The following is a 72089-nucleotide window of genomic DNA, read 5'->3' on the forward strand; positions in this document are numbered from 1 at the left end:
CCCAGACGCTATTGAATTAGGTTGAGTAGCAATCTCCCACTGTTTAACCAGCATTGTTCATTTGTTTGGTCAAGTAAATGAAAGCCTCCCTCAGAGCTAAACCACCAGCACCTTAGTTACAAGGTAATTTACTCTAAACAATAGGCTTGTTCCTACTCAGAACCAAATCCTAGTCTTTTGAGCATTGAGAATTTGAGATAAGTCAGCTTGAGCTATTGAAATTTTGTAAACGAACTGGATTCGCACAGATAAGACACCACCAAGTTTAAGTAGAGCAAACTTCACAAACTCTGGCAGCAAAGAATAGATTGTCTATACAAGACCTAGAAGATATAAGATATTGGTCAATTTCTTGAAGTATGTGACAGACCTTCATATTATAAAAACAAATGCACTGTTGTTATATCTTTCTTTTCACCATCTCTAATTGTTCTAGGAAGCCTCTATCTGAAGGGATATGATTATGCTTAATCTTTTCTTTACAGAAATTTAAACTCTCAACATTTGCTCTACAGTGGCTGTAAACCAGGCCGTTTCCTTGACTGCATAGTTTCACTACATAAAATTTGTGTGATGCTACAAATCTAAGAAGAATACAAACTAATTTCCTGTGATGATGCCAACAAAAAAAAAAAAAAAAAAACTCTCAAATATGTGTAACACAATGTTACAACAGAAATTTTGAGCTGGTGTAACAATGATTCAGGATTCAGCTACAGAAAACAATTCCATACTATAGATTGGGAAACCGACCAGAGCCAGATCCTTTCCTTCGTCGACGTCGCTTCTGTCGAATTCGCCAGAAGCTCAACAATAACAGAAGACCTAACAAGCAACAGCAAAGCAATTAAAAATGACAAAAACATGAAAATATCAAAATTCGGAAATCATAAGTCAATAATGATCACTGACCAGTAACAGCAACTACTGCAGGAACAAGCCAATGACTAGCAACTAGCACAGGCATGTCAAGCTGCAAGAAGGAAAATGAGTTAATCATGTGTATGTAAATAAAAAGAACTAATTAGAAAGATAAAAGAGCATCTGACCAAGGTATTTGTTTCTTACCTCGCTCTTATTTTTCACAGATGGCTTAAGCCGCCTCACATTGGAATTGCCAACTGTAGAATTTAAACCTCTCCCCAAATCAAAGACTGGATAACCAGGCAATCTTCTGTTTCTTCCTCTAACCTGTAAGTTGTAGCCCTTTGTCCCCCATATTTCATATCTGGAGTCAGTCCTACAGACCAATTCCTTTCCCACAACAGCAGAATATGTTGAGAAATTTACATCAGTTCTGCGAGAAGGTAATTGGTGGTCTTCTACATAGAGGGCAGCATCTTTTTTAACTGAATCAGCGAAAAGCACCGAATCTCTGATGTTCCCACTAGTGTAGTCTAATATTTTTCTCAGAAGCCAATAACAATTAGTAACCATATGACTGCTGTCCAAACAATTGGAGTCTCCATATACTGCAATGCGACCTTCACCAACATCTAGAAGGCCAAGAATGGGAGAGTCCGCCTGCCATTGATAGACACCACATGTTAGTAATGCATATAACATATTGGCTCAAAGCCTGTATGATGGAGAAATTCCATGGACTTTTTGAAGCGATCAAATCAAATATTGGCTCAAAGCCAGCTGAACATAATTTTAAATTTATTTTATATCTCAAAGTCAGCTGAACTAAATTTTTAAATTTGTTTTATATCTGACCCTACATTTTAAGAAACCAAATAGCAAAATTTCTTATTGTACATGTGTGTGAGAGAGAGAGAGACTGAGAGAGTCTTTTGGAGCATAACACTCCATCTATTCAAGTAAATACATGTGGCAGAATAATATATGTCCATACATTTCTGTAAAACAAATTTTAAAAAGAAAAAATAAAAGGGAGGGGGAGGATCATACAGCGTTTCTTCATTTTAATGGCACTAGCCTTTGTGCTCCATATTGGAGTGTTTTCTATTAATTCATCATTATTATTATCCCACTGTTTCTGAACTATTGCATTAAGACTGAAACACTGCGTTAATAAAATGGTTCGACAGCTAGTGACTTGAAGAAATATAAGCTTTAAAACTTCAATTCAAGTTTCTGCCACCAACATCTTTCCACTCTTTTCCATCAATGAGAGTGGAGATGAAAATAGAAGCTGCTTGCATGCTCACCTTGGTCATGCCAGAAGTCAACAATACATTTTGAGTGGCCCCACTCTCCGAGCTATCCAGGAAAGGAAAGCTGTGCACAAAACCACCAGCAGGAAACCTCGCAATATCTGTTCCAGATGCATATCGACTTTGCTCACCGTCAATAGAAAAATCACCATTCAGAATCTTATCTCCAAAAGCAATCCCGAATGGAGCTAAAAGATCATTCAATGCTGGAACATTTGCACCTCCAGTAACTGGAGTCCACCAGCTGCGTGTGTTATCATCAAAAAATCTCATTTTAACCATTGTGTCCACATTATACCACTCAGCAAACACAGCCAGCCCCAACCCAGTATTAATGACATCATCCCTCAGTTTTTCAATCTCCTCCTCAAAGTACTCATCTTCAAGGTCTACCATCAGAAGTGTTCCATATTGGCTAGCATCAAAGCATGTAAGAGGAGAACCAAGAGTTTCAACATGGTATCCCGCATCTCGTAACATGTTGAACATAATGTGAAAATTTGTATGCAGGTGATCTCCATGCCAGTCGAGAATGTCATTACGAACATCTAGAGAGTCTCTTGGTATGTAACCAGGAGGATACTTGATACTGTGGAACTGATCCCATAAAATTCGTTTGGATCTTGGTGGTGTTGGAACCACTTTCAACTTTAAATGAAGCACACATGTACTGATTCGAGGGCTCTTCTCTCCTTGAGGTGGACTGTAAACCTGAAGAGTGACATTGCCTTCAATCTCTCCAGAAAACTGGGAACCTTCCTCCTTAATTTGCATGTGAAGTGCTAGATAACCAGTCCAAGGCCAGATGACCTCCGAATATGTAAAGTGAATGCTTAAAAGATTCCCTTCATCATTGGAAGGATGCCACATTGGGGGGCTTTCGACATAGCCAATTACACCCATCCCATTAAGAATAGTGGCATTAAAGATGACAGGCATGGCACCTGCATAGAGTGGTTGACGACAAAAAGGCCAGGAGTACGGGCAATTTGTATAATCCAGAACACCAGGAAAGATGCTTGCCCGCGGTTGGTAGTTCTTCAGGATTTCAAATGATTCTAACCTGACACAAGTTAAGAACTAGAACTTACAACAAGAAGACAAGATATTGATACTTCTGTACGCACACATATATATAAAAATGAAAAGAATATATATAAATGATAACACATGCACAACAACAATTACTAGCCAAGAAACAAATCTGCACATAAAACAAAGGGTCCAGCTAACTAGGAAAACTTACAGATCAACTCTGCCTGCACCTTGCTCATACATATTGGGACCTGATAGCTTCGCAGCTCCCTCAACCAATGCTTGTTTCATGCTGGCTGGATTTAAAATGTCTTGCCGACTGCTTTCAGGGATGACACTAACAAGCAAGCATACAACACCAGCAACCACAGGACTTGCCACGCTAGTGCCTGATAAACTCTTACAACCAGTACTGATCTTGGATCCCATAATCTCCCGTCCATATGCACAACATCTGGCTTCACACGACCATAACTGTGAAGGCAAAAGTTACATAGTTAAAGCTTTTCACACTCTCAGCATAAACAAAGCAAACACATACAGCAATGAACCAGACTGAAGTTCCAAATATGAAATTGCAAGTCTTGTTAGAGAAGCACCAAGGACAAGGGACAAGTTATGGCAAGAACAGTCAGTATCAGCTGAACGGTCAGTATCAGCTTAAAAAATAATATAAAAAAAAGGGAGGGGGGAGGGGTGGCTGGCACAAGGAATATTTTCTACGAGTATGCAAGGACTGAACCAGTTAACAAGCAGGAATCTAAGTAAGATGTGTTACATAACCAAGAAACCTGATGAAAAGAATGAAAAAATATTTGATTAAAAAGGTCATGAGTGGGTGAAAATGCAACTCTCCATTTTAGAGAGTATCATTAATTTTAAATCTAAGAAACACAGACATGTCGAAAGGCCCAGCATGTCCGTGTTGGACACAGACACGAATGGGACATGCCTGCCCTGTGTCCATGGAATGTTTGGCAAAAAATAATTTTATTGGACAAGGCTGGGACATGGCATTGAACAAAACTGAATAAGAAAAAGCTTTTGACATCCTAGCAAGATCTGAGCCATCAATAGCCTTTGGGGTTGTAAACAATTGATATTTCTCTATTTTTGTCACTCTAGAATGATCACCTCTCTCTCTATCTCTCTCTCTTGATTTTATCATCTGTTGATTGGTCACTCTTGCACTCAATCTCTACTCCGGCACACTCATTGGCATGCTCTTTGCTCACCAATGCTGATCACCAGGAATGGCAATCCCTTCCCTCATCAATCTCTCATTCTCATATATTTATTCTTCCTTTTTCCTTTGAGTTCCTGACGGTTCTCAAACTCTCTTGGATTTTTTTTCTTCTCATTTTTACTCTCTTTTTTTCTTTTATTTACTAAATGACAAACTGCATATAGTGTTAAGCACTTTAATGTTTTTAGTAATATTTTATTATGTATTATTATTACTAAGTATTGGGTTTAAGTGAAAGCTCAGGGTAATGGCATCCCCTGCTAAATGACAAATTGCAAATAGTGTTAAGCACTTAAATGTTTTTAGTAATACTTTATTATATAATTTAGTTACATTTTTTTTTTAATTATTATTAATAAGTATTGGGTTTAAGTGAAAGCATGCACCATGTTTGTGGTTCAAATTGTACCTCCCCCACTCCACTACCTATCAAAAAAGAAAAAAATTACCACAAAGTATTATCACTCCAGTATTACAATAGTAGAGCACATAATTATCACTCCGGTATTACAATAGTAGAGCACATAAATAAACACTTAGTTTTTATGTTTATTTTAGTTAATTTATACTCTTAGTTTATCCTGTAAACATCATTTTATGGGTGTGAACGTAACTTTTGTTATCTATGATTGGTTTTAATTAATTTTGGAAATATTTTCAAATGTTTTAATAGCTATTACTTATTTTGAAAAGCTAAAATAAACATAAAAAATACCTAAAAAATTATAAAATTTATAAAATATACATAAATATATAATATTTATTTATTTATTAATTACCCTACCCCTGATGTCTCGCATCCTAGTTTTTCAAAATTTGCTGTGTCACCTCATGTTTGTGTTCATGACTGTGCTTTCTTAGTTTTTAAGTTTCTAAATGTCCGCTCCAATAAGCTACCATACAATATAATATGGACCCACTCACTAATATGGAACCCCTATATGGATGGTGTTGTAGGATGATGGGACAGCACAAAAACTAGAAGTTCTTTTAAAATGAAAGGGGATCCTCACACACTAAAATTGGTTTTTCACTTTTTCTTAACTGGGTAAAATTTAGAATAAGTTACCTGAGCTACAAAAGCTTAAATCTTCAAAGTTGATATTCAATAAAGTTTAGGTCCGATAGATGTACAAATTTACACCAATAGATAATAAAATAATAAATGCTAAATCAGAAAGCAATTTAGAGGAAGATAGTACCAGCACAGCTTTCACAAATTTAACTTTTGCTTGCATAATTGGCAGGATGTCCTTTGCATGCAATGTCAAGTCACTCTAAAATCCAGACAGGTAGAAGGGAGGAAAGGGGAGGAAACCAAAATGATTCCTGGACACGGGATGGCTAACAGTAAGATAATCAGTAAAAGATTAAAGAGGCAACCTAATCTATATGCATGTCCAGTATATGAGCAGCTAAGCTGCAACCACATAGGTTTATAGGCTTGGTTCAGGAGCAAGTCTATTTTCAGATACATGCAACAACCCCAGTCATTATACATAAAAGACTAGATTGTCTAATCCAGTCCGTATACATCACAGACTTGATTGTGTAAGTTTACATTATATCTTCCTCCATAACTAGAAGTAGAAGAAACACTACTTCAACCATGTAGACCCAATATAAATTTACCCCATAGGCCATAGCTGCCAAATGCTTTTAGTATTGCTAAACAGGACAGAGCACACAAACACAAATAAAGAAAGGGAAAATAAAAAGAGCAGCGACATTTATTTTAACCACCCAACAAAAAGAAATAATATTCCAGACACATTTAAGTTCTAAGAAATGAATCATTATACAGTACCCATGAGGAATCTCCCAAGTACTCATGCCACGTGAGGAAAATGAGGCTATGTGGTCACTGTAGTCAATGCCACCAACACCAATGACATCGCTTTGGTCTGCTGGATTGTTTAAAGTGCCATAAAGTGGTCCATCATTTCCAATTGCCGAGACCATAATTATGTTATTTGCTGTTATTTCCCAAACCTAGAGAACAAAGCAACACATAGCCATGTGAAGGAAAATCAAAGTGAGTCACAACAATAAGTTTTAACAACCAAACAATAATTTGAAAATTGAGTGGTTCCAGCATTTTGATGGAAGCAAGTGAATTAGCAGGAAATACATGGCACAGAACAAGGCATGTAAAAAATAACAAGTTTTTTTTTTTTTTTTTTTTTTTTTTATAAGTGATGAAGATGATATGATTCTGAAGTTCTTCAACAGTCGGGCAAATTATGAATTCCATATTACCTCAAACAGAGTAAATAAACCATGCAGAAAATAGGCAGAACCAATTATTAAAATATTTTCCATTACCTTACAAAACAAAGTAATATATACCCCCACCCCTTTTTTTTCTCCTGAAACCTATTATGTCTATTAAGTCATACAAATTCAATAAGCCAATGATGTCTTACCTTCTCCACAAAAGGGAGATCCAAGTAATCAGGTCCACCTATGCTCAAATTTAGTACATCCATATTGGTTGCAATAGCATAGTTGAATGCATCAAGGAACCATGATGTGTATGATACCTGCAATAGGCTGAATAAAAGTTTCTCATAGTCTTGCCAAATTTTCTTGAATAAATCAAATGTCAGACAAAAAAATATAGTTGAAAATAGAGCCCAAGATTTCTCAATTTTGTAAGCATTTCAAAATCCAACGGATAAATGTTTTAACTTGAAAACTATTTTTAGATTGATTGATAAATAACCCCCTTAGAAGTGTAAAACAATTTATGCCTCACAACAAACCCCTTACCACCACAACCTAATTGACCCACTAAGATACCATGCGAGTTCTTACAACCCACCTAGGGCAAGATAGGGAACTAAATCTCTCTCTCTCTCTCTCTCTCTCTCTCTCTCAAATTAGGTCTAATGGCAATGACGAACCCATGACCACCGTGGCACGACTAATAAAACCATGATCTTCTAGCGACCATCTCTTGATCTAGCAACCCACCAGAACCTATCCTTGTCTCTCATTTTATTTTTTAAAATTTTTTAGTGCGCAAGATAAATGTGCATCTTGAAACCAAATATAGAGGATAGAAAGTGAAATGTAAATGCAGCATCAAGTCATAACAGTGTAGTAAGAGCACAAAAGCAGTAACACATGTCCAATTTGCATTACCTGTGCATCAGTAAACACGCGAAAAGCATAAATCTCTGTATCTGGAGCGAAACCAAGACACTCTGCATCTCCACCAGCAATAACACCAGCAACAAATGTCCCATGTCCAAGATTGTCATTTAGCGTATCCTCATTGGTCCAATTTGTTCGCTCCTAAATACAACCTCAAAATTTAGTAATCAACTCCCCTAAAGCCTCATTAAGAAGAAGTACATTTAAAGTTTCTAGCAAAAAAAATGAAAATTATGAAACACTAGATATGGGAATGCAGAAACACAAGAATACTCCCAACACATTCATCCAACTGGCAATACCTTGATATTACGAAAATGTGGGTGATTAGCTCGAATGCCAGTGTCAAATATGGCCATTTTAACTTTAGCACCAGTATACCCTTTTGACCAAAGGGCATCCGCTCCAAACAAGGAAGTGACTTGAGATCTCTACAACAATAAAATGGATCACAGAACATTAAAAAAAAAAAAAAAAAAATCAGAATTTAGCATCCACACATATATACGCCACAACATATAAACTTTTACGAAGTTGATTGGTGTCGCTCTGGAAATACAATATCGATTGAACATACCAGAACCATATAAACTATCAGAAGAATAGAACGAATGCTCCATATCAAATTTCAGACTCTTCATATCTTACAAACAAAATATCGTTTTAAAAATAAATAAAATTTGTCAAAATTTTATTTCCTTCCCTTTCCCTCAAATTTCCCACGAACCAAACAGAAACCAAAAAACGAGGATAGGACAAGAATTACCTGCATAAAAAGCTGGCGTCCCCATCTACTCGAAGAATTGCTAATCGGGGAATGATACTCGCCCTCGCTAAACGACATCGCTGTGAAAATTTTCCCTGGTCGCTTCTTCCCATCCACGAAAGCACCAATTCTAGCACTAGCCCCAGCACTAGACCTAGACCTAGACCTAGACTTCGTCTTCTTCGCAAGCAAATCCCTCCTCCTGTAGCTAAAGTCCGCATTCACATCCTTCACCAGCCCCAACCTCTGAATCTCCCCGATCACACTCTCTCTCGCGGACTCGTGGATCGAGACCAAGCCGAAATCGGTGGGGTACTTGGCGGCCGGGTTGTTCCGCTCGATCCATTTCCAGCGGTCGGATCGGATCTTGGATTCGAGATAAGCCCTGTGCTCCTCCGCGGGCTTGTATTGGAGGAACCGAACGATGTAATTGTTTCGAACCGGAGGGGGTGAAATTGAATCGGATTGTGAGGAATTTAGGGTTAGGGTTTGAGGTAGGAAAATGGAGGGTTTGAAATGGAGGAGAGAGAGAGAGATTGAGATGAAAAGGAAGAGGAAAGAGAGTGAGAAGGTAGAGGAAGAAATTGGATGAGCGATCATGGCGGAGAAAGTGTTATGGATTCATACATTGACTTATTTTTGGCGGGAAACAATATCCCGCATCGAAGATTTTTTGGGTGGTATGGTATGGCATGGAATGGGAATCCAAAAACTGGTTGGTTAACTTTCTATAGAAACAGAAACAGTTCAAAGAAGCAAGACCCTATTTTTTGCGCGAAGCTTTGGGATAACGGGAAAGAAAACGTTGACTCAAAGAGCTTAAGGATGAGACTCGAGAGACAGCTATACTAAGAGATAGAGAGGAGAAGTTTCAAGTATGCCGAGACGTGGTTGAACGGCGTTAAATACGTTATGTTATGCTTATGACGGAACCTGGAAGTACTGCTTATTAGCATTCAAGTGAGTGTCTTGGGCCATGGTTTTGAAATCTAAATCGAACTGTACGGTCCAACTCGGTTAACCGAAAACCGTCTACTAGAACAGTTCTTTTACCTTCAAAATTTGCTCTACACAAAAATTTAGTGAACCGTGCGAACAGAGGTCGAACCGCTCGGGTTTAAGAACCGTGTCTCGGGTAAGGCCTTTGAATTGACATCTCTATGCCGGGGGACTGGGTAAAAAAGGTTTGAGTTACGAGTATTGTAATTATTATTATTATTTTTTAAAATGTAACTCACATATTATAATTATCTCTTAAAAATAAAGTGTTTGGAAGGTTTTTTTTTATTATAATTTTCAGAACAATTTTGTTAGATAGCATGCTCATGAAACATATTCGTAAATTAGTATTTTAAGACTAAAATCTCTTGTCTAAAGAGAAATTATAGAGTCCTCTGGGAGACAAGTAATGTGATCTACTATTCCACTAAAAAACTTCCACTTATTTAAAATTGCAGAGTTAGTAATTAATTTATGTTTAAAAAAAATTTCTAACTAATAATTTTAAACAGGTATAAGTTTTTTATTAGAATGGTGGACCACATCACTTGTCCACCATATGGACCTTATAATTTCTCCTCTCTAAGGCTCGAGTTCCATTAAAAAAAAAAATACCAATCTCAGCCAATGGTCGATAAATGCTACTCGCCGCCAAGATCGAATCCCTCAAAAAAGGTTCACCACCATGGGTTTCTGTTTTGATTTGTGTATGAAGAAATGGGCATTTTTTTTTTTGTTTTTTTTTGGGTTTAAGTGTTTGAGAAATGGATTTGGATGCTTAAGAAAGGGGAAGAAGAGATCTAGAGAAAGAATGAAGAAGAAAGCTAGAGAAAGAAGGAAGAAAAGAAAGAAGGAAAAGTTGAGAAGGAAGAAAGCAGGGGACTCGAGTTCCTTCAAGCAACTCGAGTCCCACAAACTCGAAATGCTACTTTGCAAAATAGTTTGCAGTACCTATTAACCAACGAAATTGTTAGTATTTTATGTTAAATGGCAAAAAAACCTAAGTGTCAAGATTGGATGACGTTTTAATTAGAACCACAATTTTTATCACAACTTTTGACATAACTTACCCAAGTGGCAAGTCATTAGTAGTGGAGTTGTGAATTCACCACTTTTACTCCAAACACTCACAACTCACCACATGAACAAGCTGTAGCAAAACTAAAAAGTTGTGGTTCTAGCATTTTCCTTTTAACAGTTAACACTATTTAAAAGCTAATGATGCTTAAATTTTGGAGAAATAGTATGTACACAACATTTTTATAATAATTTATAAGTAACAGGTTGTTATTGAATGTCACTAATGGATAATAAAGTAATTTTGGAGGTAAGTTCAAATTAGAACTAGAAACAACTTGCTAACTAGAATTTGTAGTGAAAGTATAATGCAAATGTTGTGTAGGTAGCACTTATCTAAATTTTGTAATATTAAAGAAATTTGTTCACTTTTAAGTATAAAATAACTTATTTAAATTTTCGTTTTATTTATGAGTTCAAATTTGGTGAGGATAGAGTATAAAATCCATATTTTACATCATCCAATAAAGACTACCGCATATGCATTTTTGCTTAAAACTCAATAGATTCTACCACACCTAATAACACAACATCAACCTTTTACTTTTTTTACGTTTACTTCTAATGATTGTTCTTTATTATAATATCAAGACACTTCTTTATTATTAGACTAAGATTCTTTATTATTAGACTAAGATACCGATTGATTTTTGATACATTCTATCACATCTAATCATACCACATCAACCTTTTACTTTTTTTGAGAGAGAGAGAGAAATAGAGTTTTAACCTACAACATTTACTTCTAATGATTGCTCTTTATCATTAGACCACCTAATAAAACTACATCAACTTTTCACATTTTTTTAGAGCACCACATCAACATTTTAATTTTTTTTAGAGAGAGATAGTTTCAACCTATACCGTTTCGAATGATTGCTCTTTATCATCAAACCAAGATACCAATTAGATCAAATCTCAAATCTCTTATTCAACTACAAAAGACTTTACCTGTTGAGCTAACATCCTACGACATTGACTCTTTAACTCTTTAAAGGCCAATACAAGATGAAGGATTAGATCTGCAAAATAGATCAAAAGAGCAATATTTCGACATTAACTCTTTAAGGCTCTATTTGGTTGGAGTTAAAATGAGAGGGATGGAAATGGAAGAGAAAATGTTGTTTTCTCATGTTTGGTTCAGGAAAGAACATGAAGGAAAGAAAACAAAGTGGAAGAAAATCACTCCGAGCTTTATCCTTCCGATTTGGAAGGAAAACTGAGGAGAGAAAAGGAGAAAACATGCTCCAAATATTGAATTACTCATTTATCCCGCAAAGTTACTATCCAAGTTGTTCCTCAAAAAGAAAAAGAAAAAATTGCCATCCAAGTCAAGTAAGTCACGATTACTTGATTAGTTTTTGGGTAGAGGACATCTTATACTATATGTGCTAGTCCTAGATCAATGGGTAGAGGATGAAACCCAGTAAATGTGTTTTGGTTTTTTTTTTTTTTTTTGGTTGATTTATGGATCAAAGTGTTTTTCTTTTTTTTTTTCTTTTTTTTTTTAATTTATGAAACCCAGTCGGTGTATTTTATTTTTAATTTATGTTTAGGTTTTTTTATGAGAAATAATTTGTGAAATTAAAAAAAAAAAAAAAGTAGAGTTATATACTTATAAATGTATTTAAGATATTTGTGGGAAATATTAAAAAAAATATAAAGTTTTAATAGTTTTATTACTTTATATAATAAGGGCATGAGAGTAAATTTATCTGAGGCTGTGTTTGTTTCGTGTAAAACGTTTTCCGGAAAATACATATTTTCCGGAAATTATTTTCCTGAAAAGGAAAATATTTTTAAGTGTTTGGTTGAATTATGAAAATTGTTGTGGAAAATTGAGTTCATGTGTTTGGTTCTATTAGGAAAATGCTATTTTCCTACAATTTTTTCACATTGATTTTGGCAACAACAACACAACAACAGCAACAACTAATTCCGGCAACAACAACGCAGCAACAACAACAACAACAACAACAACAATTGATTCCGGCGACAACAACGCAACAACAACAACAACAACAACAACAACAACAATCAGTTCATAAAAAAAAAACAAAAACAACAATCAAACTAAAAAAAAAAAAAAAAAACGGAGAGATCGAGGAAGAGGAAGCGATGGGTCTGGGTCGACGACGATCGACGATCGACGGCGCGGCGCAATGCGATCGAAGGTGTGACTGGATCTGCTCGTTGCGGTGAGGCGATAGGGACTGGGTTCGTGGGTTCGTGGTCGNTGAGAGTAAATTTATCTGAGGCTGTGTTTGTTTCGTGTAAAACGTTTTCCGGAAAATACATATTTTCCGGAAATATTTTCCTGAAAAGGAAAATATTTTTAAGTGTTTGGTTGAATTATGAAAATTGTTGTGGAAAATTGAGTTCAGTGTTTGGTTCTATTAGGAAAATGCTATTTTCCTACAATTTTTTCACATTGATTTTGGCAACAACAACACAACAACAGCAACAACTAATTCCGGCAACAACAACGCAGCAACAACAACAACAACAACAACAATTGATTCCGGCGACAACAACGCAACAACAACAACAACAACAACAACAAACAACAATCAGTTCATAAAAAAAAAACAAAAACAACAATCAAACTAAAAAAAAAAAAAAAAAACGGAGAGATCGAGGAAGAGGAAGCGATGGGTCTGGGTCGACGACGATCGACGATCGACGGCGCGGCGCATGCGATCGAAGGTGGACTGGATCTGCTCGTTGCGGTGAGGCGATAGGGACTGGGTTCGTGGGTTCGTGGTCGCGGGATGGTCTCTGGGCTTGGATCGGCGGTTCGTGGGTTCGTGGCCGCCGGCGATGGGCACTGGGCTTGGCTCGGGATGGCGCTGTTTCGTGGGTTCGTGCTCTCTGTTTCGTGGGTTCGTGCGACTGGGCTTAGTTTGTGGGTTCGTGCTCTCTGTTTCTCAATTTTCCAAAAAATGCCATTTGAAGTGAAAATAAAAGGTGAAATGGATTTTCGCCTGGGGAGGGGTATTTTTCGGTCAAAGGTGAAATTATTTTCAGTTGACTGAATTTTCCTAAGCAACCAAACACCCAATTTTTATGGAAATGGTTTTCCGGAAGTAGTTTGAAGTCAAAACAAACACAGCCTGAATTTCATTTTCTATCCTCTCATTTTTCTTTTCAAACAAACAAATAAGTTTTCCATCTCTTCACTTTTCCATCCTCTAGCCAAATACATATGAGAGAAAACTAAATTTTTTTTATCCTTTCACTTTTCTATTATCCATTTTTCCCCCTTCCAACCAACAGACCCTAAAGGCCACCAAGCTTTTCAAGATGCTAGGACTATGTTACAAGCACTCTTAAGAAATAATGGGAGGCCAAGGTGGTGATAGCATTATAATGTTATTTTCATGGATGAGAGTCTTTTGAGAGAGCTCAATTACTCTTATCTAGTATTAATCCCAAGGTACAAGATGCTTAAAATTCAATTTAGATTGATAAGCAAGTGTAACATGAGATACACAAAGGTGGAACTAGTAATTCATGTTTTTTTTGGATTCACAATTCCAAAAAAAAAAAAAAAAAAACCCGAAGTATTCTATAATTTTGTATACAAAAGTAATCCAATCTACAAAATTATCTAACATGTAAAAGTTTTCTAGTTGTTACATAGATGTGTGTGTATATATATATTTAATACTTAGCATCCTTAATTAACGTTAGCATTTGTACGTCAATTTACAGATTTACTTCTCCAAATGTCAAACATGGAGAAATTTAAGTAAAAACTGGAATGGATTAATGGAATTCTAGAAAAAAAATAGTGAATAAAGTTTATCTATTGGTTAAATAAATTAAAGGGAAAAAAACACAAAGCATAATTCAAATAAATGAAAATGAAAAAAGAGGAAGAATTTTGTACCTATCAATATTTTAAACCCATTTTCAAGTAGATTCAAACAAAGAAATAAAAACTCTAAGAAATTTGAGTGGCTGAAACAGAAAGTGAAATGTTTAAAAATATTTGGGAAGACTATGAATGAAACACTTGAGGGAAGCTAAGCTAAACTTACTAGCCAATTAAACTTTTGGTTGACCGTCGGGACATAGGAGGGAGAGAAACTTAGAAAAGGTGTTTTGGGAGAAGGAGAGAAATAACTAGATGGGGGAGGGGGAGGGGGTGGGGGGCAAATATTTTTCTTAGGGGGGTCAGATCATGGAAATAAAGAGATGATGAGGCCTAATTTTTACCCATAAAGTAAAGGGGAAATTCATTATTATTATTATGAGAGAGGGAGCCATGGCATGTTAGAAAAATAAAGTACATACCTCTACACTCTATAGGATTATAGATTTGATTGTTCCAAGTTGTAAACCAAGCCTTTATAACTTGAACGGTTTGTTACTCATGGTGATGATTGCTATTAGAGCAAGTCACACAATATCCACGGCCTAAAAACCTTAGGATAAAATCTAAAACTAGAGATAACGGTAGAGAGGAAGAGATGTTCTATTTCCACAAGTTACACAAATGAGAGAGATTACACCCTTTTGTAGGCTGAGACCATTATTTCATAAAATGGTTGATCCAATATAAGTGTTGTCCATGCCAAAAAGAAGCATCACGAATAACATTGTCTCAACTTATGAAATCATACATTGTCTTAAAGGGAAAAAATAAATAAAGAAAAGAATGGTCGGTATGCAAGATCAACTTTGAACAAAAACCTATAATAAGGTAGAATGGAGCCTTATGCTGGTGATTCTTAGAGTTTTTGGTTTCAAAGGAAAATTTGTCGGCTAGATTAAAAAATATATAACAACAATCTAGTTTACTTTGCTAGTGAACGGAGAAATTTTTGCAAGCTATACTCTGTATAGATGACTAAGGCAAGGTGACCCACTATCACTGCCCATGTGTTTGTCTTATATTGTGAAGTTTTATTCCCACTTAGTAACAAATAGGTAAGGACATAAGGTTTCTCAAACTTTGCATATGCTATGTGTAGTGGGTCTAGCACACGTAACAAGTTTTTAATAAGCTTGTTGTCTAAGTCCAAGATATGAAGACTCCTATTTCAACTTTTTTTTAGAGAGAAAAAAAGTAGTGGTGCACATGACTTATTGTTTTTATTAAGTTCGTGTGTGATTAGGGGAAGTAATAGGCAACTAGGTTAATATATATAAACAAGGTTGATGTGGTTTCTGGGTGCGCCGCATATATAGAGCTGGTGGTGTAAAAAAAGAAAAAGAAAAAAAGAAGAACGTGTGGTCATATGAGAGCCATAGTGAAAATAAGAAAAATAAACTCACAGGTAAGTTTAGTGAGAGAAAATATTGTGTGTGTGAGAGCAAAGAAGATAAGGGGATTTTCATTTTCTTTAACCATGAGATATAAATGTGAGGATTAATTTGGGTCCTACAACCACAGGTAGTTGTTGTATTCAAAGTGTGACTAAAGAATTTAGGTGACTTTATATTATTCCTAGAGAGAGATATAACAGTATTGAGAAACTGTACTACTTTCCTCTATACATATCTCTGAAATAGTGAAATCGTTGCAACATCGAAGAAATAGGCAAATTGCCAAACAACATAAATCTTGTGTCGTGTTATTGCATTTGTATGTTATTTTTGCTCTTTTTTTTTCATCTCTCACATATCTAGGAATTGTGTTAATTCATAACACATCGGCGTGCTACTAATCTTTAGAGTAAAAATTATTGAAGTGGAAAATGTGATAGAATGTTTGAACCTATATTGCTCTTGGTCTAAGGAGATAATAAACATAAGCAAATTTGGGTGTTTTGCATCCTATAGAGTCCATATCCAATTTCTCAACTACAAAATAATTTGTCTTTGGCTTAAACAACTACCAATATATTCCATTTACTTGGTAGTAACCGTTTGCTAACTAGCAATATAAAACGATTTTAATTATTTGAAGGAAAATAGAGACTAATGGATGGAGATTCAAATCCCTTTCATGGGACAAGATATCTTGACAAAATTGGTGGCTTAAAGAAGTTCTCACATACACAAGTCAATATTCATAATACCAAGAATGCTATGCAAGCAAATGGACTTTTTGTTAAAACAATTATGATGGAATGCTAAACGTGAATAGGTAAACTTCCTAGCCTTGAAGTATTGGAATGCCTTATGTCAACCAATGAAAGAAGGGGTAGTTAGGGTTTCTAAAGTTTCAAGATTTCAACAACAACATGCTTTCTAAGATGGCCTGGTCATTTCTCACCAAAAAGGAAAGCACTGGTGTACAAAAATGCTGAAAGCAATACAGGGTACTAAATGAATGGTTACAGGGCAACATAGTTGCAAAAGGATCCTGACCTAATAGAGCATTATTTCCACTAAACCTATCTTCGTAAAAGAGGCTTGCATACAAATGGGAAGTGAGGCCAATGTGGATATGTGGGGGGATCCTTGGATATACTGGAGTCAAAAACTTCAAAGTTACACCAAAAGCAAGAACATAAGGCCGTAGGAATCAAGTGGTGGCTAAGCTAATAGAAGGAAATAGGGATGGGTGGAATATTCCTTTGTTACAACAAATGTTTGGTGATGCTACATGCGAAGTAACAAGAAAAATTCTAATTACTTGAAGACCATATGAAGATAAAATGGACGTGGATAGCAATTAAAAGTGGAGAAAGCACTGTGATGTTAAAGCTTAGATGTGCTTTAGCCATAAACCAACATATTGAGAATAAAAATTTATGGGAAAAAAAGTATGGAACTTAAGAATCCACAAAAGATTAAAAATGCAAGCATTAAGGATTGTGGTGGAGGTACTGGCCCTAAACTTGAATTTACAAGACAAGGAAATCTTAAAATGTTAATAGATGCCAATTTTGTGACGAAGAAGTGGAAAACATCTCCTATCTATTTTAAAACTCTAAGGCCTCTAGGATCATATGACTTGGAAATTATATTAGGAATGACAACGGAATAGAATGACATGGGTGTTCCCTACCCTGCCTTGTAGGATAGTTTCTCTCCCTTACCTTACATGTTAGGGCAAGCTTCCTTGCCTTATTCCTATCCCATGGGTCTAGTGAGGCCTCACCCTATGATGTGTGACAAAAATCTCACCTCATTTCCGCCTCGCTACCTTTACATGGTGGGTTAGGATGAGGTGAAGCAAAATTGTCATCTCTAAAGTATATACAACGAATCTTTAAGGTTGAGGAATGAATTATGTTACCTTTCTATAATTATGCATGGTACCAAATGAATGGTTATTGGGCAAGTCTTGGCTACAAATTAGGGCCTAAGCTTTATGGGCTCGCAGGATTTTTTTTTGGCATTTGTAGTCTAAAATGTCATTTTTTTTAGCTTGTATATATTACTAGATTAAGCATTTTTCTTATAACATATTTTAAATTGAACTTTTAAGTTAAGCTTGTGACTACACCATTTTTACATCTCTTAGGCCTTTCGGCAATATCAATTCTATTATACTTTTTCCAACACATTTAAAAAAAAAAAAAAATAATAAACCACGAAATCAGTAAGTTAGTTACAATGTATTTGGTAATATATATAATTAGTTACAATTACGAAATACCCTATTTATTTCCTTTTTTTTTTTCAAAACATTGAATGACAACTACTCAATAGTTACTAAGTCAATAACTTATAGAAAAAAAAAAAAAAAAACTTTTAGACTATGTTTTCTTTTCTATTAGCATTAAGAGTTGATGCGTTGTTAGAAAAACAATATATATCCAAAAAGCTTTCAAAATGCTGTCTCCTATATAAAATGAATGACTTTCCTCCTACAATACAAGAGGTAAAAAGATATTTAATCAATAATATATTATTACAAGCACAAGACCATTGGTAAGGGCAGTAAGGACAATAACTTATAAAGTGAATGATCAATCATCAATACTAATTGTGGTACTTTTGCTTGAGCTAAAACTCTTGTTTAAGTTGGAACTTCCTGTTGCATTTGTTGTTACGTGTTGATTTATAACTAGAAAAGAAAAAGAAATAAATGCAATAGGTTAAATATTTTTTGAATATATGAAACATTTAATAAGACTAAATAGACAAGAAGATTTAGAATTTAAACATATTACCTAAGTCATGAAATTCCTTCTCTAATACCTCTACCTCATCCATTAATTGGTGATGAGAAATCAAGACTAAGGCTTGAAGCCAATTTTGAACACATATAAAGTTTTGAACCATGAGAGGAGAGAGTGAAATCCAAAATGGATCAATTATGCACCCTCCAGGTATTGAATGCCAACTTAGATGCAATAGTGAAAATTGGTACATCTGGCACATCTTTATCTACTTTGGACAAAACTTGATACCTATTTGAATTTTCCTTCCATCACGCCTATATATTCACATCGTTTCTACCATCACAATTTTCAACCAAATATTTTTCAAACACATTGCTATACCCTACATGCTACTTAACCTCTAAGAAACGCTCATATCGAGAGTAAACCTTTACATATGGATCACTTGCATCACCTTCTATTTGTGTCCTTTCACTCCTACTTGATACTTGCACATTTTGGTGAATGAATAGAAGAGTAAAAATTGTACAACTTAACCAAGAGACTCCTCACATTATCAACCATCTCTTTCCCCACTCCATCTCCATAAATTTATAAAAATGAAAATTTCAATTTCTTTCGTGAATCAAGAATCACAACCACATATAAAAGATGATTAGTTTTATCCCCTTCTCCCCAATACTTCTCAAATTTATTTTGCATGTTTGTGGTTGTGTTTTTCAAGAGGAGGTTTTTGGGGGGGGGGGGGGGGTAANAAAAAAAAAAAAAAAACATACAAGATGGCTTGGTATACCTAGAAAAAATAGCAAAATAAAAAACACACATTAAACTTGACCTAAGTAGTAAGCCCTTTTTTTTTTTACAGAGTTTCAACTTATAGCATTCACTCTTAATGATAACTCTTTATTATCAAATCAAAACACCAATTAGTTTTTGATGTAGGTGGAGATTGAACTCATATCTCTTATACAACAATCAGAGACTTTACTAGTTGAGCAAACTGGAACTCATTACCTTAAAAATAAGCTAGTAGCTTAAAAAGTAACTATAAAATAAAAAACACATCCATTAATCCACACAAACACAAAAACAAGTAACAAATATTTCCAAAATAACCTAAGCAGCAAGCCAATAGCTTAAAGCCCATAGGTATAAGTCAATTACCACTTATTAAACTTGCCAACATATTTCTAGCATACAAATATTTCACCACCACATAGCATGAGCAACATATATTGTATAGTATTTTCGTATATATATATATAGACACACACACACACTTAGTAAGCCACAAAGGCAGAGAAGACAGTTATTCTAAGTCTGTAAGGCAATAAACCACGAAATCAGTAAGTTAGTTACAATGTATTTGGTAATATATATAATTAGTTACAATTACGAAATACCCTATTTATTTCCTTTTTTTTTTTCAAAACATTGAATGACAACTACTCAATAGTTACTAAGTCAATAACTTATAGAAAAAAAAAAAAAAAAACTTTTAGACTATGTTTTCTTTTCTATTAGCATTAAGAGTTGATGCGTTGTTAGAAAAACAATATATATCCAAAAAGCTTTCAAAATGCTGTCTCCTATATAAAATGAATGACTTTCCTCCTACAATACAAGAGGTAAAAAGATATTTAATCAATAATATATTATTACAAGCACAAGACCATTGGTAAGGGCAGTAAGGACAATAACTTATAAAGTGAATGATCAATCATCAATACTAATTGTGGTACTTTTGCTTGAGCTAAAACTCTTGTTTAAGTTGGAACTTCCTGTTGCATTTGTTGTTACGTGTTGATTTATAACTAGAAAAGAAAAAGAAATAAATGCAATAGGTTAAATATTTTTTGAATATATGAAACATTTAATAAGACTAAATAGACAAGAAGATTTAGAATTTAAACATATTACCTAAGTCATGAAATTCCTTCTCTAATACCTCTACCTCATCCATTAATTGGTGATGAGAAATCGGGGGGGGGGGTTAAATGAGCAATATTCTCTTGAATAACAAATATCTCATCAAAGAAGTTATTTGAAGTAACATACAAAGAACCGAAGAACTTCTTTGTTGTGTTGTAAAAAAACCTCAAGAAAGTCACAGATGTCTTACAATTTTGGAAATCACTCTCACTTGAAGATCACGACCCACCATTATCTTCCTTCTTCCTAACGTATGTCAAATAACTATCATCCTTAAAGCCCATTTGAATAAACACTTTCTCAAATTTTTTAGTAGTTTCTAATATGAGATAGGCCGAGTTCCACCTAGTAGGTATATCTACACAAAGAAGACTTTTATAGACTCCATACCTAAAATCTTCATAAAACTCATAAAAGTTTGAAAACTATTTGGTGAGTGAAAGCTCAAATAGTGTGAAAACACTATAACTTGTTTAGACCCTCAATTTTTAATTATGGTTTGATTAATTTTAATCTAAACACACTTGATGTGGAATATATGTGATTAGCAAATTAATTAATCGAAGCACTCAAAAATTGCATGGATGAACAAACAAGTGCAATGCTAAAATGGAAAGGCCAGTGAGTAAAAGAATAACAAACCCAAGACAACACGGCGATGTGTTATCGAAGAGGAAATTGAAGAACTCGGTAAAAAACCTCTCCGTGACCCTCCAAGTCGAAATGATCCATTAGTGAATAAGTTGGAGTACATGAATACCAAAAAGACCTTCCAAGCCTAATCTACTCAAAGTCCTTGAGCCCTCCAAGTTCTAGCTACTAACGGACTTTTCGGAGTTTTGTCTTCGCTAGTTATCCTTATCTAGATCCCGCAATATCGCTCGTTTGCACCGCCAAGCCTCACTAGCTTCTTTTGGCAAATACCTAATGCGTTCCAAGCTCCAAAACACTCTCTAGACTCTAAATATGAATGCCTTGATGCTATGCTTGAACGCTTAGATGTGCTTGATTAATCTACCCTGTTGATGTTTATTGCCCTTGGTGATATATACTTGTGCCTTGATAGATGAATGCTATGTTTGGAGATTATATGTCATATTAATTGCTTTAGATGCATGTTAGTGTGTGTGTAAGTTTAGAATAACATATTAGAGGACTCTTTGATGGGATTAGGATGTGAAACACAATGAGTGGAGGCCAACCCACGGGTCGGGTAGGGTTGGGTGCTTAATACCTTCCCATCCCCATACCTAAACTCCAGACACGTGTTCTAGTAAAGATCAGTCATTCTACAAGGTGCTTTCTCTCTCTCTCTCTCTCTCTCTCTCTCTCTCTATATATATATATATATATAAAATTCCTAGACGTAAATCTAGGCAGCGACTCCATTTACACCCTTTGCCATGATCCACCCTAGGTCAAAGTGTACTTCCCACGAGGAGATCCTACTCGTTGTGCGGGTGCGGGTGCTTGTGCCCACACAAGTGCCTTTTTAGAAGGCTCAACAGTAAAGGTTGTTGATACAAGTTAAAACCATTTTTCTCCATCCATTTTGGGTTCCAAAGCTAAGTTTTTTTGCCCTTTACTTAGATATCTATTCGGGTTCTTGGGACAAAGTGGCACATGAGCTAAAAATTTCTAGTACCATACCCATAGTATCATACTTATGCAAAGAAAAAAAATCACAAATACAAACAATATGAAACTTGAAATTTTATTAAACAATAACATCAAAAATAAGGATGCTCAAATTTTATTAAATAATAGATGCAACAACAACCACAACAATAGAAAAAACATCAAACAACAACATTAACTCCATCAAAATATAAAATATAAAATCCCAAACTTAAACACTAAACACTAAGAAAAACATAAACCATACCTTAGAGAAACCGTGAGTGTTAGAGATTCAAGTTTGAAGATAGAAAACCCTACTTGAACAGCTTTCAATTCTTGAATAAAATTAAAATATGAACAAAAATAATCAAACAAATGAACAAATGAAATCAATGAGGTGATGGGTTTAAATCTTTGGGTTTATTTGACTCTAATGGTTGATTTCTATATAAGAGAGATGGACAAAAAGCAAGATGAGAAATAGAGAATATTTATCTAAAAATCAACCCTTACTTGGAGTGAGAATTGAGTAAGTAAGGAGGAGACAATGGCAAAATAAAGAGGAAACAATGGAGATAGGGGTTTGGAGTGGAAGATGAGAGAGGAGAATCATACTGGATGAGAGAGGAGAATCATACTCAATGAGAGATAAGATAGAGAGAAATTGAGAAAGTGATTTTTTTTTTTTTAGGGTTCAGACGGAACTTTGGAACTTGTGCTTTGGGGGAGTAAAAAAATTAATTCTTAGAGATAAGGTGTGATTTCCCACAAATGAGAAGAAGGCACATAAGCTAAAAATCCAAACCTTATCACTAGGGATCAAACTTATATATATATAATTTAGTCATGTCGGGTTTTTTCTAGCAAAAAATCTCAAAACTTGCAATCTAACTCAAATATTTTAGTTTTATATTTGAGGCAAAACTTAGATACATTATCTTATGTAATGTTTCTTAGGTTCCTTGTTTAAATTTTAGCGAGGTGGCTAATTAATCAAGTCAGCAAACATTGTTAAGCAACACCATTTAGTTTTTTGCCCTTAGAGAAACAACATTCAGTTTTGGTGAGAAAGACACCGTTAAGGGTGGCCATCACATAACCCTATGACCAAGTTTGGGTTCTCTGAAAGATTGTGCATGATTTGAATCTAGATTAAATGTAAAAGCTTACACTTTGAGTCTTGAGATGAACTTGCATGCATAGAGTGAACTTGTGGACTTGTGACCGCAAAGATTTGGGGTGCCAAATTGGCCTTTAGCCTAGCTTCTTGCCTATAAGACGATGGTTTCTTAGTCTTGGAGTTTGATAGGGTAACATTGTGGTTAGATTTTGTGTTTTTTATTGCGATGTTGTGGCTTGCTTCTTCATTGCTCTGTAGATTTCGATGGATCTTTCTAATTTGTGAAATTGTGTGATTCTTTCAATTTTGAATCAAAATAGAAACTCTTTTCATTTTACTTTTCCTTTCATTGCTTCCTTTGATCCTCTCAACGATGTTAGAGGCAAGATTAGCGTGCTCTAGAATTTAGGTACCAAGAACAATGGTGGTGTTCTCGCCCAAACTAGGAGGAAGTATACCTTGTTATAGATGTATGCTTCCTCCCTCTCATAAGCTGGTGGGACCACAGCTAGTGAGTCCTATCATCTGTGAGAGGAGAGAAACATGTACTCGTAACAAGTTGTATTTTCTCCTAAACTAGAGGGTGTAAACACTAAATTGTGTTTTTCCTGGTCAGACACAATTTAACGTTGTTTGCTAATGGTTAATTGGCCATATGGCTAAAATATAGTTAAAGAACCTAAGTAATATACCTGTAACAGGTTCTATTTTCTCCTAAACTAGAGGGTGTAAACACTAAATTGTGTTTTTCCTGGTCATACACAATTTAACGTTGTTTGCTAATGGTTAATTGGCCATATGGCTAAAATATAGTTAAAGAATCTAAGTAATAGCACCTAAGATGCTATGTATAAGTTTTGGTCTTTAATATGCATAGACATCTAACCGGCAGTTCCTTGCACTCCAAGTCACCTAGAGGCCTTTGGGTTAGGCAAGTTGAGCAAGTCGATTCTTTTGGATCAGTGGACACCATTAGTCATCAAGTCAATAAAATTGGATTTTTTTTTCATTTACACGTCAATTTTAAATTGAAAAAAGAAAAGAAAGAAATGATAGTAAGTGTTTTTTGCATGATTAATTTTGCCAATTTATTTTACTATTCAGCTTATTTTTGTTACTATTTATCGCTCTCACAGTACTTTTTTGTATTATTAATAGGGTTTACTGTATTTTTTCAGATAACTTAAAAAAAAAAAAAAAACCAGTTTTAACAAAATAACGATTCCATAAAACGATGGCGTTTGTACAGTAACCATCTTCATCTTGAGCAGTACAACCACGGCCACAGAGCGCGCACACAGGCAATGGCGCGAGGCGTAACCAGAGCCACCACCTCCACCTTCTTAGCTACTTCATTCCTCAAAATAACACCACCAATATGGAAAAACCCATCTGTGTCCCTCTCTGTTCCTTGGACTCAGTTTCTCTGCAAGTGCTCTCTTGCCCACCACCATCACCAACACCAACACCCTATCGACATGTCAAAGTACAAGGAAGCTTTCTCAATGCAAATGGCCATGGCTGGCCTTAAACCCCACCACCGAATCGGTCTGTTCCTTTCACTTTTTTTTTTTTTTCCTGTTTTGTTTATGAAAAAAAATAGGAATAGAGAGAGAAACAAAAAGTCGAAAATTTTATATTGTTTTCACTAACTAGGAGGATAGAAAACAAACTAACCCACTTATCTGAATTGTGCCTTATACAACTATGTCGCTTTGGTTTGTTATTAACTTATAGTTTTATTTCTTCTTACTTTTTTTTTTACTTTTGGGGTTGGTGGTGTATGTATCAAGGCTTTGTTTTGTTCAATCTATGAGCTGGGTTTTGATTGTGTAGCTGTTTAAATCGAGTTGTTATGTCAAAAGGGTAAAAGGGGTTTGTTTCTTTTACCAAATTAGTTGCTGAAGAAGTAACTTTTTGAGAATTAGAAGAAAACAAATGAAATTTATAATCTTGAATGAATGAGTGATGTTTGTTTGATTGGTGATTAGCTTTGGGAGTCTCTGGAGGTCCTGATAGTATGGCACTTTGCGTTTTAACTGCTGGTTGGAAAACGAATGGCATTAGTAATGGAGAGAGTGGTGATTTCGTTGATGGGCTTTTGGCAATAGTTGTCGATCATGGGCTGCGTTCTGAAAGCAAAGATGAAGCAAACATTGTTTGTAATTGGGTTTCCCAAATGGGTATACAACTTTGCATTGACATCCTTTTGGCTATCTTTCTCTCTCTACTCCTCTTTTGGTTTGATGATGTGTATAGAGATTAGAGGTGGATCGTGGCTAATATGAACTTTGTGTAGGAATCAGATGTGAGATTGCCCATTGTGATTGGTCAGATGGTAGGCCGAAACAAGGTCACTTGCAAGAAGCAGCTCGGGAAATGAGGTATTTGTTTATCTATCTTTTTACTTTTTGTTTTCAGAAATAGTAAAGCATCTAAATTCTAAAACTGGGATAAAAAAAGAAAAAGAAAAAGAAAATACTGGGATTGTAAACTCTGGATTTTATTGTAATTTTTTATTTGAATTAAAAAGGTTCAAAATCACGGTTTAATTTGATTAAGACCAGTTGCTTGATTTGCAAATTTTGATGTTGGACTGAATTTCAGGTATCAGGCTTTTCAGAAAGTTTGTGCCCAACATCAGATTGGTGTTTTACTCATTGCGCATCATGCTGATGACCAGGTTTGACCAACAAAAGTCTAGTTCTCTGTCTGCATTTCTGCTTATGCATGTCTCTGTATGTGAACACATGTGCATGACTGTCTACATGTTCAAGTTAGTGGGTTCTTAGAAGTTCTCTCAACCCACCTGCAGGCATAGGCAGTTTTGTTTTCTTGAATGTAGAAGTTCCTTATTTGTAAAGTCTAAATTGAAAGGAATGATTTTTTTAATGTTCTAGTGTATGGTACTCTGTCCTTATCTAAATGATACTGATTTCCACTTTGAAGGCTTGTTGATTTCAACTTCAAAGGCTTGTTACAAATGCTAGACATATAGTGATTGCTGAGACACAATGCAGGCTGAGTTATTCATTCTTAGACTATCTCGCAATAGTGGTGTGATTGGACTTGCTGGCATGCCTTTCATTTCTCAAGTTTTCTCTACACATACATATTCTTTGGGGGGAGTCTCAAACAATCATGGTGTACTTCTTGTGCGACCACTCATGAATTTTTCTAAACAAGACATGTATAAGGTTAGTACTGTACATGACATACATTATCAGTTAATCTGCATTTTTCTTGAGTTCAGCACATAAATTTTGTAGAATTGTCATTAATTTATCTTTTGCAGATATGTCTTGGGGGTAATCAGGATTGGGTGGAAGACCCAACAAATAAAAGTCTTCTATTTGCTCGTAATAGGATTCGAATGTCATTAAGGGATGTCTCATCAAGTGAGTTGACAGAAATTATAGCTTTTATGGTGCAGTTTAAATCATTAAATTGTCTGCTATGATATGGTGGAAAGTTTGTTTGCTATTTTTCTTTTAACTTCTAACTGGAAAAAACTTAAAAAACAGTATATGTGCTTTAGATTATTCGCTCAATCCATTGTGGAGCCATATGTAATATATCCCTAGTTAGGGGGTGCTAGCATGAGTTTTCTTAGTTGTACACAGGCTTGACATGTTCAAATTACTTGTCCCTTGCTTTTCAGGTATCTTCAAGTCTGAGCTACAAGCAGTTATCTCGGCCTGTCGAAGAACACGCTCATTTATTGATCAAGTTTGTTGTAAATTGATAAACCAGGCAATAGTTGTTAAAGATGTAAGCAGTTTTTTGACTGTCTTCACTTTTAGATATCAGAATTTTTTTTATACATTTGACTTTAGTAGATCAGTAAAAAATTATTTTATTTCTTTAATCTTAGTCATTAGATAACTCTCTGTCTTGACCATTTTATCTTTTGTTTTTGTTTTTGTTTTGTTTGGGGGCGGCGGCGGTATTTCTTCCTGCAGCAGGGGTATGCTATTATTGATTTGGAGATTCTTAGTCCGTCAAAAGTTGAGGACATATGCCTGTCAAAGTTTGTTTCCTTGGTTTTACAGGTACTTTAATTCTTAGCATGTAGATTGTCTGACATCCTTTCTCTCTCTCTCTCTCTCTCTCTCTCTCTCTGAGAGCTCTTCTGATTTGAGTTACATAGGTTGATGCTCATGTTAATACCGTGTGATTTGAATCTTTCAGTTCATCTCACAAAGGTATAGGCCAGTTAGAGGTAGTACTTCAAAATTGCTGTTGGACTATATTCGTACTTTTCCCTGCAAGGTACATCTACTTTCTCATGTATGGTTCCATTTTCTCTATGAAATTAGCCACTGGTCTGTGCCCCAAATCATAGAAAGTTTCACGACTTCATCAGCATGCAAAGAAAAAAAGTGCTAGGCAGTTTGATTGATAACCTTCTCAAGCTTACTTGTATATTACATTGCATTGAAATTTCATCATGGTCGGTTTCTCTCTCTCTCTCTCTCTCATGATATTGCACTTAGTATAACTCTAAATCATTTTCTGGACATTGACAAATATCTCTAATTTTCCACATTTACGGTTGAACATTTGACTGAAAGTGAAAACCAGCACCTTCTTTTTTTGTTTTGTTTTTTAGCCCTCATTTGGGAAGGTTTTTGTTTTCATTGAGCTGATCATTTCAAATTGTAGATTTGTAATGTGAAAGTTGATGAGGAAACATTATTATATTAAGATTTCATCACCAATGACACCTGTAATCGAAAAATAAGATTTCATTGATCTATCTTTGTATCTAAGTATAAAAAAAGTAGAGAAAAACCAACAAGACCTTGGGCCTTTCTTTTCTTGTATCACCTTTGATGGATTTATTCCTGGTGTTTGCTTTAATGCTTTCAATAAACTAGGAGACTCATTTATAAACCTTAGCATCAGGGTGATCAAGAAGCAAAACTGCTTTCTTTAATTACTGTTGTTACTTGTTAGAGCATTCATTTCCAGCTCAATAAAATTTTACCTAAAATCCCTACTTTTTCCATTAATTAACACACTTTTCACATACATTTGCATCAGTCTATTTTTTCTTTCTCCATTCCATTTAAACATTATTTATTAATGGCAAAGAAAGCCCATTCCAAAGAGCCAAATCACAGCTGGCAAAGAAAACCCAATATCGTGTAGCTTTGTGGGGTAACGATTTTGTGAGCAATTCGGTGGCCAAGAAAGTTGATGGCCATTCGAGATCTTTGTTGGTGGGGTTTTTATTGGCTACATGGTGTTGGGTTTTGGGTTGATTTGTGCATATGTATTTGGTTGCCAGCAATGAGTTTATATTGGTAGTGTGAATTTGTGAGTGGGTTGGTCAATTGTTTGCTTTGGGCTGGTTTTTTTAATCTACCTTGTGCATATGTTTTTGGGCTGATTTGGTTAGTCAGTTGTGAGTGGATTAGTTGGCTCATACAAGTACTCTTACCAATACTTTATAGCAGCTCAATTTCCACGTTGTAGAAGGAATAGGGCTGTTGATTTTTAGGCTTAAATAAACAAAACTGGGTCTATACTGAAACTTCTAGCTTTGCCATTGGACATTGCTGCATCTTTGTCTAGTAATTCTACTCTTCTTTTCCTCATTCATTTCCTTTTTGATTCTTCTGATAGAGAGTTTGATTTTTGGTGCTTTCATAAAAGGGTTGTCAAACAAATACACTGAATTGTTTTCTTATTACACCCACCACCGCCCCCCCCAAGGACTGTAAGTTGTAGACCGGCAATTCAGCTTTTGTATAAGCCAATGACCTGTATCCAAAATCATTTTTCAATCTTTTTTGATTCGTAAGTTTTACCTCTCTTGCAGAACTCCCTTACAGTAGCTGGTTGTTACCTTTGTCCAGCTCCGGGGTCTAAAGGCACCAAAACCTTGGTTTGCTGTTCCGTTGATTGTCCTCTGCCTTCAAAAATGGAACCATTCCATGCATGCACTTTTGGAGAACAGCAACACCATATTCCAAGTGAGTTAGAGCAAATTATAGTGGATGCAAAGTCATATTCAGATCACCTGGTTCTAGATGAATCAGATGTGCATTTTCTGAATGCTACATCAGAATCAGTTCTAACTGAAGCCAAAAGACTTGGTATACTCAGTGAGTCAACATATAGGAATATTCTCTTATTGCAGAGGGAAGAAACCAAACGCTTCAAGTCTAAGACTGAGACAGAACTCTCATCTGATTTAGAGTCAAAGCATGGCTTTCAATCTGTCAATATGTTGCGGAGTGAACCACTTCAACCTGGGCATGCATGTTACTTCATGAGCAGATTCTTCATCACATGGAAATTGAATGAGGAAATTGGTAGCAGTGCATTTTCAGAGGAAGCCAATTGTGACTTGAATTTGGGACTGGAAAATTGGCAGTGTCATTGCAGGTCTTGTGTGGTTGGTCATGACATGGTAGCTGAGGTTCGACACATGATTGAATCTGACTGGCTGTATCTTGTGAAGTTTTCGAAATGCCTGAGTAATTCAGGGAAATTTCAACAGCAAAGAGATCTCTTAGATTATAGAGCAGATGATCAAATACCAGAGAAGATAAATCGATGCTTAGATTATGCAAGGTTATCAGCAGAAAGAGCTCTTCTGTCATTAAAATCTATCCCTGCTGCTGCAAGAGGAGGCCTACCTGTCCTAGTCAATCATAAAGGACTATTAATAAGCATCCCAGTAAGTCAATCCTTTTCAATTTTTAAAAGACAAATCTAGCCACTAATTAAGTTCCTTATGATCTTCCCAGACCAAAAAATCACCAACTTTTTCACATCTTACTTACATAACATTTGAGATAATGCTCGACTAAGCACACCACAACACAAAAAACACATGGATGGTTTGAAAATGTTGGTGAAACTCTTGGTGTTGAGAGACTTCTCCATATCTTAAACGCATATTCAAATCCTAAAAAGACTGCCTCTAACTTTATTTTCATTCATTAAAGTTTTGCTTTTAGTCAGCAGTTTATGGTTTATCCTTTGAGACGTGACAACCCTATATCATTATTTTTTTCCCTTTCAGAGCGTTGGTTTCAAGCATTGCCCTTGCTTGGTTGTATCTGCAGAATTCAAGCCAAGAGTACCACTTGGGGGAGGTCACAGTTCATTTATATAGTCTCTGTAGCTTAAGTTAGTAGCTTTAACTATCATATATACACCATGGAGGCCAGCACCTTTTTTTTTTTTTTAGAGGTTAGGGTTTGAATCTCGTCTCCCCTACTTGTTGTAACAATTGAATTATAAATTATAATAACAGTTGGTCTCTAAGTGTCAAACCTCAAGCTGCATGATTACATTGTTGACATGTCATGGCCTGTATCTTCATTCATTCTTAGATCTTGATTCTTTTCCGTTGGTGCCAAACCATGCTGGATGGAGAAAATCTTGCCATAATTATTTAATATTTATTAACCTCATAGGAGAGATTAAGTTTTTAAGCACTTAATCTCAGATGAGTAATAGAAGCACTGGGAGCGGCAATCTGTTTTTATGGCATTTATTTATTTTGCAAATCAAGTAAGCAGCATCAAGATTTTATTAGCATTGGCACCAAGTAGACTATGTAGTGGATCATTTTTTTGGTTGCTGATTGAGCAAAGTTGGACCAGGAGGGGCTCACCAAGCTGCCCTCTGGGAGCAAACTTTATTAAACGATCAGATGGTTTCACCTAATGATATTATAATGTTGTGTTAGGACCAAGAATGAAAAAATCTCAAAATTTTAGAAATAATTTATTTGGATGAGTACATCTAAAACTAATGGTTTGTTTGGATTGAGGAGGAGGGAGGGAGAGTAGAGTAAAGTATAATAGATTTAGTACAAAATTAGTTTATTTTTAGCCAATTCTACTCTACTCCCCTCCACTCCCCCTCTTTCCCTCCATCCAAATAGGCCATAAAGTTCCATAATGATAATCATGATTTAGTGATGATGGTTATGTGATATAATGGTATTGGTGCTAGTGGTGGTAGAGTTATTTGGTAGCAATGGGTGATCGTGATGACAGTAACAGTAGTAAACTAGTAATAATGTTGGCAGCAAGGTTGTCAAAATTGGGATTCTACGTAGGATCGTGGGAGGTAGGCGGGATCATAGATCGTAGGATCGAATCTTGGATCGTAAGATCTTATATTATTTGAGAAAAAAAACAAAAAATACATATTGGTATGTTAAATAATCACACAAATTATACACTCATTCATAAAAAAACCAAAAATTTGCATCAATTTGATGTAATTACAATACATCACTACATTCATTTGTAAGCTCCATTTAAAGAAGCCAAAAAACTCAAAACGTGACATTTTATTGGAATATTATTTTTATTTGGGTCTAATTAACACTCTATCTCTCTACATTAGAATAGCAAAACTTGGTCTATTGAGATGTTATTTTATATTTGGGTTCAACTAAGCCTTCTGTCAAGTTAAAGAAGATTACAAGAAACTGGCATCGTTTAGGATCGTTAGAATTGTACAATCCTATTGATCCTGAACAATTGCAAAGATCCCTAAAATATTCGGATCGTTTTGGGTAGGTGGAACCATAAAATCATATGATCTATATTAAGATTTTGACAACCATGGCTGGTGGTTTTCTTTTCCTCTACTTACAACTAGTGAATGAGGGGAGATTTGAACACATTCTCTTCCATTAAAGAATTGGGTAATATAATACCATTAAGCTACAAGAATATTGATCAATGCTAATAATTGATGGTTTTAGAAGTAGTGAAGTAAATTATGAATGAGGAAATTGGTGAAAAGGAAGGCTGTTTTAGAAAGCTAAGTTGCTTAGAGAAAAGGAAGAATGAACTAGCTCTTCAAGAGACACACTCTTGGAATAATACCTAACAAGTAGAAATTTCTTGGATTCAAATTCAACTATTTACAATGAGGGAAGCTTTACTTATTTATAGTTATATAAGCAAGCTATTGAGTTACGAGAATCTACCATGTGGCTGCCATGTGATTGCCAAAGTCTAACAAACTTCTCTAACTAACTGATAGACTATTGCACTTATCACTAATAATCTTATCAACTAACTTTTTGTAAACAATTACCTTTTAAAAATGAAGTAATATTGATATTGATACTAGTAGTAAAGATGAGTGGTAACGAAAATTAACATGGCTAGAATTTGAACTTGGATTTTAAAGATTGGAAATATTAGGTTTAAAATTCCACCAAATATTTTAATCAACTTTCTGGTTTTACTAAACAAGCAAAATCGATATTAGGAGGTTTCAAAATAGAACTTTGAGTAAACTTCTATCTTAAATTCTCCATCCAAACTTAGCATAATGCATAAATCGATGAGGTTCTTTAAGTAAAAGGCATGCATTCTGAACTAAACAGGATGTGTTACAGGGGGTGCCAAAAAAAAAGGGTCAAAAATAGGTAAAGGTGAAAATAGACGGGACAGGAAAAAAAAAAATTTAAGTAGAATAAGAAAATAAATATTGAGTATGATGCAAGGGTATCTGCAAATAAGTAGTTAAAATAACTTTGTAGACTAAATTTGACTAAAACACCAACAAAAACTGATGCAAATTCTCTAGGGCGATGATTGAAAAATAAAAAACAAAAAATCCAAACATCATGGATTCATTTTTTGTGCCTTTTAAAAAAGAGAAGTATTCTTTTCATAAGATTTTTATTATATTGTCACAACAAGATCTAGGTGGTAAGTTATTAATTGTTGTAATTTGAATTCACCACTGAATTATTTTTTTTTTTGCTTACCGGTAATAGTCATTAACTTGTTGTCTGTCACTAGGGGAGGGAATTTGTGTTTGTGTGTTAGGTTTGTATCTTGTCAACTCATAAGTATTTTGACTATATGAGTTGACACTAATCCAACATATTTATTAAACCGGTCAAGATTTCTCAACCCTAACATGCCATGTTTATTAAATGGGTCAGTGTAACAACTTTTTATTAGATTTTATCAAAGCGTTAAAAAATAATGTGTATAATTTCAATTGATCTAATTTATAAAAAAAAAAAAAAATTAATATAAAATTCAAAACTAATAAAGCAACTACATCACAAATAAACATTTAAAACTAATGCATATCTTAATATCACAAATAATAAAATCACAAAATTTTAAACAAAATAAACTACAATAGCTAACGTCATATCACAACAATAGATTTAAGAAAAATATATGAAGATAAAGGTAAAAGAAAAGCCCGATGATGATAATGCAATAGTGGCAAAGAGTTTAAAGATGAAAGTAAAAGACAAGGTTGACTCAAGTCTTGAGTGATAAAGATAAGTGAAGGATTAGGGCAATGATAATTTGGTACCGCAGTGAAAGAAGGGTAACGGTGGCTAAGAAAAATAAGCTGTAAGATTGAGGTTTGAGAGTGAGAGGCAGCCATGAGACTTGAGAGAATGCAACTAGGAAAGAAAATAAGTTTATATACCCAGGGTTTTAAAGGTATATTGATAAAATGACATTTAGTTAAACAAGTCAAATGCATCAAATGAGTTGGACACAAACCCGATACGTTTATTAAACAGGTAAGTCATGTCAACACAAATGTGACACAAACCCTTTAAAACCAAAATGACATTCAGTTAAATGAGTCAAATGCATCAAACAGATTTTGTGAGTTGGACACAAATCTGATACGTTTATTAAATAGATAAGTCTTTTTTTTTTTTGGTGTAAAGGAATGCATTAAACAAACTAAGAAGAACACAATAATTTAGGGTAGAGCCTGTTCAAGTACTACCCATTAAAGTCGAAATCTAAAAGCTTAACTAAGTCCGCAGGTGGACTCACAAAAATAACAAAATCAGAGGATTGAAGTCCTCCCAGACGCACAAGGGCATCAACATACCTATTGGCTTCATGATAGCAATGCTAAAAAAAATCTAAGGGATCTGGGACACCAAAAGCCTGCAATCATCCATGAGAGGGGAGACAAATAAATTAGTGTAATTTGGGTTAGAAATGGCATCTACTATTGCTTTAGCATCTATCTCTACTTCTACTGCAGCAAAATTGTGATTAAGACATAGGTTAAGCCCATCATGGAGTGCCCAAAGTTCTGCAAGAAAGTTGGTAGTCTTTCCTATCTCGCAAGCAAAGCCCATAATCTAGTTTCCTTCCTTATCTCGAATTAGACCGCCTCCCCCTACTAGGCCCGGATTACCAAGTGAGGAGCCATCAGTGTTCAATTTTACCCAACCACTTAAAGGTTTACTCCAACGGATAGGTTTACAGATACGTGTGATAGCTTCCTTATGAGGGCCAACGTAGAAATTATACCTTAAGGCTTTGCGAGAAATTTCCTTGGCTAGATGTGGATTCGGCCTTTGCTCCTTGAACACTAATTGATTCCTGTGCTTCCAAATAAGCCATGTATCAAATAGAAAAATAGTACTCCAGGGAATAGCATGGCGACCAATTTTTTGCTGCTTGGTGCCATTCTCCTCCAACCACTCCTGAGGATTGCTGCTGAAGAAGGACCTATTAACCTGATTCTCACCCAGCTGGTCCTAGACATGCTTAAAATAAGCAAGCTATTGAGTTACGAGAATCTACCATGTGGCTGCCATGTGATTGCCAAAGTCTAACAAACTTCTCTAACTAACTGATAGACTATTGCACTTATCACTAATAATCTTATCAACTAACTTTTTGTAAACAATTACCTTTTAAAAATGAAGTAATATTGATATTGATACTAGTAGTAAAGATGAGTGGTAACGAAAATTAACATGGCTAGAATTTGAACTTGGATTTTAAAGATTGGAAATATTAGGTTTAAAATTCCACCAAATATTTTAATCAACTTTCTGGTTTTACTAAACAAGCAAAATCGATATTAGGAGGTTTCAAAATAGAACTTTGAGTAAACTTCTATCTTAAATTCTCCATCCAAACTTAGCATAATGCATAAATCGATGAGGTTCTTTAAGTAAAAGGCATGCATTCTGAACTAAACAGGATGTGTTACAGGGGGTGCCAAAAAAAAAAAGGGTCAAAAATAGGTAAAAGGTGAAAATAGACGGGACAGGAAAAAAAAAATTTAAGTAGAATAAGAAAATAAATATTGAGTATGATGCAAGGGTATCTACAAATAAGTAGTTAAAATAACTTTGTAGACTAAATTTGACTAAAACACCAACAAAAACTGATGCAAATTCTCTAGGGCGATGATTGAAAAATAAAAAACAAAAAATCCAAACATCATGGATTCATTTTTTGTGCCTTTTAAAAAAGGGAAGTATTCTTTTCATAAGATTTTTATTATATTGTCACAACAAGATCTAGGTGGTAAGTTATTAATTGTTGTAATTTGAATTCACCACTGAAATTTTTTTTTTTTTTGCTTACCGGTAATAGTCATTAACTTGTTGTCTATCACTAGGGGAGGGAATTTGTGTTTGTGTGTTAGGTTTGTGTCTTGTCAACTCATAAGTATTTTGACTATATGAGTCGACACTAATCCGACATATTTATTAAACCGATCAAGATTTCTCAACCCTAACATGCCATGTTTATTAAATGGGTCAATGTATCAACTTGTTTATTAGATTTTATCAAAGCGTTAAAAAAAAATGTGTATAATTTCAATTGATCTAATTTATAAAAAAAAAAAAATTAATATAAAATTCAAAACTAATAAAGCAACTACATCACAAATAAACATTTAAAACTAATGCATATCTTAATATCACAAATAATAAAATCACAAAATTTTAAACAAAATAAACTACAATAGCTAACGTCAGATCACAACAATAGATTTAAGAAAAATATATGAAGATAAAGGTAAAAGAAAAGCCCAATGATGATAATGCAATAGTGGCAAAGAGTTTAAAGATGAAAGTAAAAGACAAGGTTGACTCAAGTCTCGAGTGATAAAGATAAGTGAAGGATTAGGGCAATGATAATTTGGTATCGCAGTGAAAGAAGGGTAACGGTGGCTAAGAAAAATAAGCTGTAAGATTGAGGTTTGAGAGTGAGAGGCGGCCATGAGACTTGAGAGAATGCAACTAGGAAAGAAAATAAGTTTATATACCCAGGGTTTTAAAGGTATATTGATAAAATGACATTTAGTTAAACAAGTCAAATGCATCAAATGAGTTGGACACAAACCCGATATGTTTATTAAACAGGTAAGTCATGTCAACACAAATGTGACACAAACCCATTAAAACCAAAATGACATTTAGTTAAATGAGTCAAATGCATCAAACAGATTTCGTGAGTTGGACACAAATCTGATACGTTTATTAAATAGATAAGTCTCTCTTTTTTTGGTGTAAAGGAATGCATTAAACAAACTAAGAAGAACACAATAATTTAGGGTAGAGCCTGTTCAAGTACAACCCATTAAAGTCGAAATCTAAAAGCTTAACTAAGTCCGCAGGTGGACTCACAAAAATAACAAAATCAGAGGATTGAAGTCCTCCCAGACGCACAAGGGCATCAGCATACCTATTGGCTTCATGATAGCAATGCCTAAAAAAATCTAAGGGATCTGGGACACCAAAAGCCTGCAATCATCCATGAGAGGGGAGACAAATAAATTAGTGTAATTTGGGTTAGAAATGGCATCTACTATTGCTTTAGCATCTATCTCTACTTCTATTGCAGCAAAATTGTGATTAAGACATAGGTTAAGCCCATCACGGAGTGCCCAAAGTTCTGCAAGAAAGTTGGTAGTCTTTCCTATCTCGCGAGCAAAGCCCATAATCTAGTTTCCTTCCTTATCTCGAATTAGACCGCCTCCCCCTACTAGGCCCGAATTACCAAGTGAGGAGCCATCAGTGTTCAATTTTACCCAACCACTTACAGGTTTACTCCAACGGATAGGTTTACAGATACGTGTGATAGCTTCCTTATGAGGGCCAACGTAGAAATTATACCTTAAGGCTTTGCGAGAAATTTCCTTGGCTAGATGTGGATTCGGCCTTTGCTCCTTGAACACTAATTGATTCCTGTGCTTCCAAATAAGCCATATATCAAATAGAAAAATAGTACTCCAGGGAATAGCATGGCGACCAATTTTTTGCTGCTTGGTGCCATTCTCCTCCAACCACTCCTGAGGATTGCTGCTGAAGAAGGACCTATTAACCTGATTCTCACCCAGCTGGTCCTAGACATGCTTAACCACTTCACAGTCTCGAAGAGCATGTAGAATTGACTCACTAGATGTATGGCAAAAAGGGCATTGAGTGTTAAGTAGCATACCCCTTCGATTGAGGCACTCCTTCACTCCGCTTCCATGATAACAAAGCCACACAAAGGATTGGATCCTAGGTAGCACCTTAGACTTCCAAATCCACTTATCCCTAAAAGGATCAACATTTTCCTGATTAGTGGCTATCTTATAAGCTAATTCGAGGTTGAAAATACCATGATATGACTCCTTCTAAGTCAACTTATCCTCTCCATGGGATGCCATGGCAAACGGAATGGCCTGAAGTCCTTGCTTGACTAAATTAGGAAAATCAAAGGAAGTAATAGACCAATCCCACCCGTTAGTGGATACAACATCTTTTACCTTCAGATTCACAAGCTCACTATAGATGGGGCCTTGAATGATATGCCTTAAAGCTCCAAGATTGGACTAGTTATCAAACCAAAAGTTAAGATTAATGTCTCTTCCACAGGTCCACCTACCCCTTTTTGGAAGATCTCTGTCCCCTTTTTCATTGTTGTCCAAACCCTCGAGCACGGAAGCTTATCCCGATTTCTAGAGCTCAATCTTCGAGTGTTACAATATTTTCCTTTTAGAACTTTTGCCTATAATGACTCCCATTCTGTTTGGAATCTCCAATTTAACTTTGTTAGAAGGGCCAGATTCCTACCCTTAGCTGATTGGATTCCCAATCCCCCCCCCCCCCTCTTCGTTCGAATTGGTGACTTTACCCCATCCAACCCAATGCATTTTCTTCACTGAGTTTGTTGAGCCCCACAGGAAGTTTCTATTGACTTAATAAATGCCTTCGATATTTTGTTGGGGAGATGAGCACTTTGCATAGCATAATTAGGTATGGTGGATGAAATATGCTTAACTAGGATTGATCTACTCGCCAATGACAACAAATTTTCCTTCCAACCAGCCAACTTTTGCTTATCTTGCTCTAGCATGAAATTGAAGTCTTGTGATGAGGACCCCAAATGTTTGATGGGGATACTGAGGCATTTTCTTAGATTGGGCGTGGATTGAAAACCCAATATGTCACATAACTCTTCCCTACTAAACTTGTCAACATTCGGGGAGAAATAGACCCTAGACTTGGCACCACCAACAGATTGTCTAGATCTACTGCAAAAAAGATCTAACACCTCCCTTATTACAACACAATTCTTGTGATCGGTTTTGGTAAAAAGAACTAAGTCATTCATAAAGAAAAGATGCTAGAAAGCCAGACCACTCCTGGATGCCCTTATCGGCTTCCAATTCTTTGCGCTACATTTTTCTTCAATGAGTTGGCCTAGGAAGTTATACAGACTTGGAAGATATATGGGGAAAGATGATCACCTTGTCTAAGGCCCCTTAATGGCAGGATCTGATCTAGAGCTCCCCCATTCACTATAATGGAGGTGGATACCGTTGACACACAGCTCATCATAAGCTTTATAAGATTTTGAGGAAGATTGGCTCTAAATAACATTTCTCTAATAAAACTCCATTCAAGCTTATTATAAGCTTTTTCCAGGTCTATTTTAATCGCCATAAATCCAGTCATTGCTTTCTTTCTACTAATCGTGTGAATAAGCTCTTGTACAATGATGGCATTATCTGTTCCCCTTCTCTCAGGAACAAAAGCAGATTGGAGTGGAGATATGAGTTTGCAAAGGAGAGGCCTCAACAGGGCAACCAAGATTCCAGATACAATCTTGTACACTGTATTACACAAGCTGATTGGGCTATAATTATTAAGAGTTTCCAGACCAAGAATTTTAGGGATAAGAGTGTTGGAGGTCCTATTTAACTCCTCGGGGATTTCCTTAGTAGCAAAAATTTTCCTAACTTCTTCCACCACTGAATTGCCTACTATTAGCTAGAAATGTTGAAAAAAGCTTGCATGAAGGCCATCAGGGACTGGAACTTTAAAGGCTTTAAGTGACCACAAACCTGCCTTAATCTCTTCATCTGAGACACCTCCATCAATACTATCATGCTCTTCATTGGAGAGACGGGCTTGCTAGGTAGAACCAGCTAGGACATTAAGGGTAGAGAAATTATGGGATGTAGTGTAGAGATAAAAAAAACCATTTCAAATAACCTCCTTAACTGCCATTTCATCATGCACCTACTCCTCGATATTGGACATAATAACTGTGATGGATTTTCTTTTCCTTCTAACTAGCGTTGAGATATGATAGAAGGATGTATTTCTATCTCCAAGAAGCATCCAATTAACTCTAGATTTTAGCGCCCATAATTCTTTCTCTTGGTTAAGAACATAACATAAATTTTCCTAGAGCTTCCTCTCCAGTTCCACAAGAGAAACCGAAGGACAATCAGCTAATGCCTTTTGAATTCCTCCTAATTTGGCCATTATTCTTTTCTTCTTTTCAAAGATGTTTCCAAAATGCCCTTTATTCCAATCCAAGGCATCTTGAGAGAACATACTGATGGCTTCCTGAAGGCTAGAAGCACTTGTCCAAGCTTTTTGAACCACTTGGGGAAAAGAAGGGTCTGATAGCCAGAAACTTTGAAACTTGAAGAGCCTATTCTGCCTTGGCCAGCTAGTAGGATTTGTTTCAAGTAAGACAGGACTATGATTGGAGTGGCATTTGGTCAAGTGAGTCACTCTGGCTTTAGGGTATAGGGTACACCAATTTGTGTTGACAAAGAATCTATCAATTCTTTCTTGGATGAGCACATGTGCATCTCTCCTGTTAGTCCACGTGAATCTAGAACTCGAGAACCCCAAATCAACCATATTACATTTGTCTAGGCACTCTTTCAGAAGAAGTGACCTACTTATGCTCACATCTCTGCAACCCAACTTGTTTGCACTATTGAGAGGCTCGTTAAAGTCCCCTGCAATAACCCAGGGCATGCTATGCAACTCCATAGTGTGTATCAGATTATTCCATAAAATTGACCTTTCAACAAATCTAGGGCTAGCATAAATTGCTGAAAATAACCAGGAGAGATTAGAAGCTCGTACATTAATAGTGACATAGATTTCTTGTTCAGTCTTGGCCAATGGGGTAACCTCCACCTTGTCATCATTCCACATTAGCCATAAACCCCCAGCATAGCCAATCGTATCCACATGTATTGCTCTATCAAAAGGAAGATGATCAGTAATATCCGTAGCTCTCTCCCCACTGAGATGAGTTTCCATTACCATAGAAACAACTAGATCATGAACACGCACCAGCACCCTTACATGATTCTGAAAGTTGGGCTTCAGGGCGCCCCTACTATTCCAGATTATTATATTCATCACATGGATATGGTTGGGGTAGGTAGGGGTGTGCATGGGTTGGGTTGGGTTGGGTCGGGTTGAGGGAATTTTTTGACAAAAAAAAAAAAATCAACCCAACCCAACTCATCATATAAGTCCAACCCAACCCACATGGGTTGGGTTCGGTCAGGTTAAACCCATGGGTTGGACAATTTTTTTATTACTATTATTATTAAATTAAGCAGAAAAATATATCACACTTGCTACTTGAGTTGATAAACAAAATATACATTAATATATAAACTAATATTCCAACTTAGTTGTAAACAAAATATGTTTAAGTATCCAATTGAGTTGATAAACAAAATATAAATGAATTAGTATCCTAATTCACTTATAAACAAAATATATCTAATTTTTTTTATTAATTATATAATATATTTAAATATATATTAAAAGAACTAATAGGATTTTATATTATATATGATAGTAGGAACCAAGGAAGTGCTTTACAGCTGGTTTTTTTATTTATTTTTTATTTTTTTTTTTTATTTTTTTTATTTTTAAATTTATAAATATATAATATATTTTAAACATATATTAAAACATGGGTGGGTCAGGTCGGGTTTGGCGGGTTTGTAATTTTATGACCTAAACCCAACCCGGCTCGCTATAAATTTTTTTTTTGACTCAACCCAACCCACCAAGCCCTAAAAATCGATCCAACCCGGTGGGTTGGGTTAGGTCGGATTAAGTTTGGCGGGTTGGCGGGTTTTCTGCACACCTCTAGGGGTAGGACATTCATCAACAGGAGGTTGAGATTTCGCCTCCTCTTTCAAGCTCCATCCCATTTGCCTCAGCATCTCCATCAATTGGCCTTTCCTCGGCATTAGGGTTAAGCAATACTCTACTATTCCCATCTCTAACTTGGTCATTTGATAGTGAAGGTTGAACTTCACTGTGGGTTAGAACACCTGCACTAGCTTGGTGATGTGCCTGTTGCTCTTGAGACATGTGGCTATTGGCTTAATCTCCAGCATCCTCCTCTCCAAAAGGCTCTTCACATGGTTCACTTTGCATAATATCAGAGTTGTCGAAATCTGAGGAATGGTCCTCCATACAGTTGTTCTTTGCTCCTCCTCCGACAGACCATCGATCAGAAGTTCCCACCATGAATTTATGATAGGTCACAATCTGAATGACCCCTAATGATTAACCCTAATTAATTAATTTAGCCAAATAATTAATTAATCAATTAATCATGCAATTTTATGGAAGCAAAAACAAATCACTAACAACTAAATATGCAGCGGAAAATAAATAACACGGTGATTTGTTTACGAATGGGGAAAACCCTAACGGCAAAAACCCCACTGGGTGATTTTCAGGTCACTACTCCCGAAACTCCACTATTATCAAATCAAGCGGTTACAAGTAAAGGAATCCCAGGTACCTTACCAACCTACAGTTGAACCCTTACCCCAATACCCAATTGGACTTGATCTGTAGCGATAGTTCCCTCCTTTGATGCACGGCTCCCAAGTACGTGACTAACCAATGCGCGGATCCAAGTACGCGGCTTCAGAATACCAACTTAGGAAGAATGGTTGGCTGTAAAGTTCTTCAGTTCATTCTTTATAATGAATAGCAGGAAGATGCTTAATTGGTTACAAAACCCTACAGTGCAAATACACAGCAACTTCTTGATGGATGATGAACTAGGTCAAGAACTTTGTCTTTTGATCACAATTTGCTTGAACAGAGATTGCTCAATGCTAATGCAACTTGTATCACACTTGACGGCTCTTAAAATAATCCTTTTATATGTTTAGGGTTAGAAGAAAAGAAAGCCCAAAAACATATTCATGGATCCCAAGAAAATCAGATTAGAAATCTGAAATTTTAAATCTCGACAGATAGCAGGTGTCGAGGTAGCTATCGAGAAGGTGTCGAGCTTTAAAAACTTTGCACTTCAGCTTGCTTTTTCTTAGACAGACCTGATGACTTCAACACTTAACCTTGAAACATTGTTTCTTGAAGTATTAAAAACACCTAGAACTACCCAATTACAAGTAGAGTGCGTTTTGTCAAAGGATTAGCCAATTTACATAAATAAGTGACATATGTTCTTAATCAAGTTAAAACATATATGTCCTAACAATTTAGAATCCTTTCCCAAAGTGGGTCCGTCACTAGTAGGTAGCCCTTTGTTGCACTCTTCTCCATGAGTGAAAATAAGAATTTCCTAGCTTTTCTTACCTTGATGTTGAACCACCCCATGAGATGGGTTGGGTTTGCTCGGATTTCCGTGATGTAGCCTTTGAAATTTCTATGACTATTCCCTCCAAATTTATTGCCCATCTCGTTCCTTGCTGGGGACGTGAACAAAAATTCTGGATCACCTCGTGAGCTAGTTCCATAGCTAAACTTTGAGGTGGGGGCGAATGAAGTTTGTTTTGGAGAGTTCCTACACTTTTTAAAGATATATGTGCCTTACTGCATGTGAATTCTTTTTTACCCTTTACCGAAGCGCTCTTGGCTTGTGTTGTGGCTACTCCTTGATTAAATTGGCCCATTTGTTTTGCATTTGTGAGAAAAATGGCTCCCTTTGAGTAGCCCATATTCTTCAATCCATTATTTGTGGACATCATGGCCTTGGGAGATTGAGCCTGACTTGTTAGATGGGCCTCTTCAGCCTTTGTTTTATCTACTTTCATATGATTGCTTTTGGCCCCCACATTCAAATAAGCGGTCCCACCACTCACTCTGAGGTAGCCAATACCACTACCTTCTGGCTTATTCCTTGCACCTCTGTTTCCTTGTCATTTTTTGGTGACCATCACCGACGGTCCATAGGTGTCCTCTTGCTTAGGAGATCGAGGGGCCTCACCTTGCTTGGGGTCCACCAAATCATACCCTTCGTGTGAGTTGCTGACAGGGACATCCTCATTGTTATCATTATCCTTATCTGACTTGGGAGAACTTCGAAGTGTGTATGGATATGCTTCCTTCCGGTGACCAATTCGGCCACATGAAAAACAGAGTTTATGTATACCTTCATAGTTAACAGGTTGATGGATGCCTCCAATCAGGATGTTCGTCACCAATGGCTTATCTATATCCACCTGAACGTAGAGCCTAGCAAAACGACCCCTCGCTTCTACAGCTGTGTGAGTGTTAATCCGAAGAACCTTGCCTACGGAGTTCCCTATCTGCTTTAAGACCTCCACTTCATAATATTCAATGGGTAGTTCATTTAGTCTAATCCATACTGCAATGGAAGACATATTCGTCGTTGAAGGCTTGAAATTTGGCTCCTATGGTCTTATCGATAGGAATTGCTCCTTTATGAACCACAGACCTTTTTTGAGGACCATATCATGATCTTCCTTGCAGCTGAACCGCGTTAGGAAAAACTCCTTCCCTAGGTCAATAACATCCATTCTACTCGTGGGCTTCTAGGGAGCATTAAGCTTATTTTGGATATAATTGAATCGTACTGACCTCCCATATACTTTGACGATGAGTGAGCTAGCCTAAACCACTCTAATGCGATGCTTCACATCTTTAGAAAGTTTAACTGATGTGAACCTTTCCCTTTGCTCTTTCATCTCCTTATCTGATTCTATATCGGCTTCCATTTTTTCGTCAAAAGCAAATGCTTGGTTATAGGCCCTGGTATTTCCCCTAGGAGCTTGTCTCTAAAGGATGAGTTCTCACCACGGTGAGGACCATCAAAGCGACCCTAGGAATGAGAACTACTCTCATGGCTTGCCGAGAAACCGGCATGACGTACATCCTTCACTTTCTTATTACTGCGCTCAAGCTCAGCTTCCTCTTCACTAGAGAGAGCATGGTTCTTACTACGGAGCATGTTTTTTCTCCTAGATAAATAGATAAGTCATGTCAATACAAATGTGACACAAACTTATTAAAATCTTAGGGTACGTTTGGTATGCTGTAATAGCTCCTATAATGGAATAATTATTCATGTGTAATATCAATTCGGTCATTTGATTGCATCTTTATTACATGGATTAGTTATTACATTGGAATAACTATTCTTTAAATTGAAGAATAGCTATTCCTTTTTAAAATTGATGTAATAGCTATTCCTTAATATATATAATAGATTTTAAAATTAATATATTTTCAAAAATATAAAGTTTCCTTATACATCATCTTTTACAAATTTTCCATATGTAACAGCCAAACTTATGAATAATAATAGTTATTCCATTACAATGTTTTTAATTTTCAGTAATAAAGATTACTATTCTTAATGTAATCTACATTCAGTGTACTAAATATACCCTTAACCTATAACATGCTAACTTCATGTAGGTTGTGTCAGATTCACGAGTCCGTGTGGATTTTGCCACTCCTATGTGTCAGGCTATTACTTAAGATTTATGAAGAAAATGTTGTCGTCGTCCATTTATCTTTAAAAAAAAAAAAAAAAACTCATTCAATACCGTCTATTCTCAGTCGGCATGCGGGACCTACTCTCCACAAACCGATCCATCGGACGCCACGTGGAAAGCCGATGACGACGTAAAGAAAAGGCAATCCAGCTTCCTTCGTTCTCCCCCATCAGGCTCCAACACTAACACAACACGCCTAAGAAAACCAATCTCTTCTCTCTCACTCTCACACATAAAATTTACAGTTCCAAGCCCTAATCGATCAATTCGATACCTCTCTCTTCAATTTCCAACCTCCATTTCACAGGTCCGTACATCTTAATAATTCATATATACTCTTTAAAAAAAAACTCATTATTATTATTTTCAACGATAGTTCCAATTATACCAGTTTGGGACTTAGGCTTTGTTCCAATTAAACCGTTTTGTCTTTTGCAAGATCGGTTAATGAGTTTATCACTTGGATCGAATTTATTTATTTGAATCTTGCAGAAGATCGAGGAAGGTTTAATCGTTGAGAATCAACCATGTTTAACCGGCTTTTTGGAAAACCTAAACAGGAAACCAATGCTCTCTCCACGTTAGATAAATTAAACGAGGTATGATTATCAATGATCACCCGAGTTTTTTTTTACTGTTTAATGATTTAATGTATTTTGTTAATTTCGTAATTTTGATCTATGCGATTTCTATTTTGGAATTTGGATTATAGTTTGTTGTCGTAAAGGTAGGTTTTTATCAATTTTTGAGAATAGTTTAGGGATAGGGATAGGGATATAGAGAAACATGATTTTGTTTAGTTTAATTACAGTTTTGTTATGCTTTAATTGGAGATATCAAATTTCTTTGTTTTGATGAAAATGTGTTAAGCATATGAATTTTAAAGAGCAAAGATGATAAAGTTGAAGTTGATTATTCATTTTTAAACATAGCAACAGTTATAAGGATTGTTCCCTTCGTGATTTTATTGGGAACTCTGGAAAAATGTTGTAATCTATTCTCAAAGCAAAAGCTGTGTTTACAATTACATTGACAATATGCTATTATCTATTCTCAAAATCCTAAGTTCAATTACATGTATAAACTAAAACTGAATTAGAAAATGTTTGCATCTTTGTGTTTGGTGGGGTCTAATTGGTCCCTGAACTTCTGATTGTGGCAATTATAGAGAGAGAGAGAGAGAGAGAGAGAGAGAGAGAGAGAGAGAGAGAGAGAGACCCAAGCAGCTATTAGGTCAGTGAACTTGTAATTGCTGTTTATTGTAGGAAAAGTGACTCAGAGGCAAGATACGGTCACGGGGAAAAAAGCCTAGCAAAAAACAAATCACATTTCAACTTAGGTTTTTTTAGGAGTGGTTTCTGGTTTTTATTTTTAGTCCTATACTGTTGTACTTGGTTTTCTCTTGTTTTAAGATAATTACCTACCCCAAGAATTTACAATCTTTAGTGCTCAAAAAGTAGCTAATTGTCATGGTTGTGGGGAGGAAATAAAAAGATTAAAGAACAAAATAAAATTAGTTAGTCTTCATCCACTCCTGCTGAATTCTGCTAAACCCTTCTACTCTTACTCCTAGGCTGTCAAATTGAAGTTTTTGAAATATTCTGTTTTATAGATAGTGCGGATACCTTCTAGGTGGTGCATTATTACTTTAATCCTCTAGATCAGTTTGCTAATTGACACTTTTTGTTGTTGTTGTTACTGTTTATTTGTTTACTCATTTATTTTTAATAACATTGATTGTTAATTTTCTTCAACTTTTTACTCCCCGAATTGTGTAGACACTTGAAATGCTAGAGAAAAAGGAGAAAGTACTTTTAAAAAAGGCAGCTGCAGAGGTTGAAAAGGCAAAGGAATTCACCAGAGCTAAGAACAAAAGGGGTATGGTAGATGGGCTGATAGTGTTCCAATAAAAGTTTAAGAAGTTGCATATGTTTTGTTTTTTATTTTTATTTTTTTTATTTTTTTAATAAATTTTTTTTTTTTTTTAAGTATAATTAGCTAATAATCAACTTGCTTGATGGTTTAAAAGAATCGCTGTTGCATTACTACCTTGCCGTATCAGACTATGCAGTTCTGTAGTATAAGGGGAATTTAGTTGAGAATATTAGCTGTATAAAGATCAAGTTTCTCTCACATCCACTTTTTGTGGAACTTTACATTGGGTCACTATTACAGTTTACGATCACTTTTTTGCTATATGAATTTGTAATTGTAATGCGGTCATTCTATCTCTTATGTAAGTTTTACAGTTATTGTAGTTTGTTTAATTTTGGAATCTTGATATCAAAAGCCTCTTGATATGGTTGGACTTTATTGTTTTGGACTTTGAACCACAATATGTTTCCTAGCATTATTCTCAAAATAATAATAATTGGTTGAATGCTAACTTGTGCTGCAGCGGCTATACAATGTTTGAAGAGGAAGAGGCTATATGAACAGCAAATAGAGCAGCTTGGGAATTTCCAATTGCGAATCCATGATCAGGTATGCTTGTTTATTTTATATCTACTAGTGTTTTATACTTTCTTTTCTTTTCTTCTTTTTTATTTATTTATTTATTTTTTATAAAAGGTGTGTGTCTGTTTTGTTGCTGCATGGAATGATTTTAATATCTAAAGTTTCTTGTATATCAATGTTGCAGATGATATTGTTAGAAGGTGCAAAAGCAACTACTGAAACTGTGGATGCATTGAGAACTGGAGCTGCTGCGATGAAGGCAATGCAGAAAGCAACGTATGTAGTTCTTTCGGGTCTATTGAATTCTTTCGTAATTTTATATTTTCCTGAATACAAGTATAAACTGGCATGTTTCTGAAAATTTGTTTTTACATTTTTAGACAACTTAACCCTGGCAATGCTTGGAATTCATGGTCTGATATGCAATTTGGATTTTAGCTTAGAAGCTGACTTCATAAATTTTTTCCTATACCTCAATGGAAGATTGTTTTCCCTTAAAATACTTAGACTAAACATTCTTAAATGAGTGTATTGGGAACACTGTTTCTAGTTAATCCAATATTGTTCACTCTTTGATAATGCAATACTTTTTTGGGTTGGGGTTGGGGGGGAGGGGGGGTGGTGTAGGGGAAGAGGAGTGATGCAGGACAGCCTAGGCTTCTCACCTAGATTAGTCTCATCGAAACCTTAAGCTTCACTGCCTAATGTTGTTTGGAATCACCACCAAACACAATGCAATTTTGCACGAATAATCTCTTATTAATAATAATAATAATAGTCTAATTACAAAATAAACCATCTGGCTCTTTATTTGGAGCTTCCAGGAATCATAAGAGATAAAGATAAACATCCCTAAAACGAATCCTAATTGAACTTAAATACTAATCCTTATCTAAGAACATGAAGTTTAATCCCTATCAACTCAAACTAAACAAATAAAAATGTTAAAATTTGAAATTATCCAAAATAAAATATAGAAATAGTTTCTAGCGATGCTCCTGCATTAGGGAGGAGGATTGAACCTTAGATGTCTATGTTGTAAATACTAGAAGGTGTCAGTTGAGCTATTCTAGTGGTCACTTGATTGGGAGACGCAACACCTAAAAGAATCATAAATCTTATTTATATATTTTAAGACTGCAATCTTTGAATTCATTTATCTACTTTAATACTTATATGTACTGCTTACAAATATTTGTTGTGGTAATAGAATTTGTGCTTTGTTTGACATACTTGCAATCACCTTCTCATGTAACAGGAATATTGATGATGTGGACAAGACCATGGATGAGATCAATGAGCAGACTGAGAACATGAAACAGATTCAGGAAGCATTGTCAACTCCAATTGGTGCAACAGCTGATTTTGATGAGGTTATTGCTCTCTTGATGCTTTCTCAATTTCTCTTGGTCCTAGTTGGTCTCCCCCCCCCTCCCCCCCCCCACCACCCCAACCCACCCCGCGAAAAAAAAAGAAAAAAAAAGAAAAGAAAACAAAAGAAGTCATGTTCTTCTGTCTATGCATTACAATTATTTGATCCTTATTATTATATGCTGGAAAGTTTAAAAGTTTGTCATTGCAGGATGAGTTGGAAGCTGAACTCGAAGAACTTGAAGGTGCTGAGCTGGAAGAAGAACTTCTTAAGCCCGCAACTACTGCTCCTGCAGCTCCAGTGCAGGTCCCAGCGGGCCCCCAACGAAACCGTCCTACACCAAAGCCTACAGCTGAGGATGATGAACTGGCTGCACTACAGGCTGAGATGGCACTATAAGCAGGTCCTTTTTACTCTGTTATGAATCTTATGATGTGATCTATCCATTAGACCAGTGCAGCTTATGAATTTTCTTGTATTACTATTTAATTATCTATCCATTTCACCTATGCTTTTAAAGCAGTATAAGTAGTTCCATAGTGCATGTAATATTGCAGTTGATTGATGTTTGGGTTTGTTAATCTACTCTGAAATTATAAGGCAAGGGTCAATTTTTTGTTCATAATTTAGGGCCATTTTTTAAAACAATTTAAACAAGTCTACACTGTGCAGTTCAGTCATTATACTCTATTGGCATCTAATTATAATTTTGTTTTGGCAGAATTTTGCAGATATTGTTTGGGTGTAATGATGGGAGGCTATGTAAAGAATTGGCCTGATTGCTTATGGAGATTTCTGCCCTTTCATGCATTCTGATTTCTGTGTCGGATGATTGGTAAACAGACAATGTACATAAAGGTGGCATCAAAATTAAATGAAGTCACCACTCAAACTTGTAATCTGCTCTTTGATGCTCCAAAACGAGTCTGTCTTTTTCAAGTTGTCACATTTAATTAATTTATTAAATGTTCGGGTGATCATTCGATAACTTAATGATTCTCTCATGTCTTATCCTAGTTAATCTTAGATCATCGTGGAGCTATATACCATGAAATGAAGCAAGTACTGTCCTGTTGCTATCAGCTACTCAGCGTTGGAAATATTACTACATTTTAATAATTGGTTTTTCAAACTAGTACCATTTTAATGAGGTTTACCTTTGGGTAGATAGATCTCCTAAACGCTATTATGGGTATATTAATATTATGCATTTAGAAGGGGCATGGTGTCTAGTCCTGGTTAATAAAAGAAGAGTGGGAGCTTTGGTTAGGAACAAAACAATTTTCTGCAGGGGTGAGCTCAAAACTTTTAAAGTTTGTGCTTGTGCATGCCAATTTTAAGCTCTAAGGCTGTAAAATTGATTTAACGTACGTTGAGGGTCTGGTATTCCTTCTATATGAATTTGGCATGGAAGTATTCTTAAGAATTTTACAACGCTATGTCTAAGAAACTGAAGAGCTATACTAGAAAGTATAGATACACTTCATTTAGGGTGTTTTACTCATGTTGTACTCTCTGTATAATGTTATAATTTTTCAGAAATTGCATGTATTGCCATGTTGTACTCATATCCATACTTGTGTATGTTATTCTTTTCATTCGTAAAGCATAAATGTGTCAATTACAATGTATTGCCAAGTCGTACCCGTACCCATCTAGTCATCAATATCCTCTTAATGAGTTTAAAAGCTAATCTTATTTGTGTGCTAGTTATATCATTAAAGTGAAGGATTCTTCATCGGAGTTTAGAATGATTTGAAGTACCAAATTCTACATCTTCTCGAAATTTTAAAGGTCATATGCCTGGAGGCTGGAGTGGTATTTTTGGTGCTCCCCTTATTCTGGTCAAGTTAAAATTTCAGGACTGCATGCCCTTGTGGGAGATCACGAACATAATCTCTTCTTGACGTTCTAAGATGTCCTTTGCAAGAACATCCAGTTTGTTTTATTTAGCATCCAAGTGTTTTTGTCTAATTTCTTGATTCTTCCTAAGAAGTTAATGAAAGCTGTATATTAGAAATAAAATAGCTTCATGTGGTCGTGGCTTCTAGAGCTAATAAAGCAACTTGTAAGGTTGTTTGTTGCCAAAAAAATAAACGGGTTTGGGCTTTGAAGAAGGTGAAATTGTGGAATGAGAGTTATATATCATGGAGTTTATTTGAATTCTCTTTACCTAAGCTGGGTCTCTTTGGGTTGCCGGGGTAAAACCAATCTATTTTTTTTCCCCTCCTTTTTGATACAAATGGAGTGGTGCCCTAGCCTTTGGGCCATACTATTTCACCCTATACCTCCTAGCCTTTTGGCCATACTATTTGACTATATGCCTAAAAGCCAAAGTTGATGGTATACTAAAATTCTTCTGGATTGCTCCTAGTGTCAGACTTGAATAAGCCTCATATTAAATTACAGGTTGGGGATTATTCAAATATCTTCTTTCGGGCATGACCATTGGCATCCAAATGGTTCTTTATACTAAAAAATTTGACATCATGTGCTCTATGATGTTGCCAACTCTGTTAATACTAAATTAGTGAGTTGATCCTTGATAAGGCCTAGTCCTAGAATATCTGATGATGTCATTATAATCCAATATTAATTTGGTCTTAAATCTTAGTGTTCCTCTTATGACTAAAGTACATTTTTGCCCTAACAATCCATGTTTGATTTCGTTTTCAATTGGCTCTATTATAGATTTCTCTTTGTGATGAGATTGCTAAATGATCTTCATAGTTAACTATTTCATAAAATACTAGCTTATAAAAGACGTGAAATTTAGAAATTTTATTGTTGTAGGCAGAAAAACATATTTTGGGTAGTCAAATTAATACTAGAAATGAATTGTAGGGCCATTACAAAAATTGGAATAAAATGTGAATGGCTAAAATGAAAATTTTGAAGTGTAAAGGATTGAAATGAAAATAACCTCAAATTTTATGGATCCAAAGTGTACTCTAGCCTTCTTTTATTCTTGAATTTCAAAAAATTTTAATTTATACTTTTGCACCCCTAATACTAAAATTTTGGTTTTGTCCTTGCTAGTTGGGTTCATATGGGGAAGAGGGTGAGGAACTATTGGCATTTGTTCTTATTAGAAATTGTCTCAAATTCCTATTTAGATTTGTGTTCGTTATTGGATTTTCTTGGGGTGGAAGAAAATCTTTTTCCTTAGCTTGGAAGAAAATGAACTTTTCTTGGTATGAAAGGAAAGTTTCTGATTGAAGAATTAATTAGGTATAAATAATCTTGTCCACTAATTAGGTATAAATAATCTTGTCCACTTGAGGTGCCCTCTATTAAACAGCCGTAGCCCACCTCTTTCTTTTCTATTTAAAAAAAAAAAAAAAAGCTTTTAAGAAAAAAACTTAAAAGAAAATGGATCTAACAACCTTTTAAGAAAAACTATTTTTTCATCATTGTGAACTTCAAGATCCATCATCTGAAATTATTACTACAATCCACAATGATATCCCAAAGTTTCAACACCAACAGTGCACAATTGAATATGTATGTATTACATATCAATAGATTGATAACAAAGTCCCATAAAATATTAAGCTCATTTTCATTCGAATATCACAGCCTATAAAGTTCTGCAAATGTAGTTACATACATGGATCATCATCAAATCCCAAAAGCAGATAAGAGAGAGAGAGAGAGAGAGAGAGAGAGAGAAAAGGAGAAGATAAAGAACAAGAACAACAACAACACCAAGAAAATTAGAAAACATAAGAATTCAAGGCTGCCACATTTTAAGATCAAACATCACAGAAGATGCCATAGTTCCAACATAATTCCCATATCATAGTATCAAATCATAGTACAAAAATTCTAATAAGGCCACCGTTTAAAAATTAAAATTCGCCCAAATTATCCAATTCAACCACTTTTGAGCTCAAACTCAAAACTAGTTGAATTCAGATTCAAAACTGGATGACCCAGATCACAAAATCCCCAAACAAAACCAATTATAAGCTCATAAAAACAAAATACAACAATTTCAGATAGACACCAAAATGACCTAGACCACAAAAATCCCAAAAAATTTAAATAGGGAAAAGGAGGGAATAAACCAGAGAGATGAGAAGGGTCCTTGACTTTCTTAGCCAATACAGACCACCACTTGAGGCAGAAGCTAAGAAGCAGATTCATCGAGCACCTTCTTGACTAAGAAAACGTAGGAGAAATCACTCTTGCCGAATTGCCTGCCTCATTACCTTGAACTGGTTGTCATTGATCCGCACATCCCTTCCTCCATTTACGGTGTCGTATAGCGCATCCAAACCAGAAAATGAGCACTCCATTTTGTAATGGAAATTATTAACTCAAATTTGTAAAATTAATTCATGGTTTGAAAAATTGCTTTGTCCACCCTCTTTCGTAAATCTTTGTGCTAATTATGTATATGAAACATGATGAAACAAATTTGATCTTGACTTGCTTTTTGATATTTTTCTTTTATGTTTTATGTCAAGAAAAGAGAGAGAGAGAGAGAGAGAGAGAGAGAGAGAGAGAGAGAGAGAGAGAAAAAAGGAGAAGATAAAGAACAAGAACAACAACACCACCAAGAAAATTAGAAAACATAAGAATTCAAGGCTGCCACATTTTAAGATCTAACATCACAGAAGATGCCATAGTTCCAACATAATTCCCATATCATAGTATCAAATCATAGTACAAAAATTCAAATAAGGCCACCGTTTAAAAATTAAAATTCGCCCAAATTATCCAATTCAACCACTTTTGAGCTCAAACTCAAAACTAGTTGAATTCAGATTCAAAACTGGATGACCCAGATCACAAAATCCCCAAACAAAACCAATTATAAGCTCATAAAAACAAAATACAACAATTTCAGATAGACACCAAAATGACCTAGACCACAAAAATCCCAAAAAATTTAAATAGGGAAAAGGAGGGAATAAACCAGAGAGATGAGAAGGGTCCTTGACTTTCTTAGCCAATACAGACCACCACTTGAGGCAGAAGCTAAGAAGCAGATTCATCGAGCACCTTCTTGACTAAGAAAACGTAGGAGAAATCACTCTTGCCGAATTGCCTGCCTCATTACCTTGAACTGGTTGTCATTGATCCGCACATCCCTTCCTCCATTTACGGTGTCGTATAGCTCATCCAAACCAGAAAATGAGCACTCCATTTTGTAATGGAAATTATTAACTCAAATTTGTAAAATTAATTCATGGTTTGAAAAATTGCTTTGTCCACCCTCTTTCGTAAATCTTTGTGCTAATTATGTATATGAAACATGATGAAACAAATTTGATCTTGACTTGCTTTTTGATATTTTTCTTTTATGTTTTATGTCAAGAAGAGTACGGAGAGAAAAGAGGAGAAAGACATAAAATATAATGAAAAAGACTTATTTACCCCCCCTCTTTTTAACAGTGAAAAGGGAGAGGTAGGTTACTACTGTCTAATGGAGGACACCTTAGGTGAGTTAAGTGACACTTTTTAAACCACAGGTAGGCTTTGTTAAAACCGGCCAAACCACAAGTGGGTCTACTGCAATTACCCCTTATTCAATTTACAGGCCAAGTGATGTGTTCACAGTGATGGATTGTTGCTAGGTATTGGAAGATAAGTTCAATTATTCAGTTGATTCCAATTTGTGAAATAGTTCACGGGTTCACAATACAGTGAGGCAGGAGTGAGCTAGGTTAGTTCGTGAACATGATATGTTTTATGAGGAGTTGGTCGGTTATAAGTTGCAAGTGCCTCGTCGACTTGTAGCTTAGATGCCAAAGATACTATAGATGGACTTCATTAGGAATTGAATCGTATCAGAGCAAAAAATAATTGAATGAAGATATGTCTAAATTGATGTAAGACATTCTCCTTAATTATGTGGAGATGTCAGATGAAGAGTAATCATGTTTGTGGCACCCTTGCATGTTGCTGTACAAGGCACTGCGTAATTAAGGAGAATGTTTGATCACCATTGCTGCATTCTACTTTCTATTTATTATGAACTATTGTTGTATTAGAACTATGCATGTTATTGTTGTATCCATTTAAGAGGTCAAGGTAAACGTAATTATGTTTGGAACAAAGACGCATCTTATTTATTTTATACCTGGCATTGTAGTTTGAAGCAATCACATATTAATTTGTAATATTTTAGAATGACTATTTAGGATGACAAGTTAGACACTAGAATTAAATGCAGAACATATGAAAAATACAAATTCATACTTAGGATACCATAAATATGAATCTATTGCATATTAAACATTAACGGTACTAACATTAACTTAAACAAAACGTAAAATACACACTTCATAGAAATTACCTTCCAAGACAATACAATGTCTTCTTCATTCCGACGGGTAGGGGTCATAGTTTAAGATATTGTTTAAAATGGTACGTAACAACTCACATTGAGAATTACACAAGGTCTATAAAGCTCATATTTTTTGATATTCCCTTAGCCATATGCATCACCAACGTCAAAGTGTTAAGTTATGTTTTTCCATATCATTTTAATTTGTTGGCACTATTCCATGATAAATTTGTTGTAATTCCATAAATTTATTTCCTTATATTTTGTGGGATATATTGTAATGAGGTTAGTTTCAAGATGTTGAAGTTTAGCTCAATACAGTGCCTCTAGCAACTGTATGGTGATTGAATCAAGTCGATAGATTGCATGTGAAGGGCACTGTTATTCCAGAGGGATTGGTGATTGGCTCGCGGGTAGGCCAACCTCGCCAATGAGTCGCCAGACACTTTGTATAAAACTCAATTTTATGAAATCGAGTTCTACTTTATTTATTTTTTAAATTTTCCAAAAAACTCAATATAGAAATCAAGTTCCATTAAAAAAACAAAAAAAGAAGTATAGAACTCAATTATACTAAAATCTAGTTCTATGTGGACATTTTTTTTAAATAAAAAAATGCCTCGTTAGCAACCTCCACCGTGGCATAAAACACATGGAATTCGATATAAGAAAGTCGAGTTCCTTGTAGAACTCAATTTCCTAAGGGTGTGTTTGGTAGAGTGGATTTTTGGGAGGATGGGGGAAAAAAAAGGAGGGTAAATGAGGAGGGAAATTTTTTTGGATGGTGTTTGATTGAGAGAGGGAGAGGGGAAAGAGATGCTAGGGCTCGGGTGTTTTTTCTCTAGGCTTGCCAAAAAGTTTTCTCCCCAAATTGGGAGAAAATTGGGGTGGGGAAGGCTGATGGCTAATGCCCATGTGCACTTGCACATGGGCTTCATCTTTTTTTTTTTTTTTATTTATAAAAAAAAAAAAAAAAAAAATTCAAGTGTCCATACACAATTTTTTAAATAAAAAAAATGTGTTACTTTTTATTTTTTATTTATTTTAATTTAACGAGGATGTAATTGTAAATTTATACTAATTTCATTTTCTATCCTCTCATTTTTCTTCTCAACCAAACAAATAAGTTTTCTATCTTTCCACTTTTTTATCCTCCCGACTAAACATAAATGAGAGAAAACTAAATTTCTTTTATTCTCTCACTTTTTCACTCCTCTAATCAAACTGATCCTAAAATCGAATTTCAAAAAAAGAGCATTTTACTAAATAGTTTCGAAAAAAATAATATTTTGCTATGTAATTTTAAAATTAAAAGTATTTATCCATTTTATACTAATCTCGATCGCCTTTGAAAATGCATAATAGTTACGCGGACACTACGATTTACATAAATCGCTAATACTGTCAATTGTCTAATCAAAAATCAAAATGGTGACCACGTAGTTGGTTTGGGGTGGGGTTAAGCATTATTATTGACCATAACAAACGGAATGAGAATTAGAAAAAAAGAATAAGAAAATAAAAGAAAACAAACGATGTGACTTTTCGGAAGAGAGAGAGAGCTAAACAATCTGAAACAGGAAAAAAAAAATCTTAATAATTGGAAAGAATAGGAGGTTTACAGAAATGGTAAAACAAACAAGAAAGAGAACATTTCAATTTTCAAGCATGAGATCACATCTGTGTTTGTCTCCATTTGTCTTTCTCTGTGTCTGTCACTCTATCCAGCTCTATCGAAGATGTCAGTGAATCATATAGGTAAGTAACAGAGCAAGCACCATCAGCGTGTAGGCAATTCCTTGGTCAATTGCTACCCCTGCTAAATAAACATCAACAACCAACCATATGTTAATGTTATCAGAATGAGACTGCTTTGCAAACCATTTCATAAGAAAGGAGCATAACCCTTAAGGCCTTAACAACATTTATTTCTTGTGTGTGTGTGTGTGTGAGAGAGAGAGAGAAGGAACAGAAACCATCACTTGAAGGGCCAGGCGCAGGTGCAAGGCTCTGTGCACTGATGGAAAGTACAGTCAATGCCAAAACAATTGCAAGAATAGCCATTACTAAAAATTGAACTCTAAACATCTCCATTCTTGTCGAATCTGAAACTCTTATGTGTGTTTTCTTTTCTTTTTCTAGGATCCTTCTTCGGTGAAAAGAGAAAACTCTCTCTGCCTCTCAATGGGGTTGAATGACATTTTGGGTTTATAAAGAGGAAAAGAAAGAGAAGTCCATGCGTAGGAGAATCTTTCAGAAAAAGAAGGCCACTCTGGGGTTGTAATTGGCGTAAGATAACAGGGGTCTTAGAACCATATTTGGGCCGTTGGTTTATTCCACGTGTACGGCCAATAATTGATGCATGTACAGACTCCAAGCATTGTCGAGCTGTTTACAGAGGGACCTCGTCCAATCAATGATTATTCTTCCTACTTACAATACCAGTTACCACGGCCACATGACATGCATATATGATATGAGTTGTGGAATATTCTCAACTATTTTGAAAACTCACCCCCGCGCCCACCCCACCCCCCCCAAAAAAAAAAAAAACCCCTCAATTATTTTGAGTTGTGAATAGATGAGATTTTCAAAAATTAAAATTTCACAGATCATTGAGCCGTTGGTTTGTCCTGGTCTCAAAATTCAGAAATCAGCAGGATGGGGCCAGACATGCTACCATGATTCTTGGTTTCACATTTTAGAGCAACCCCCTAGGGCTAGAGGTTTCTGTGAACAATTTTCTTTCTGGTAGTATCGAATATGGTCACAGTTGACAAATATTATGATATACTAATGCAAAATCACTCTATACTAGATGTTAACTTCCATTTATAGCCTTTCAAATTTCTAGGACGATCAAGCTGACCATTTAGGTTGTGACTAAGGCTTCGTCTCAGAATTCAGAATGGCGGGTCCAGACAAGGCACCGCCATTAAATATTTGGGATGAATGATATTGAAACTGCTTGATAATATCTTGATGTCTAGTTAAGCAAAAGCAAAGAGTACAAAGGATATGGACTTAGATTTAGTGATATGAGATATCAATATTACTTATTAGAATGACAATAAAAATGGCATAATGCTAACTTATTTATCATATTTTAATACAGAAGGAATAAACCACATATGTTGCTTGGAAAATGGGATTATGAAAATTTTAAAACAATTTCAAGCAATAAGGGTACTACGCTAGGATGTGACTTGTGAGTACTCATTAAATCTATAGACTTATTTTCATCATGTGGAGCAGAAACTCATCAATGTAGAATAACTCTCATTTTTTATATATTAAGGTATAAGAGTGTAAGAGAGGCTGCCATCAGAAACAAGAAATTTTCCATTCTATCAAATGTTCACAGGTTAGCTCTACAACATTGAGAATTAAACACTGTTTGATTGATTTCATTGAACATCAACCTTTAGGAAAGGGTCACAAGGCTAGGTGCCAATTTGTGAAGTAGCGCTCAATTTTTAAAAAGAAATATAAGCCATACTTCACATTGCCTTACGATTTCCTTCATGGCCAATTTAGATGGATGGGGTTGCAATTTCCGGCCAACTGTCTTCAACTCACCTCTACTCTCCCTCTCTGTCCATAAAAACTGGCCATCAAGCTTCTAATCAGCAGCTGCACTGAGTGGAACTGCTGATAACTCCAAATAATCAAAATCATCAGTTATTCCAACCTGCATTTAGATTTAAAAGCATGACATCAGAGAGAGAGAAACCTATTAAACAAGGTTACTAGCCTCAAACACATGCTTGCAGTTGCAGTTGACAAGGATAATTAAACAGAAATCATAGAAAACTCCCTAAAAAATACGGGTGTACTTTCATTTCAGTCTAATCAATGAGGAATGGCCAGGGAAAAAAACAGGTGTCCTTTTATACTAAGAAAAAAGATAAAGCTTCACTGCATTGCCTTAAGCTTGGTGCAGGATGCACTGAGTCAGGGAGTTATATGTTGTGGTTGGCTCCATGTTTTTTCATTTATGAAAAAAACAAATCTGATAAAGTTTGGATGCACAANACTATAGAGTTCAACATGCACTGGAGAGTTTTGGTGTGTGTGTGTGTGTGGTGTGTGTGTGTGTTTGGGGGGGGGGGGGGGGGGGGGGGGGTGGTGGTGTTAATGAAACACTTGTATAGAAGGTAAACCTGTCCATCTGTTAGCTGCTGCATGGGCAATTTCAATTGCCTCCTCTGCCAACATTTTTATTAAATGATCAGTATGCATAAGTTAATGTTGATTGTTAGGTTTGATAAAGGTGAATTGATATCACAGTTTAAGCATGACAATTGAAGTATAAGTATTTCTTAACTCTTTGCATCAAAGGCAGCTGGATCATTATCCGTATACTGTCCCATCTGATCCTGAAAACATACATTAATTGTAATCACAAACTCGAAAAAACTATTTATGTTTCTTGATGCATTTTGAAGGGAGCTGGATATAATCCAACCTTCAGCGCATGATAATTTTGCTCAATGACTTTTAGCTCAGCTAAGGCCTTCTCACGTTCATCCTGTTAAAGCTTTAGAGTCAGATGTACAAAGACAAACACTTCATCCTTAACCTTAATGAGGGATGGGATGAAATGGACTCACAGATTCCTCTCGTCCCCTCTTTAATGCATCACATTGGTCAACTAGTTCTACAAGCCGCTTCTTACTGCTTTGGAGATCAGATTCAAGTTTGTGATACACATTCCTCAGCTGGTCAACAAGATCAGAATAATAAAATGAAGTTACATCAATACATTTTAGAAAACTGACACCAATCAAAAATCTCAAAGAGATTAACAAGCAAAACATTAAAAATTCACCTGATTTCCAGCAGAACTAGGAAGGCTCCAAAAGTACACCTAAATTTTCAAAATTATGAATACAATATCATGGAGACATAAATCATTATTTGTAAAATATTATAATCTTTCATTAAAAAATATCTGCAAACTTTACTTGTGCATGCAAGATATCTCATGCTATCTGCCACAGAGCTACCTAGCACATACAAAGACCATCTAAAAATGGCCACTTACAGAAGTTCCTATCTTGTCTTTTGAAACAAGGTCATCATCCACTAAACTTTGGATAACATCTTTCACGGACTGACTAATCACACCTTTCTTGGGGCCCAACTTCTCAAGCTCCTTTAGCTGAAATAATCAGCCAAAAATATGAACATTGCAAGTTTCTCATAATAAAGGTATGTAAGTAATTGCTTGAATTAAAAAATAAATAAAATAGAAGTATAAAATTACAAAGATATAGCCACCACTGTATGACATAATAGAAAATTTCATAAATCAACATGATAAAGACAAGCTTTTTCAATTCCTTAATGGTCCAGTACATGTGTGACAAATACCAGTAATTTCAAAGGGAAGTTTGCATCTTAAAACAATTGTGTCAAAGAGTAAATGCACTATCCCAAAACAAGATTAAGAGTAAAAATAGAATTGATTCATCCGTAACAAAACAATAAACTCACAAGGAAGAAGTCTTGAGACTCATAAAAGATTTGAAGCATCTTCTCACGCTTCTCTTCCAATGAAAGACCCCTTTTCTTAGACTGCACCACAAATGAAAAAGAGTTCATTAAATACGCTATCATGGAGTACCAAAATCGAGAAGTTAAAACCCAAATTTTTTTTTTCCTTTTATTTATTTATTATTATTATTTTTAAAAAAAAAAGTAGAACCAACACAAATAATAAGTAAATGAAATGATAGATATGTTAGCCCTGAAATGAGAATCAATTTACAAACATGGAGTGCGTGAATGCTTTATTATTTTAATTTCTTTTCCTGTAAGCAAACTAGAATTTGATATCAAACATAAAATCAAAACCTAGCCCCAAAGAATTAACCAAGGGACTGTAAAGCAATTCTCCTTTTTATTTTTATTTTTATTTTTTTTACTTAAAGTTCCATTGAAATTCACAATATCACTATGTTTGGTTGCCGAGAAGAATCTGTCAATCAAATCTATTACACTTTCCAACACGAGAGAGAGAGAGAGAGAGAGAGAATTTGCTAGATTTTCTCAATCGATAAAATCCCTTTTGCATTCTAAATTTCCGAGTAACAACATAATTTTATAGATTTTATTAGAAACTAAACAGACAATATAGCCTCAACGAATTAACCAAAGGACTGAAAATGAAAATTATTAAAAAAAAAAAAAAAAAAAACTAGAATCCAATGAAATTCCCCTATCCTTGTTTTGGTGGCTGAGAAAACTAGTTAATCAAATCTAATTATAGTTTCGAAAAAAAAAACACTGTACCTCATTTAAGCCGAGTAATTGTATCCGACTCAACTGAGAAAATTCCTTTTGCTTTCTAAATTTCAGAATATTAGTAAAATCATAATTTGCTCGATTTTCTCAGCAACCAAGCAAATAATGTACGGACAGAGAAATGGATGCTAGGGTTCATAATTATAAACTATATCGGAATACATCAACCAAAAGCTCAAAAGATAAATAAAATATAAAATCCCAAATTGTTAACAAATCAGAGATGAGATTAGGGTTTGAAAGGGAGTGATTAATGATCATACCATTGAAACGAATCGTTTTGCCCAGGAAGACGACGACGTCTAATTCGAAGAACACTGCGAAGGGATCGGAGAGGGAGACAGAGAGTGTGTGAGACAAGTTTTCCAGATGAGTGCTGTTTGTTTGTAATTGAAATGTGAGCTTTCTCCCGTAAAAAAAAATAATAAAAAATGTGAGCTTTCCGAATCTGATTAAGAATTTGGCGGGATTTTTTTTATTTTATGGTCCGGGTGCCTTTTAAGCAAAGCTACCCACGGGTTGGGCCAGGTTGGGTTTGTGCCCAACCTGAACTTGACTCGAAACTTTCGGATGGGTGAAAACAGAAACCAAAATCGACCCAGAACACTAGTCGGATCATCTAGTTTGAGTCTCGTCGGGTTTCGAGTTGTACTGGTCGGTTTTGGGTTTTATCATCGGTGACGATATTAGGCTGGATTCATTGAGATCTGGCTAATATTTGGCCGAATCTGTCGCGATCTCGACGAGATCATCTTGTTGGATCTGGTGGATTTCAAGTAATTCTTTGTCGAAAAACTTCAAATATCGCCAGTTTTTGTAAATTTTTGTTGGAAAACCTTTGAATATCGTTGGATTTTTTTGATTTTACGATCGGGTGGGGTGGCTCAGGTTTTTGGTGAGGAAACCCACCAACCAACCAAAAGGTGTCAGGTTTTGTGGATGGCGACCCATCGCCAACCGCCAGAGTGGTCGGTTTGGGCAGTTGGCGGTTGGCGGTTGGCGGTTTAGGTAGGTAAGGCGGGTGGGTTAGGTTTCTGGGTTGGGTGGACACCCCTACTTTTAAGGCATTTGTTAGGCATTTGAAATGTAACATTTTATAAAAGCTTTGATATACCTTTCATGATAAATATAAAAAGATGTCAAAAAAATTAGTTTTTTTTGTGTCAATTTGGTCTTTAGCATTGTTAGTGTAGTGTTAATTTGGTTTTTGCCCTTCTACATTACATGGGAAAATCTTATGTGTCAAACAAAATAATAAAAAATAATTTTCCATAACTCTTAACTGTACAGCCACCTTAGATTAAAAAAAAACCCCCAAAACCTTCTAAAATTTGTAAAATCCCTAAATCTCTCTCTCTCTCTCTCTCTCTCTCTCTCTCTCTCTCTCTCTCTCTCGCGTTAGTACACATCTTTATCTCTTCTCCCTCATCCTCATGCTCATCAATCTCAAGATCTAAAGGTGCATTCTCTCTTCGGGCGGTTTGGTGTTGGAAAACATATTTTTGCATCTCATACAAAACAAGCAGTGAAAGTAACACTTTGATCTACCCCATTAATGAGAGATAACATATAGCATTGAATTCTAGAAAGCGTACCATGATATAGTGAAATTCAAAAATAAAGAGTAAATATTATCTTTAAAAAACCTTCAATCTTCATCCTAACCCAAATAGTGCCCAAGATGTGCAATTTCTCTATCAATTCTTACATATGCTCTCTTTAATTTGGAAAACTATGTTCAAAAGAGATCAAAGAGAAAACTATTTTATCTCCTTTTAATCATACATACATTTAACTACCAAATGTAGTTATTTTGGGTTAGCATTTTGGGTTAGCCTAATTGGGCTTTAGTGTATAGCTTGGGATGGGACCAAAGGGACAAATAAGGCTCTAGCTCCAATAGATTTGAGCTTCCATCAACTCTTGACAAACCCATAGTTATCATTAATTACATAGCACGTACCATTATGGAAATATAATGACACTTTAGACATTATTAATAAATTATATCGCAAGACTCTAATTTAATATCATTTGACCCCTCCATTTAACATCCACAATGAACAAAATCATAATAAAGTATCACTTTGTAATTTGCTATTTTAATCCTTGAGTATCTGGTTTAATATTTTAGTTATTCATATATTTAATGAAATCTAATTTCATTAAATATAAACTTTAGCAACTCTTTACTAAATCGGTCAGATCTAGCACTGTACCTCTTGCAAAATGTTAAGATAAAAGGTGATTCTGCCAGAAATAAATCTAATAACACCATATGTTAATTTAAAAGGTACAGATATAGATTGCATGCTAAAATGTTGAACTTGTTAAATTTAAAATCGTCTTTTAAAACGTTGACCTATTGGCAATAAGCCAAAATTTGACCGTTCTTGTTGAACCTGTTAAATTAAAAGGTCGACGTTTAAATATGTATTATATAAATTTTCGCTTGAAAATGTGCACATAGCTTCTCTTCTATCATGTTCAGCATGGGGGATGGACGTCATTAATCCCATTTCTCCAAAGGTTGTGAATGGGCACGAGTATATTTTAGTAGCGATTGACTAATTAACCAAATAGGTGGAAGCAGCTTCCTACAAAAGTGTTACTCAGTCGATGGTAGCCCGCTTCATCAAGCAAAACATGTTGTTATAGTGTCCCCAACCTGTTAAATTAAAAGGTCGACGTTTAAATATGTATTATATAAATTTTCGCTTGAAAATGTGCACATAGCTTCTCTTCTATCATGTTCAGCATGGGGGATGGACGTCATTAATCCCATTTCTCCAAAGGTTGTGAATGGGCACGAGTATATTTTAGTAGCGATTGACTAATTAACCAAATAGGTGGAAGCAGCTTCCTACAAAAGTGTTACTCAGTCGATGGTAGCCCGCTTCATCAAGCAAAACATGTTGTTATAGTGTCCCCGAAGAGCTTATAACTGATAATGGAGCCAACCCAAAAGGGAAGATGATACAATAATTGACAAGTCATAAATTTATGGTCGTCACTATGCGAAGATCGTCATTTACCTAGAGAAGACTGATAAGTGAAATTATTACATGCGAGACATTCCAAGATTTAACCCGTTAGGTTTAGCTCGTGGAATAGGTCCTACATCTTAAGCTGACGGGGTAAATTATCAAAAAAACTGAAGACTCAAAAAATTGATGGACAGTGACTTGACAGGAAGAAAGTCAGCGAAGCTTACCTAGGAGGTAACACCATCAAGAAGCTGATGCCGTTATGGCTGAAGGGAATAAGACAAACTGACGATCCTGAACTTGACGATGTTAGTGAAACCTAGGCTTGGTCATCACGCATGAGTATATAAGGAAATGACTTATATCCCATGCTTAATGTTAGTATTCTACAAGGAAAGGATTCTGTAATATATGCTCATTAGGTTTCCTATAAGGAAAGGGCTTCTAGCCCAAGGAAGAGATGGTCAGCCTTCTACTACTATAAAAGCCCCAATACCTTCACAAATCAAGGTATGCATAATTAAACTCTCTCTAGCACTCTAGAGTTGTAAGAAGTTCTAACTTGACATTCGAAGGGTATTTGGCCAGCACCACACCGGTGCTCTCCGTTAGGCCTTCTCTTTTTCTTTGTGTCGGTGACGTATCGAGTGTACGAGTATTATGTGGCTCACTGGTGATATTTTTAGCATCATCAGTTGGCGTCATCTGTGGGAACACTTTTTACGTAAGCCATACTATAGTTTCCCGGACAAAAGAGTTGTATGGTGCTCACCTGCTTGATGGCAACCACAAGCGACGTTCGAGAAGGAACCACCCACAACCGCTCTCGAGAGACAAGTTCAAACTCTCGTTGCTGCCGTGGAACGCCTCACCAAGCAAAACCATGACTTGGAAGAACAGCTGCGGCAGAAGAATGCAACACTGAACAACTAGAGGGATGATCAAGAGGGAACCAGTGTTGAGAGAAGGAACTAGGAGGGACTCGAAGGCAGTAACGCTCCGAACCAGCAAGAGCGACAGGAGACTAGCCGTCCCTTCGGTTTTGACACGGCCCCCCCTTACATGGTCGCGGAGATGCAATTGATGAAGGAAAGGATAGATCTTATGATGAACGCCTTTAAGGGACGGGTATCTAGCGACCTCGATGATTTGGTTCATCGAACCGATTCGCCGTTCACTACCTCTGTCAACTCCTTCCCCCTACCACAGAAGTTTCACATGTTGCAGATTGAGAGCTACGATAGAGCCAAGGACTCGCTTGATCACCTAGAGACCTTCAAGACCTTGATGCATCTTTAAGGAGTAGTGGATGAGATCATGTGTAGGGCCTTCCCTACGACGCTGAAGGGCTCTGCAAGAATTTGGTTCAGTCCGTTGACACCCAACTCCATCAACACCTTTAAAGAGCTGAGTGCCCAATTCACTTCGCACTTTATTGGAGGGCATTGGTACAAGAAATCTACCGCATGCCTGATGTGTATCAAACAACGGGAGGAAGCGCTTTAATAAGGAAGCAGTTTTGATTGACGAGGTCGATGACAAAATACTCGTGGAAGCTTTTACGAATGGTTTAAGGAAGGGTAAGTTCTTATTTTCACTATATAAGAATGACCTGAAAACTATGTCAGACGTACTTTACAAGGCCACCAAGTACATGAATGCTGAAGACGCTCTACTAGCTCGCGAAGAAAAACCCAAGAAGAGAGAAAGGCAGGAAGATACCCGACAGGAAAGAGGGCAGAAGATGGTGAGAATCGGAGAGCAAAGGGATGATAGGCATTCTAAGCCCCCTATGGGGAGATTCACAAACTTCACCCCACTAACCACCCTAATCAACCAAGTCCTGATGCAAATCAAGGACGAGGGGGCATTGACTTTCCCTGGAAAGCTGAAGGGAGACCCCAACAAGCGGTCTCGAGATAAATACTGTCGTTTCCACTACGACCACGGACATGACACAGCTGACTGCTATGACTTGAAACAGCAAATTGAAGCCCTCATTAGGCAAGGAAAGTTGCATAAGTTCGTTAGCAAGGAAAGGGCAGATCCGCTCCCTCAAGAACAAGCCCCCCGATGAGACAATGAGCATCCAAGATAGCCCTTAGGAGATATAAGGATGATTGTAAGAGGCGCGGCTGCCAACGGTTTATCAAAAAGGGCTCGAAAGACTTATCTTAGAATGGTCCAGAATGCTCACCTCATTGGCATCACCTTGAAAATGCTACGAGTTGACAACCCCCTCATTGGCTTCTCGGAAGAAGATGCCTGACGCCTCCACCATTCGCACGACGATGCGCTCGTTAGCATCCAGGTAGGGGACTATAACATATACCGGGTCTTAGTCGACAACGAGAGCTCCACAGATATTCTCTACTACCCTACATTACAACAAATGCGGATCAGCAGAGAGCGACTAACCCCAGCCAACGCTCCACTCATCGGGTTCAGAGGAACTAAAGTGTACCCTTTAGGCGCGGTCACATTGCCGGTTATCATTGGAGATTACCCCCAACAAATCACTAGGGACATTATGTTCCTTGTAGTTGATTACTCCTCCGCCTACAATTCCATTATAGGATGACCTACCCTTAACTCCTGGAAGGCCATAGCTTCAACCTATCACCTGATGATTAAATTCCCCATTGAGTACGGAGTAGGAGAATTGCGAGGGGACCAAATAACCGCGCGCGAATGCTACATTGCAATGCTGGAGATGGACGACCATTTGCAAACCATGAGCTTATAAGAACAACGAACAGGGACAAAACCTGTAGAGAGGCTCGAGGAGATACCCCTCGACAGCTTTAGGACAGATAGGACCACCAGGCTTGGTACTCTCGCTAGCCTGGCAATTCGCTCAGCACTTGTAACTTTCCTTAAGGAAAATCAAGACGTGTTCACCTGGATCCATGAGGACATGCCAGGAATTGACTCTTTAGTCATGGTGCATACGTTGAATGTGTCGCCATCTTATCCATCCATCCGATAGAAGAAGCGGCTTTTCGCCCAAGAGCGAGACCGAACGATAGCAGAAGAATTTGGTAAGCTACAAGAGGTAGGCTTCATTAGGAGGTGTACTATCCCGACTGGTTAGCGAACGTAGTAATGGTTAAAAAAGCCAACGTGTAGTGGAGGATGTACGTGGACTTCACCAACCTGAACAAAGCTTACCCCAAAGACAGCTATCCCCTCCTACGGGTCAACATTCTAGTAGACTCTACGGCCCAGCACACGCTATTAAGCTTCATGGACGCTTTCTCTGGTTACAATCAAATTCGAATGTATGAATTTGATCAGGAGAAAACTTCGTTCGTAACTAGACAAGGACTCTTTTGTTATAAGGTGATGCCATTCAGCTTAAAAAATGCAGGCACAGCGTATCAGAGGCTTACGCATAAGATGTTCACGCATCATTGGGAGAAATGTCCAAGTTTATGTTGACGATATGCTGGTAAAAAGACGAAGGGAGGAGGACCACTTGGAAGATCTCAAGGAAACGTTCAACACTCTTCGATCTTACAGCATGAAGCTTAATCTGGGAAAGTGTGCCTTCGGAGTGATGGCCGGAAAATTCCTAGGATTCATGGTGTTGCAGAGAGGCATCGAGGCCAACCCGAACAAGATCTGGGCCATAATGGAGATGGCACCCCCAAAGGATGTGAAGGAAGTACAAAGCCTCAACGGCAAAATAATAGCACTCAATAGATTTGTTTCAAGGGCAACAGACAAATGCTTGCTCTTCTTTTACACACTAAAGAAATCTTTCGAGTGGATTGCCGAGTGTCAGCAAGCATTTGAGGAGTTGAAGGCTAATCTTTCTTCCCCACCATTACTATGTCCCTCGCAACCCGATGAGGAGCTTTTCCTCTATCTAGATGTCTCCCTTGCTGCTGTCAGCGTCGCCCTGGTTAGAGAAGAAGAAAGAGTACAATGAGCAACCCTGAAGCTGCTGGTCAATTGGCACTATGGGCCATAGAGTTGAGTCGGTTCGACATCCAGTATCGCCCACAAACCTCCGTTAAAAGACAGATCATCATAAATTTCATAGCAAAATTCATAAACGGCGAGGATAGGGGGGCGGAGGAGTCTTCTCAGTGGAGCATACATGTAGACGGATCATCCAACAGGCAGGCTAGGGGAGCTGGCATTGTATTACTCTCACCCAAAGGGGACGTGGTCGAGTCTATGGTTCACCTCGATTTCCCTACCACCAACAATGAAGCGGAGTACAAGGCTTTAATAGCAGGGCTTGATCTTGCTAAGGCTGTAGGAGCTGCAAACATAGTCATTTACTGCGATTCTCAGGTCGTTACTAACTAGATAAATGGGGACTATGAGTGTCGGGGCGAAAGAATGAAGAAGTATTTAGACCAAGAAAAAAAGAGGGTAGATGAGCTGAAGGCCAAAATCATACAAATCCCCTGAGGAGAAAACGAGTAAGTCGACCGCCTAGCCAAAGCCTCCTCAGCCGAATATATGACCACCTTGGATAATGTACTCTCTTTTGTTCAGCTCTATCCACTGATAGATTCCATCGAGATGCAGGAAATAGGCTCCAAAAGCAATTGGACCACGCCGTTAGTCTCTTACTTGAAGAACGAAGTATTGCGGACGGAAAGGAAGCCGCAAGAAAGCTGAAGGTCTAAGTAGCGAGATTCGTCCTGATAAGAGACATCTTGTACAAAAGAGGTTTCTCTCGCCCATACTTAAGATGCTTAGGACTTGAAGAAGCAGACTACATCATGAGAGAGGTACACAAGGGGATCTATTGAAACCACTCAGGGTCAAGATCATTAGTGCACAAGCTAGTACTAGCAAGGTACTTTTGGCCCACCATGCTGAAGGATACCGAGGCTTATGTCAAGACCTGCGATAAGTGCCAAAGGTTCAGCAATATCATTATACGACCAACCGAAGAGTTAACCCCAATGACGGCCCTATGGCCGTTTGCTTAATGGGGACTAGACATTATGGGACCATTCCCTACGGTAGTACGACAATTGAAGTTCCTGGTAGTAGGCATCGACTACTTTACAAAATGGGTGGAAGTTGAAGCCTTGGCCACCATCATGGAGAAGAGCGTGCGGAGTTTTGTTTTGAGATGTATCATATGTAGGTTTGGTATCCCTAGAGTCTTAGTCTCGGACAATGGGAAGCAATTCGATAACGACTCCTTTCGGGACTTTTACTCGCAGTTGGGGATACAGAACCATTACTCCTCCCCCGCCCACCCTCAAGCTAACGGACAAGTCAAAGTCACGAACCGATCCTCGCTCAAGATAATCAAGACTCGGCTCGAGGGGGCAAAGGGTATATGGCTTGAAGAGCTGCCAAGCATACTTTGGGCATACAGGACGATGGCGAGGATGCCTACAGGAGAGACACCATTCCGACTAACATATGGGAACGAAGCGATCATCCCAACTAAAGTCGGACTCACAAGCTACAGGGTGCACAACCATGACGAAAGCAAAAACGAAGAAGCTATATGTCTACAACTCGATCTAATAGACGAAGTTAGGGCGACAGTGGAACAAAGGCTCACGAGGTACTAGGACCGCATGGCCAAGCATTACAATTCCCAGGTTCGACACAGGAACTTCTAGGTTGGAGATCTCATTCTAAGGAAAGTCATGGGTGCTGTAAGAGACTCGACCCAAGGAAAACTCAGCCCAAATTGGGAAGGACCTTATCGAGTCACGACGTGGCAAAGAAAGGGCACCTACTACCTGGAGACGCTAGATGGACGGAAGCTGCCACATCCTTGGAATGCTGAACACTTGTGGAAGTACTAACAGTAGAAATGATGACATGAAGAACAACACCCCCTTCCATTTTTAGTTTATTGTAGCAAATTTTAGTTACTCCTCAAATTTATCGCTTTAGTTTCTGCTACAATAAGCCCAAAAGTGCAAGTTTTTACTTTGTTTTTGCTACAATAAGCCCAAAGGGCAGGTTTTCTTTTTTAGAACTACTTTTTTCTATAAATGCATGGCAATAAGAGGAGTTTATTCAGAACGGCTGATGTTTTTTATTTACAAGTTCGCAAAAAATTAGACGACCTCAAGTCTATAAAAAGTGAAAAGATCCTAAGTCCCTAAAAAAGGACGACCTTAAGACTGCAAAAGTATATGGCTATGGGCCCATGAGGCAGACGGATCCATCCCAGAAGGATGAATCATGGCTGAAACCCTTGAATGGGCAAACTTAGACAAATCCATAAGAAGCAAATGATTTCACTATCCAAAAACTACATGGCACCAATTTATCCCAAAGGGATGGAAAAATATCGGCCAGCTAAGTTGACGGGCTCATCAAAGTGACGAGCTCACCAAGCCCATATTGTAGTTATAAAAACCAAGTCCTGTAAAAGTGATGGTCTCGTCAAAAGAATGGGGTTATAAAAAGGATAAGTCCAGGGCATAAACAAGAAGCCGACGGATGACATCACCTCGAGTGAAAGACTGATTTAAAATCCCTTAAGGACAAATAGCTTTACTAAGCTGATGAAGTTATAAATAGACGAACCCATCACTTAAGGAAGTAAAAAGGGTCATTGAGCTGACGACTCCAATAGAATACTCCACATAAAAATGGTGGTCGAAGCTAAAGACTTCATTAAACTGACGGAATTGTGACCATTAAATTATAATCCAGCCTACGACTAGAAAACAGACTTAGAATCTACAAAGTAAGAGAGAAAAACACATGAACAAAATGGCCATACATACATGTTCAAAAGTGACAAATTACTTACAAATAAAAGCCCAGAAAACTAAGGGGCACTTAAAAACATTGTTTGCAAATGGTACAAAATGTAATAGCTACGAAAAACAAAATTATGGTTGGGCAGAAGGAGCGTCACTCGAGGTCTTTTTACTTTTTTGAGTGGAAGGGTCTTCTACGTCTAGCTCCTCCACATAAAGGTTGGTAGTAGTGACGGGAGGGTTCGCAGCAGGCTGTGCCAAAATAATGCCATTATCATCAGGAGGAGAGGCATCCTTGAAGTTGTCACCTTCAATAATGACGGTGTCGTTAGCTGGCGTCGTTGGTGGGGGATCGTCCATAGTATGACAGTAATCCCGGACAAATCCAACTCAGGAAAGGTTGACGCGACCTGCTTAAAGCAGTCATCAAACCTTGTGCCGTAGTATCCACCAGTAGCATCAATGAAGGAATCTGACGCCTTAAATTTTTGGACTGCGTTAGCCCCAGCTTGCTCCACCTGCTCACGAAGGGCCATCAGTTCTTGTTCTAACTTCTCCTTCTGACGGCCCGCCTCTTCCAGCTTCTCCCTAGTCTCCTTTAAATCAACGTTCAGAAGACGGACAGTCTTATTGTACTGACCTTATTGGTTCAACAAGTTGACGTTGTGCTTCCTAACACGATTGACGACACCCTCCTTAGCCACACACTGGTCCTGAAGCACATTCACTTGTACCAAGGCCTAAGAAGGGCACAACCGTCAGTCAATAAACATGAAAAAGATAAAAAAGAAAGGTAGCTAGGAGAGACAGCTTACTCTTGTTAAGTCAAAAAGAGCTGACTCTCCCAAATCCTCCGTCCCCACTTGAGCACAAAGATCTATATCCGTCGGTTTTATAAACGATTTGACTTCTTCGACAGTGTAATCCTTGTGCGTCAGTAGGCAACAGGGCCCCT

At 36.4% G+C, this 72089-nt stretch overlaps 4 protein-coding genes and 2 long non-coding RNA genes across 11 annotated transcripts; 2 read left to right on the plus strand and 4 right to left on the minus strand.

Moving 5' to 3' along the window:
* Positions 1-340: 340 nt before the first annotated feature.
* On the minus strand, positions 341-9265 carry LOC112005890 (subtilisin-like protease SBT6.1). Its single transcript, XM_024038194.2, is given in 11 exon segments — positions 341-825; positions 913-973; positions 1069-1524; positions 2175-3243; positions 3427-3664; positions 3667-3689; positions 6269-6453; positions 6888-7004; positions 7609-7761; positions 7923-8051; positions 8387-9265. Coding segments are annotated over 11 exon segments (3123 nt in total). The 5' UTR covers positions 8987-9265; the 3' UTR covers positions 341-733.
* A 15096-nt stretch (positions 9266-24361) lies between these two features.
* Positions 24362-30541, plus strand: LOC112005866 (uncharacterized). Of its 4 annotated transcripts, none has more exons than XM_024038168.2 (11): positions 24362-24709; positions 25153-25344; positions 25461-25545; positions 25769-25844; positions 26182-26358; positions 26457-26559; positions 26823-26932; positions 27124-27213; positions 27353-27433; positions 28989-29852; positions 30201-30541. In XM_024038168.2, exons 1-11 carry the CDS (start codon positions 24466-24468, stop codon positions 30291-30293), a joined length of 2115 nt encoding a protein of 704 aa, XP_023893936.2. In that variant the 5' UTR covers positions 24362-24465; the 3' UTR covers positions 30294-30541. The 4 variants fall into 4 exon arrangements, with proteins under 4 accessions (XP_023893936.2, XP_065621959.1, XP_023893944.2 ...); XM_065765887.1 differs by having other exon boundaries at positions 27127-27213; XM_024038176.2 differs by lacking the exon at positions 24362-24709 and having other exon boundaries at positions 25243-25344; positions 25468-25545.
* Positions 30542-45156: 14615 nt separating this feature from the next.
* Positions 45157-49826, plus strand: LOC112040721 (vacuolar protein sorting-associated protein 32 homolog 2). 2 transcript variants are annotated; one of them, XM_065765881.1, is made up of 8 exons: positions 45157-45311; positions 45497-45603; positions 46783-46882; positions 47403-47488; positions 47646-47737; positions 48720-48834; positions 49044-49236; positions 49555-49826. In XM_065765881.1, the coding sequence occupies exons 2-7, from the start codon at positions 45532-45534 to the stop codon at positions 49230-49232; spliced, it is 654 nt and encodes a 217-aa protein (XP_065621953.1). In that variant the 5' UTR covers positions 45157-45311; positions 45497-45531; the 3' UTR covers positions 49233-49236; positions 49555-49826. The 2 variants fall into 2 exon arrangements, with proteins under 2 accessions (XP_065621953.1, XP_065621954.1); XM_065765882.1 differs by having other exon boundaries at positions 45500-45603.
* Positions 49827-56703: 6877 nt separating this feature from the next.
* LOC112040726 (uncharacterized) lies at positions 56704-57224 on the minus strand. Its single transcript, XR_002886096.2, has 2 exons — positions 57108-57224; positions 56704-56950 (listed from the first exon to the last, which is right to left on the minus strand). It is a non-coding gene; the product is annotated as an uncharacterized LOC112040726 (long non-coding RNA).
* Positions 57225-58397: 1173 nt separating this feature from the next.
* On the minus strand, positions 58398-59159 carry LOC112040725 (uncharacterized). Its single transcript, XR_010625941.1, has 2 exons — positions 59059-59159; positions 58398-58822 (listed from the first exon to the last, which is right to left on the minus strand). It is a non-coding gene; the product is annotated as an uncharacterized LOC112040725 (long non-coding RNA).
* Positions 59160-59252: 93 nt separating this feature from the next.
* LOC112005940 (meiotic nuclear division protein 1 homolog) lies at positions 59253-61900 on the minus strand. Of its 2 annotated transcripts, XM_065765884.1 has the most exons (8): positions 61704-61900; positions 60631-60711; positions 60179-60295; positions 59963-60001; positions 59745-59852; positions 59600-59662; positions 59459-59510; positions 59253-59339 (listed from the first exon to the last, which is right to left on the minus strand). In XM_065765884.1, the coding sequence occupies exons 1-8, from the start codon at positions 61704-61706 to the stop codon at positions 59266-59268; spliced, it is 537 nt and encodes a 178-aa protein (XP_065621956.1). In that variant the 5' UTR covers positions 61707-61900; the 3' UTR covers positions 59253-59265. The 2 variants fall into 2 exon arrangements, with proteins under 2 accessions (XP_065621956.1, XP_023894014.1); XM_024038246.2 differs by lacking the exon at positions 59253-59339 and having other exon boundaries at positions 59454-59510; positions 61704-61899.
* Positions 61901-72089: the final 10189 nt, after the last annotated feature.

Source organism: Quercus suber, unplaced genomic scaffold (assembly GCF_002906115.3).
Source record: "Quercus suber isolate HL8 unplaced genomic scaffold, Cork oak 2.0 scaffold_661, whole genome shotgun sequence".
In the NCBI taxonomy this organism is placed as follows: domain Eukaryota; kingdom Viridiplantae; phylum Streptophyta; class Magnoliopsida; order Fagales; family Fagaceae; genus Quercus; species Quercus suber.

Coding starts and splice junctions, on each gene's coding strand:
- LOC112005940 (XM_065765884.1), bottom strand. Junction 59,663..59,744: donor AGAGGGGACGAGAGGAATCT/GTGAGTCCATTT, acceptor AAGCTTTAACAG/GATGAACGTGAGAAGGCCTT. Junction 59,511..59,599: donor AAAATTATCATGCGCTGAAG/GTTGGATTATAT, acceptor GTATGTTTTCAG/GATCAGATGGGACAGTATAC.
- LOC112005866 (XM_024038168.2), top strand. CDS start 24,466: ATGGCGCGAGGCGTAACCAGAGCCACCACCTCCACCTTCTTAGCTACT. Junction 26,933..27,123: donor AGGCAATAGTTGTTAAAGAT/GTAAGCAGTTTT, acceptor TTCTTCCTGCAG/CAGGGGTATGCTATTATTGA. Junction 29,853..30,200: donor GACTATTAATAAGCATCCCA/GTAAGTCAATCC, acceptor TTTCCCTTTCAG/AGCGTTGGTTTCAAGCATTG.
- LOC112040721 (XM_065765881.1), top strand. CDS start 45,532: ATGTTTAACCGGCTTTTTGGAAAACCTAAACAGGAAACCAATGCTCTC. Junction 45,604..46,782: donor CGTTAGATAAATTAAACGAG/GTATGATTATCA, acceptor CGAATTGTGTAG/ACACTTGAAATGCTAGAGAA. Junction 48,835..49,043: donor CAACAGCTGATTTTGATGAG/GTTATTGCTCTC, acceptor TTGTCATTGCAG/GATGAGTTGGAAGCTGAACT.